At 46.8% G+C, this 72,089-nt stretch overlaps 12 non-coding genes across 12 annotated transcripts; 6 read left to right on the forward strand and 6 right to left on the reverse strand.

Moving 5' to 3' along the window:
• The first annotated feature begins 7,976 nt into the window (after positions 1 to 7,976).
• Positions 7,977 to 8,143, forward strand: LOC119097809 (U1 spliceosomal RNA). Its single transcript, XR_005094188.1, has one exon. It is a non-coding gene; the product is annotated as a U1 spliceosomal RNA (small nuclear RNA).
• A 450-nt stretch (positions 8,144 to 8,593) lies between these two features.
• LOC119097810 (U5 spliceosomal RNA) lies at positions 8,594 to 8,707 on the reverse strand. The gene has a single exon (XR_005094189.1). It is a non-coding gene; the product is annotated as a U5 spliceosomal RNA (small nuclear RNA).
• A 2,372-nt stretch (positions 8,708 to 11,079) lies between these two features.
• On the forward strand, positions 11,080 to 11,246 carry LOC119097817 (U1 spliceosomal RNA). The gene has a single exon (XR_005094196.1). It is a non-coding gene; the product is annotated as a U1 spliceosomal RNA (small nuclear RNA).
• A 444-nt stretch (positions 11,247 to 11,690) lies between these two features.
• Positions 11,691 to 11,805, reverse strand: LOC119097814 (U5 spliceosomal RNA). Its single transcript, XR_005094193.1, has one exon. It is a non-coding gene; the product is annotated as a U5 spliceosomal RNA (small nuclear RNA).
• A 6,656-nt stretch (positions 11,806 to 18,461) lies between these two features.
• Positions 18,462 to 18,575, forward strand: LOC119097811 (U5 spliceosomal RNA). Its single transcript, XR_005094190.1, has one exon. It is a non-coding gene; the product is annotated as a U5 spliceosomal RNA (small nuclear RNA).
• A 3,164-nt stretch (positions 18,576 to 21,739) lies between these two features.
• LOC119097808 (U1 spliceosomal RNA) lies at positions 21,740 to 21,906 on the reverse strand. Its single transcript, XR_005094187.1, has one exon. It is a non-coding gene; the product is annotated as a U1 spliceosomal RNA (small nuclear RNA).
• Positions 21,907 to 37,424: 15,518 nt separating this feature from the next.
• On the forward strand, positions 37,425 to 37,591 carry LOC119097816 (U1 spliceosomal RNA). Its single transcript, XR_005094195.1, has one exon. It is a non-coding gene; the product is annotated as a U1 spliceosomal RNA (small nuclear RNA).
• Positions 37,592 to 40,764: 3,173 nt separating this feature from the next.
• Positions 40,765 to 40,879, reverse strand: LOC119097815 (U5 spliceosomal RNA). The gene has a single exon (XR_005094194.1). It is a non-coding gene; the product is annotated as a U5 spliceosomal RNA (small nuclear RNA).
• A 6,659-nt stretch (positions 40,880 to 47,538) lies between these two features.
• On the forward strand, positions 47,539 to 47,652 carry LOC119097812 (U5 spliceosomal RNA). The gene has a single exon (XR_005094191.1). It is a non-coding gene; the product is annotated as a U5 spliceosomal RNA (small nuclear RNA).
• Positions 47,653 to 48,098: 446 nt separating this feature from the next.
• On the reverse strand, positions 48,099 to 48,265 carry LOC119097818 (U1 spliceosomal RNA). The gene has a single exon (XR_005094197.1). It is a non-coding gene; the product is annotated as a U1 spliceosomal RNA (small nuclear RNA).
• Positions 48,266 to 50,635: 2,370 nt separating this feature from the next.
• LOC119097813 (U5 spliceosomal RNA) lies at positions 50,636 to 50,749 on the forward strand. Its single transcript, XR_005094192.1, has one exon. It is a non-coding gene; the product is annotated as a U5 spliceosomal RNA (small nuclear RNA).
• A 440-nt stretch (positions 50,750 to 51,189) lies between these two features.
• Positions 51,190 to 51,356, reverse strand: LOC119097820 (U1 spliceosomal RNA). Its single transcript, XR_005094198.1, has one exon. It is a non-coding gene; the product is annotated as a U1 spliceosomal RNA (small nuclear RNA).
• Between the last annotated feature and the right edge of the window lie 20,733 nt (positions 51,357 to 72,089).

Consider the following 72,089-nt stretch of genomic DNA (forward strand, 5'->3'; position numbering starts at 1 on the left):
AGAGAGAGGAGTCATGTCCTATTCCTGCTGTGTGTGCTGTGATGAACCTGGTGTGCTTGCTTGTCAAGGGTTTTGTAGCCGGAGATGCCAGCGGCGGCTAAACCTCATGGGCTTGTCATAGTTGCCATGGAAATGATCTTCGCCATTAAAGTCGTTCTTCATCATTGAACCGTGCTCATGGTAAGAAGTCAGCGTTTCTTTGGTTTCAGGGTACATTTTAGTCGCACAGGTGCAAATGACGCGTGGTTTGGAGCCGGTTATATGAGGAAAGTCAATTGTTGCGTGGATGGCGTTTGTAGACCCTTTGGGATACGTGATCATAATGATGTCATCATCTTCCTTTCTGTCCTAGATGGAAATAAGTGTGAATGTTGTTTCTTTGTTCCGGTCACGGCGTTCTGTTTCTGCGTGGCATTTTCCGTACAGCTTGAGTGCGGATGCTCTGGGGCGTAGGCGTTCGGCGTAATCCGATATTTCAGCCAAAATCTGGCTGTTGCGTAATGCCGCCGTTTTCATTTGACTTTCCTTAGATTACGGTTCCTCCCCAAAAGTTTGGACATTTGGTAAGTATGAACTCTTTGCTAACATGTTTTTGTGATTGCATCGGCGTGCATGTGTGCTATATGAGATCACCCTGCTGGCCAGAGTTTTTGTTCGACTCACAGCTTAGTCGGCTGAGGACTAACTCACATGTTTTGCCTGATATTTGGCAGTCTGCACCTGCCAGGTGCCAGCAAGTGCATTCACACCGAGGTAATTTCATTTCTAATAGCCGGCCACTACCCATGCCGTCGTGATTGATCAGGTTCTATCAACGATTTAATATGTGCTTGCAGATCTTGCGATAGCGATCACTAACGTATAGAACTAACCTAACCTAGTTGTGTCAATTGTCGTTTCCACCAGGATACCTTAACCTCATTTCACCCCAATATCACATGTCCTTGATGTTAATCAGTAGTAGACGATCTGTCACTAATTTTAGGGTAGTATATAGAAACGTAGGGTGTTTAAACCACGCATATCCTCTGGTTCTATTGAGTTGAGTTTAGCGAGCTGAAGTTCAGAATGAACAATAATGTGCTTGCTAGTTAGAAATTACAGTAGCAAACTTTGTGCCGGTTTTTGCAAAAAACTAATTTCAACTGCTACATGATGTTCGTTTAACACTAAATGGTCAGTTTTGTGGTATGCTGAGTGCTGTTTTCCGCGTGTTACCATTTTCCAGGGAGCTAGAATCGCTTTTGAACTAGGGTGAGAGTGAAAAATTCCTCGTAAAAGACCACTCGGGAGTGAAAAACCAGTTAAAAAAGAGGAACTTATGAGCCCGTGGACTGATGCTTCAGAAAACAAACATCTATTTCAAGTTGGCATGGACGTAATATCAGGAACCTCACAAGACCATTTCGTTTTTTAACATCTTAGGCCATTAAAGTGTAACAGAATACATTAGCACGCGCTCGGGTTGGAGGTGGGTGGGGGCAAATTAACCCCCCCCCCCCGACGGCTTTTCCCAAATGGTTTCTGAACGGCGCGGCGTAGCGGCGCCAAATTTTGCATAGCTGTAGAAAATTGCATAGCGGATCGTTTGACATACCAATTTTAAATGTACCTTGTAAGGTCGCTGACCTACGACAGGTCAAAATCAGCCCATGGTTTCAGCGAAAGCAATTTCTAGGGAATCGTTCAATCTCATACAACAAAGGAGTGTTTGACGAGGGCGTACACCTCTGAGATGCTTTCTTAGGCACCACAAGTATGAATGAGCAAATTACGTTTACCTAAGGTCAGGTATGATGGTCAGATCAAGATCAAACCAACCTGATTTATTACTCTAGGGCTTGCTGTATAGGGTAGATTCTGGTGCTCATTTAGAATTTGTTGACAGCAGGAACCGCATTACACATCTTCAACTGACTTCTTACAGGTCAGAACAGGCCATTGATCTAACATCGCCAGAGTCGAACGTTTGTTTTAGGAACATACTACCTAATGTAATCTTTGTCGCTTATTCAAATGCAAAACACAGATAAGTCTTGTATCATTTTGGCCACCATGACCTTCAAAGGGTCAAACAAGGTCAATGACCTCAAATTGGCTTGTGAAATTTTCCGTAGAGACAGTTGCCTAGATTCTGGGGACGCTTTGGAGACCAACCTAGAATTTGACCTTGTTTAACCTTATTCGACCTGAAGGTCATAACCTAGGAAGCTGAAACCTTAACCTTAGTGAGTTCACGTATAAGTCAAGACACCCTGTAAATTTGGTGTCTCTAGCTTTCTTAGTTCCCGAGATCTCAGAGGGAGGGTCAAATTGACCCCCTCCCCCCACCTGAGCAAAGGGTATCTAGCCGGCCAACCGGGAGTGTGTCAGAGCATGGTAATTTCATGACAGTATTATGAACATAGCCAATTATTAACACCACTAAGTTGATGATGCACTTTTCAGTTCCGTTCCACAGCACTTATAAAACAAAACAAAGCAAAGGAATTCAATAACAAAATAGCAACAGAAAATTCAACAAGCATAAAACACTCGAACAAAAAACCTTGGACTCCTACACATCACCCCATCACCAAGTCAACCACAAGACACATACTTCTGGCTTCTGTTAAGATGGGGTCAGGGAAAACAACATTTCGTCACTGTTTCTTACAAAATACCAATGCTTATTTCCACGACAGTAGGCCATGCCTAACCTTAAGAGGCCTTACATCATCTCATCCTGTATAACCTGTTTGTATCACAGCAGCAGTTGCGAGTTACTGATTCTTGCACAATTCCTATTGCCACTTGCCATGCACTTGACCAACTTAACCTAACTTAGAGTAGCCCATATGATGAACATCATCTCAACTCACATATCTGTTGACAGCAGCACTTGCGATAAAAAACATTATATTTAAAGCTAGTTTTTGGCTCGTTTCAACTCGCATTTTTATTCAATTCATTTGTGTATGCTTGTTGACACCAGACAAAGTTGACAACACACAAATCAAAACACTTCAAATCACTTTGAACAACTTATTTTGATTGTCATGGTTAACCTATGTCAAGGGCAATAATGGGTATGCTCCATAAAACAATCTCTCTTCTCCAAAAATAACACAACTTTTAGATGACCATGCTAGTATTGCTGCTTGCCTTTTAAGCTGCAGCAAATGCATCCATTTTGGCTTGTTTATTCATATTTAATGACAAAGTTTGAAATCTTGGCTTCACATTTTAAATGGGGTGGTCTGACTATTTGTTACACACCAACTAATAACTCATAATTGCTATACAACTTAGAGTATTCCTGTGCTCAAAAATATGGTCCATATATACAGTACAGTCATTTGCCGGTCAGCAAACCATGACAACTACAGGAAACATGTGGTTAAAGCAGCCATAAGGGGCCACTTTAAGAAATCTGGCGCAAATATCCAAGAGTATGGAATAAAATAAACCCACTGCATGCCTTGTGGCATCATAATTTGTCTTATGGCAAAACTCGATGCATTAAACAAAAAAATGGCTACTGGTTACCAATCAATGTGTTGACAAAGCAGGCAAGTTGTACGCAATTACTTGGTCCACAGGAGACTTACTGGCTTCTTCCTGCTCCCCAAAAACAAAAATTCAGTACCTTTTGCATTGTCTGCTGGCAGACCGAGTCATCCGACTTACTCCCCAAATATAAATATCAATCATGCCCACCAACCTCGAGATTAAATGCGCAAACAAGTAGGGGTGTGCATGATAAACATCTCCAGAGGGCAGGATTTCGCCATCCAACACTTCTGTATTACTTGCGTCAGGTCTGTCCCAAGGCTATGTATGGCAGCATTATTTCTCATGCTAATGCCTTGCCAGGTAAGCATGGTGAGTGAGACACTCGGAAGGCTTGAATTATCATTATTGGGCACCGCCATGATGAAGAAAACGGTTAACCGAAGCTTTAAGAGGCGAAAATGGCGGTAAAAATAAGTTCCGTGCTTCAAATTGTCTCCTTCATTCCCTGTGAATTGTTCACAGCTTGGGTGCATATCAACATGTTGGGCGGCTGGCGAATTAATCCAATTCATGTATAAATACGTACAAGTTTGCAGTTGGAGCATCTTGTAGAGAAATTGGGCAACATTTTAAGCAGCAGATGGTACCTCTAAAGACAATTGAAAAGGAAGGACGAATAAAGTGGTATGACATTGGTATGATACCAAGAAAAACGAAAGTAGCTAATAAATATAAAGACAGGTACTTTTCTCGCAAAATTTTGTTATCAGCTGATTTGCTGAAAATCTGTTAATAGAAAGTGCTCAAATGGTGATATTCATCCTGTAAGTTTTCATTACAAGACATTTCTTGAAACTTTTTAATCATCATGCATTTCGGAGTGATGACAATTAAGTGGTCAAGTTTCATCGGGAAAAATGAATCGTGGAGGGAAATTATCGTATCCAGACCTTTGGTGTTTTGCACCAGGCTCTGCTTTCGTGGTGTGATGGTGGGACCAAAAAAATAGGGGATGCGTGAAAACCTTGGCATTTGGGCGCACAGCTGCAGATTGTGATGCATTTTGTAAACAACCAAACTCAATGCGTGCAAGCGGCTGGGGTCGCTGGGGTTCTTGGGCTTGGAGGTACCTGGCGCCCTTGGCTCTGTGCATACATGGGACATGATTCAGATGTAGGTGAAGGCAGGACATAGCCATTGGTGTCCAGGTTTCTGCGAAACCTCGTTCATGCTTGGTGGTTTCAAGTGAGCTCGGTTTGGATGACATCTGAAAACCTCAGGAAAGTAAATAGGGGTTTGGCATGTGCGATTAGACAATGTCAGGCAGGAGTGAAAAATTCACATAAAATATGGGGAAAAGGAGTGAAACATTCCTTTTCCTAGGGTGTTGCTTTATACCCAAAGTCGGCAATTCTAGGACACTGCCATTTTCGCTTGTGCCACATGACTCACTGACACAACATTGTTCGCAATGATTGGACTCACGATTTAGCACATGAAATGTGTGAAGAACGTGATTTAGATCATGGCTCCAAGAGATCTTTAGTAGTGAAACGATTCCAGCACTCGACCCATCCCAGAAACGATTGACCCATGAGTCAATTCACGATTCAGCTCGAGTCGAAAACAATTCGGCTGCTGGTTGAAACCACCAGCAGACGATTCTGGGTGCCAGATTTCGGCTGAGTTTGAATTGTGCCGGTGGCGACCCTCCAGTGCGCAATGGCGGTTTTATCCGCGATCGCCGATCGAAAGCAATCGCGGCTACTTGAGCCATATATAGCCGTTTAATAATTTTGATGGAATCTGAAATAATTGAGTCGTTAAATTTGGCATGTAAATCAAGACAGAGTCGTTTTCCCCAAACTCGAAATCATTATGTCGAGAAGATCTGAATTGTTCGACAAGCGTAACGAATTAATGGTGAATCGATTATGGAAAAATTTATCGAACACACGTCTGGTACAACGATTAAATTTTGCTCAGATCTGATTGTTCTGGTCTTAACAGTCTCACGCTAGTGATGCATACAGTTTTACTCTGTAGAGACTATTGTATCAGTGCTCTGCCTCACAGGATTTAGTACATAAGGCTGTTAATGTGCGCGCCCAACGTTACCCGTTCAATAACTGCGTATCTCTCTCAGTGCTGCCACCTATAGACCATTATCAGAAGTCCCAGTGGGTGCGTCCGCCGCCGATACCGCCGCTTGTAGGTAGTAGCAGCAAGCGCCGAAACTATGAGAATACGTAGGCTTTTTGCGCGGCGTTATTTCGTCAAGTAAATCACATACAACTGAACAATATGACTTCTACCTATTAGAAACAATGGTATCAGTAACTTATAGCTTTTGCTGTAATATTTGTTGCGGAAAAGGCTGCTTTGAACAACGCAATTTCTCTGTTTAGTAAATATGCTCTTTGATACGGCATTGTTTGCTGCGATCATCGTACCCTCGCATAACATTGATTGTGAGCATTTGATCGCCGTCATGTCTGGAAATCGTGCTCACGAACGGCAGATATGGTCGGCTCGACCAGGATACGTATCGGGGGCCTTGATCGCCGCATGGCTGAATGGGATGACAGGACTTGAATAGCGTTATTTTGACGTGACGAACGTCAAGATGGCCCTGAAATACTGTTGGCTTTGATTGTTTTCCTCCATCTTCGCGGACGTGTAGCTGAGAAATTAGACGATTTTAGATCTTAGGAAGGCAGGTCTTTGAACTGCATCGAGTGCTGTTGAAGATGGATGTTTCAGTTCCAAACCCGCTTAGAAATGTGCAAGACTTCCTTTAGGGGTGGCCAGTACAGCGAGACATGTCGCAAAGAAGTACAAGAAACCCAGTTCCAGGTTCCGAAGTCGACCTCCTCATGTTGGACAGCCACGCGCCGGGAGCCCAAGCAACGACACGCGCCTGCGTCAAGTTCTCCACTCTTTGAATGCCGTGAAAAGGAGTTCGCCCCTCATCTTCGAGCCCCTACTACCGCTGCGATTCGGAATACCAGGTTCAGCCAAACAAAGCAAGATGTACAAGTGATTCCTGAAGGCTGCGCCGACAAATAAACATCATGGGATCAGTCGTGCTGCATTAGGGTGGCATGCAAAAAGATCAGGTCACAATTTCGGACCGCACGACGTGGCAGCTGCCGACGGTCAACCCACGTCGCACATCGGCTCCTTTCCTGCCAGCATCACTCTCCAGGGTAGGACAGCTCACGAAGCAGTGCACGTCTTTCGTGAAGTTCGTGGGACGCTGTTCTCCGGACACGCCGGCAATACTCTGGGCATGCTGCTCATCATTACCCTCGAGGCTGTCCGCCATATGCCAACGGAAAATTGGGACAAGCGAAGCATCCGCGTTCAACAACTTGGAACAAGCCTGCTGCTGGCGCTGGTAGTCGAGCAACCGTGTCCTCGCAGCAAAGAAGGAAGGAAAAACGAGCCGCTGATGGCCGATTCTGCGCCTTCCGGCATCTGTGAAGACGTGACGGCAGGCCTTTCCTCTCACGCTGGTCGCCACTTGCTCATCAACGTGAACAGGCTATGCGTGACCGATTGGTCTTGCATTTGCCAGAGGAGACAATCGAGCCGGCTAACTGATCTAAGTCGCCAAGAGCACTCGGTGTTCCAGTCCGTTTCTGCCCGGATCGAGTTCCTCAAGACGTCACGCTGAGACCGTCGGGGTGCCCCGTCATATCGTCCCCCATCCGGAAAGCGTGCTGTAGGGGAGCCAGAAGACGTGCCGTAAGGGACAGTTCCAACACCGATACTATCTATCCAGGCTTTCTAGAACGAAGAAGACGTTCATCAGTGCTGCCAGCTATAGACACGTGACCCTTAAAGTGAAGCTGTCACAGCGAATGGATGTGTCTCACGTGGCCGAACACAGCGAGTCGTTGTGACGCTTGTCGTGGGCCGTCTCCGCTAACAGCTACTGCGAACGCGACGGCTGGTAAGCAGCCCAAACTGACAGCTACCTTCCAGTATTGCAGCCCTAGGTGGTGGACTTGGAACCAAGGATACGCAACTTGCTCAACAGATGGCAAGCGAAATAGTCATTTGAGTCGTTTAAAGGCATGTTTAGTGGTGCGAGGCACGGGGCTGGTTTGTTTTCTTCCTTGCGAATTTAACATTGAAACGAAAATATTGCACCGTGTATTTGTCTGTCTTGCCAGCTGCTGCTCATTAAGCAAGCGTTAGAGTGCGAATTCCAGGAGGTTACCTCAGTCCTCACTAGATGGTGTTGTACGTGACTTTTGGTGACAAGTTGCTTCAGCGAATTTCGAAAGTGCTGCTTGACGACCAAGAAGCGCTTGATGGGTCGTGCAGGGTGTTTGAAATGTGTTGCAACGACCGTCTAATGGAGAACATGAAAAGAGCCGAACTTGAGAGAAGTGGACAGATGAATACATTGATTGCGCGCCGTCGTGGCCTTGCCAAGGACGATGTAGTGCCACATGTGTGTGGCGGAACTCATACTTACCTGGCTCAGGGGACACCGTGATCACAAAGGCGGTTCCCCCAGGGCGAGGGCCCTTCCATTGCACTTCGGTGGGTTGACCCCTGCGATTACCCCAAATGTGGGTAACTCGGGAGTACAATTTTTGTTAGCGGGGTAGGTTGCGTTCGCGCTCCAACCCTAATTACACTGAATTGAGACAAATCGCGCAGGGAAGAGCGAAAGCGCTACGCACGGGTGGAGTGCGTCAAGCACATGAGAACCACGACGGACGTGTTCAGGATAGGGTTGTCGGACGGGCGAAGACGCTCTGTGACGTTGTTCGTGCCGTAAAGAGCTGTAATGTATAAAGCACGTTTACCTGACACGTAGAGAGTACAGATAGTGGTGGTCCCATTTCTAAACACTGAGACAACTTAGACACATCAGCCCGCCATTATGCCTCTCAGGATTTTAATATGCCAGCTGATTTGTTTTGTGGGACTCTTTTCGAGTATGAGTACAGGACGCTGAAATTGTATGAGCCCCAACTGACGCATAGTGGTTCCCACGTGCCGTGTCTTATCTATCGCCTCTGAGCACCGCGCTGGAGCTCTACCAGCGCCGTTGTCATTGCCGCCCCACATGTGGTGTGGCCACCGTACGGTGGCCGTAAGAAATTCGCGAATACTCATTTGAGTGTTCCCCTCCACGGAAATCTTTAGTAAAAGGCGAAAGATTTGTGCGTTTTGAAGGGAAACCAGAGATCCCGCCTGGCGCGTCAACTGGGAGACCGAGCATGTGTGCTGTGGATGGCTATCACTAGTTTATAGCGTGGCGTGACCGTTTCGTGTCCTTTTACCTAATGCTTGGACCGGTGCATACATGTGCGTGGAATCCGTTTGTACGCCCATAAATACAAGTTAAGAACCACGCGTGACTACTCTGGAAAATGTTTTGCAAAATCTTGAAGACTGGCAAAACAAGTTGTTAGTTGATGTCGGCCACCTAGTGGCAGACATGAGAACTGAAGGTTTACTGCGATTTATTTGTGTGGTGGTTTTGACTTGTATGACGGCTTGTTACGCCGCGGCGGAAACGGTGCTGGCCCCGTCTCCCGGCAGTCTCAAGCCTGCGCTCAAGGTCAAACGGCCCGCCTGCACGCGTGATGGGCCGCATTGTTTCATTGCTGCCGACCGCTTGTGGCATCTCGCACCGACATGTTCTCGCGTAACACATGTTACGCGTTAGGTGATGCATTTTGTTTTCTTTCACGGGTTCACAAGTATAAAACATTGACCTGCGGCCTAGAAATCGGGAAAATGGCCTGTTCACGAGTGCCGCACAACCCGAAGTGCTCACGCTTACGTTCGCGACACGCATTCAGCAGCAAAATCTTACTAACAGCCAATCATCTTCCGCGCATGGTATCATACGTGCCGCATGTTCACTTTTGCGAAATGTACCAGCGGCCATGCTGTTTTGACCATATGCAGAAAACAGGCTGTATGATGACCGCGATCGCATGACGTTTCTATGACATCATTATTGCCGAGGCAATTTGAAATTGGCTCCCAATGAACCTTTTTGCACTTTTGCAGGCGTGTAACTCAGAAGCCAGAGCGTTTCGGGTCTTAAAAAGGACATGACGGTGAACTGCGTCAAAAGGTCCTCAAGATGGCTGTTTCAGTTCAAAACGTCATACAACTGTGGAGCATTTTCTTTGAGACTTGACAACACTTCTCAAACTATATGGCCACGCCTGCCCCTCATCCTGACAGAAAGGGCGAACACGATGGGGAATCCAACGTCGCAGTGAACGGTCACACGCAAAACCAATTACTTGTACACGTCAGTCATAATGCCGCTCCAGTGACGTGGCAAGACGCGAACAAGGAAGTTTTGCTGGTTGTAGGCAGAAAGCGATGCAACTATGAGAACACGTGGACTTTTTACGCAACGTTCTTTCGTAAGGTAAACCACATACAACTGAACAACATGACTTCTACCTATTAGAAACAATGATACCAGTAGTATTGGCCCCCTCCCCCATCCCCGGTGCGTAAAAATGTGCGTCTGAACAACCTGCAACGTGCCTGCTGTTGGCGCTGGCAGTCGAGCAACCGTGTCCTCGCGACAAAGAAGGAATGAAAACGAGCGGCTGATGGCTGATTCTGCGCCTTCCGGCATCTATGAAGACGTGACGGCAGGCCTTTCCTCTCACGCTGGTCGTCATTTTCTCATCAACGTGAACAGGCTATCAGATCTGAGTCGCCAAGAGCATTCGGCGTTCCAGTCCGTTTCTGCCCGGATCGAGTTCCTCAAGACGTCACGCTGAGACCGTCAGGGTGCTCCGTCATATCGTCCCCCATCCGGAAAGCGTGCTGTAGGGGAGCCAGAAGACGTGCCGTAGGGGGCAGTTCCAACACCCATACTATCGATCCGAGCTTTCTAGAGCGAAGAAGACGTTCATCAGTGCTGCCAGCTATAGATACGTGACCCTTAAGTGAAGCTGTCACAGCGAATGGATGTGTCTCACGTGGCCGAACACAGCGAGTCGTTGTGACGCTTGTCGTGCGGCGTCTCCGCTAACAGCTACTGCGAACGCGACGGCTGATAAGCAGCCCAACTGACAGCCACCTTACAGTATTGCAGCCCTAGGTGGCGGACTTGGAACCAAGGATACGCAACTTGCTCAACAGATGGCAAAGCGAAATAGTCATTTGAGTCGTTTAAAGGCATGTTTAGTGGTGCGAGGCACGGGGCCGGTTTGTTTTCTTCCTCGCGAATTTAGCATTAAAACGAAAATATTGCACCGTGTATTTGTCTGTTTTGCCAGCTGTTTGCTCATTAAGCAAGCGTTCGTGTGCGGATTCCAGGAGGTTACCTCAGTCGTCACTAGATGGTGTTGTACGTGGCTTTTTGGTGACAGGTTGCTTCAGCGAATTTCGAAAGTGCTGCTGGACGACCGAGAAGCGTTTGATGAGTCGTGCAGGGTGTTTGAAATGTGTTGCAACGACCGTCTAATGCAGAACATGAAGAGAGCAGAACTTGAGAGATGTGGACAGATGAATACATTGATTGCGCGCCGTCGTGCCTTGCCAAGGACGATGTAGTGCCAAATGTGAATGGCGGAACTCATACTTACCTGGCTCAGGGGATACCGTGATCACAAAGGCGGTTCCCCCAGGGCGAGGCCCTTCCATTGCACTTCGGTTGGGTTGACCCCTGCGATTACCCCAAATGTGGGTAACTCGGGAGTACAATTTTTGTTAGCGGGGTAGGTTGCGTTCGCGCTCCAACCCTATTTACACTCAAGTGAGGCAAGTCAGCGCGGGAAGAGCGAAAGCGCTCCGCACGAGTGGAGTGCGTTGAGCACACGGGAATCACGATGGACGCAGTTCAGATAAGGTTGTCCGACGGGCGGAGACGCTCTGTAACGTTGTTCGTGCCGTAAAGAGCGTACGGTATAAAGCACGTTCACCTGACACATAGAGTAGACAGTGTGGTCCCATTTCTAAACAAACAACACTGAGACAACTTAGACACCTAAGCCATCTCAGGGTTTGAATATTCCAGCTGATTTGTTTTTGCGGGACTCTTTTCGAGCATGAGTACAGACCGTTGAAAATTTTGTGAACCCCAACTGACGCCTAGTGGTGCCCACGTGCCTTGTCTTGCATCTGTCGCCTCCGAGCACCTCGCTGGAGCTTTACCAATACCGTTGTCATTGCCTCCTCACATGTGACGTGGCCACCGTACGGTGGCCGTAAGAAATTCGCGAATACTCATTTGAGTGTTCCCCTCCACGGAAATCTTTAGTAAAAGGCGAAAGATTTGTGCGTTTTTGAAGGGAAACCAGAGATCTCGCATGGCGCGTCAACTGGGAAACCGAGCATGTGTGCTGTGGATGCCTATCACTAGTTTATAGCGTGGCGCGACCGTTTCGTGTCCTTCTACCTAATGCTTGGACCGGTGTATACATGTGCGTGGAATCCGTTTCTACGCCCATGAATAGAAGTTAAGTGCCACGCACGGCTACTCTGGAAAATGTCGCAAAATCTTGAAGACTGGCAAAACAAGTTGTCAAGTTGATGTCGGTCACCTAGTGGCAGACACGAGAACTGAACGTTTGCTGCGATCATTTGTGTTTGGTGGTTTTGGCTTGTATGACGGCTTGTTGCGCCGCGACGACGAAACGGTGCTGCCCTGTCTCCCGGCAGCCTCAAGCCTGCGTTCAAGGTCAAACGGCCTTCTGCACGCGTGATGGGACGCAGTGTTTCATTGCTGCCGACCGGTTGTGGCATCTCGCACCGACTTGTGGACAAAGACGGGTCGGAGGTCGGAGCGACCCGGAAGTCGTTTGCCATGCAGACTTAATTTCGACTCGAGTTGATTCATTGTTCGGCTCATCAGTCAATCGTCTTTGAGTGAGGCGTGAGCTGAGTGCACTCGTCGGGAAAAGTTCTGCTTGAGTGGTGAGTTGAATTACATTGCCTGCAAATTTCATACGCTGAATCGTGAGCCAATCATTTCTGACAAAGTTGTGTTACGCCGTTTGGTCATGGCGTGTCGATGTTGTCGTGTCATGATATGACTCAAATGAAAGCGGTCACATGAGGAAACAGCAGGTTCCTGACAAACCATTTGAGAGTGTTGATGTGAACAACGTGCAGCTGCAGTATGCATTGGTTGCACAGTTTTTCATCTGCTTTTATGCAAACTCATTACAAGCGCGTGGCGCGTGGGTTGGCGGCCGTCTGTGGTAGGTGGTTGGGCGTACGGTTTTAAATGACTGTTCGTTGCATCCGTGGCGATTATTGCGAGCTGTGGTCAATGCTAGGTTAAGTTATGTCCATGTTCGAGTTGGTCTGCGTAGGACATAGGAAGTGATAGCTTTGCTAATCTATAGACCGGTACGATTCTGGTACTCGTTTCTCATTCCCCAGTATCGTTGAAAGGCAATACCATTCAACACTCACACACTTATTTTCCACATTTCCATACATGGTTTATCATATGCCTAGGTGGCAACACAGGCTGCTTGCTACTGGGCATCTTAGTCTGGTGGGTACAAGATTTGTGCTCTTGCAGATATCAATACATGGCTCCTAACTGAAGCAGCAAGTCTCAAGGTGTTGCACCTTCTGGTTTGATTTTGTTCTGACACAAAGAGGGAAAAATGAGTTTTTCTAACAGCTGTTCTTGTTGCATCATGATGGAGTACAAAATATTTCATTTTACCTAGTCGCAATCCTGGAGTACAAAATCTCCTTGGTATACATTATACCAGCAAACGTCAAGTTTCCAACACTGGGTAGATGTGGTCATGGCCTTTATTGTTACCTTTTGCCGCAATATGAAAGTGTTCATTAACTGATATTTAAATAACAGACAACATGCATATCTACACGACAGGAGCTCTTAGGGACATCTCATCATCTTGTATTCAGAATCTGATTATGACAAGGATGGAGAGGTGGGCCACATGGCTTCGTTTAACTCTCAATGAATAATGGGTGCAGAGAAGCTATTATATTTGTATTATAATATATATATATATATATATATATATATATATATATATATATATATATATATATATGTATGTGCATACATATAGCGAAGTATAGTGAAGCTGTTATATTTTTAGTTATCAACATTAAGGTATCACTTTCCACGGGTACCTAATTTAATGTAAGCTTTACGGTCGCATGTAAATGATGTATCACAAAAATATTGCATACATAATTAAAATACTAACCTATGTGTAAGACATAGACCGTAAATGCAATTCAAGATGTCTTAGGCAGTCGTGCCACGGTTAATTATGCACATATCTCAACCTTGTAAATCAGGAGTCAATTGACTCTTAAAGGACAGATGTGATAACTTGTGTAAATATGTATCATTTAATCCAATGAGCAATGTAAACATGTCTGGGGATCAAAAATTGGTGACAAACTGCCTGAATATGCCATCTCACAATAACATGTGTTACTCCAATTGACATCGTGGTGGTTTCTGACACAATCCAACACTTGGGTCCTAAGCCAAGGTGGGAATTTCTATAAAATGGCCAAAGTGTGGTGGGTACCTTCCCTAAATTGAAGCACTGTTTTCTGAAGCACTGATAATTATTGCCTGTTGTCTACTCATTAAAGCTGTTCCTGCGCCAAGCACAATCACAGGTGGTACAACCAGGATTGTCAAAGGGGCATAGCGTGGGGAGGATGCAGCTACACATTGATAGCTTGGGCAGAGCCTTAATAGTTTCTATCTGAATCGGTCTATATCGCAAGAATGTGGGCCTAGGGGAAGGAACTGCTCCCCCCCCCCTCCCCCTCCTTAGCTGCATCACTGTGCAATTCCCTCATCATGTTTTAAAGAATTGTGAACAATGATTAAGGTAACAGTGCATAATTGGTCGGCATCTTGGAATAAAACATTGGGAATGACATGGTTGGATGGGCCAATATGAACAAATCTGCACACCAGTCCCACACGAAAGCGGTCAATGGTGTAGTGATTACGCCCAGACTAGACAGCATTCCATACCGCAGCGCTAAAGCACATGCCAGTGCATTCTGGATATTCATCATTCCACAAGCTTTGCATAGTACAGTCAAGAATGAACAGGTAAATGTTCTTACCCAGTGATGTCTTGAGCTCCCAGAGCTGCTCACTAAAGCATGAATGGCAAAGAGAGAAGCGTAATGGCGACAGGGATGTCTGGGCATGTGCCAGGCAACTCCTAGTGAGGGCGTCAAGCCCCTTATGAAAGCGTGATTATCAATGTCGGGTGGTCAGCCTCCGCTTTTCGAAAGTTCCCGGATGCTGTGGGGTCAAAGGAAAACTTATGGGAGTCTGCAATTGATAGCTTGGAGGTTCGCGACTCCCCCCCCCCCCACAGGGTGTCAATTACGTGACACCCCACTTGGTGGTCGTTGTAGCATTCGGCCACCCGAAAGTGACTCTCGCGTCGGCGGCAACGCAGAAAACCGACTCCTGCATGAGTTCACGGTAACATAGCGACCAGTTTTTGGAACGTGACACCCCCAACGAACTTTAAGCATACGAATACGGTGGTCGAGTGTGGCTCCTAGGTGTAAAAACGTATTCAGTGAAAAAGCAGAGTTAATGGAGTGTACTACTTTCATAGTGGTGAGCAGGGAGTCAAATGAGATTTCTCGCGCAGGGCCGATTACTTCAAATCGAAGTTCTGAGCTGTTTAGAAGTCTTGAGAAGTTAGTATTACTGATCAAATCGGACGCGGATGATGTAACAATAAGTGAAAAGTACACAAAGGGGGATACTCCCTTTAAGGTGTTTGCGATTGCCACGAGATGGCAGCGTGGGTTGTTTCTTCCCTTTGATGTTACTTCAGCGAATTTTGTCAAAGCGTTTTTACAATAGTTAGACGTGTGACATGATATGCATCGGAGTTTAATGTATCTCAGTGGCATGCATCCAGAATGTATGAAGAAAGGAAAATGGTGGATATGAACAGATGAGCATTATGGTCGCGTACCGTGGCAAGTCGCAAAAACATTGTTATAAAAACCTGACTGGCATAACAACCCACCCTCACATACTCTTGCTTGCTTTATTTCTAAATACACGCCTAAGGGAATTTGGCAACTATCTATGGTTCATTTTGGTTGTGTAATATGCATTTGGGTTTTGCAACAGCTTCAATTTATTTTTTGTTATCAATCCAACCGATGGTCATGCGTGAACAAATACATTCCTGACAGCTAAATCAATCAGTGAGGAGGGAATGACGAATGCACCGGCTTACATGTGGCGAGTAACTGTGCGCCACATGCATGGCCGTTGTTTTGGTTGCTACAGTCTCGTGCGGATAAGGCTAACACTGGCGGTAAAAGCTGTACGCATTCGAAGATCCCTTGTGTAATTCCAAATGGGAAAATGATGCACTGAACATACCTGGTGTACCAGCGACATTCGCGGCGACATTTCCACCTCATGTGCTTCGTAAAACGCTGAACTCGGTTCAAGGTTGCCACCAATTTCGGATAAAAGGATCTAATATTTCAAGGTGTCATGTACGAATGAGTGTAGGTTCATTACCAAACGAACTCCATGACTTATCAACATAATTACTATGCATTTCATGCCCGCTTATGCCACACTCAGATGTTGCATGTCCTTTCTTGTCAACATGTCACATTACTGGTGCACACATATATCCGGTATGATGGGTGCAAAGCTGGTATTTGATGACAGGGTGTCACAGCGGTTGCAGGAACAGAGTTTGGGTCAGTGGTCATGTGTTCCAAATTGATGGTTGTCTACATACTTTATGACCTGGTGACAAGAACATTTAACTTCAGCTGTTTGGAAAAAGGCTGTATCGCACAATGTATCACTTTTCAGCTTATATCATTTAAACATCTTATGTTTAAAACAATGATACTCTGCTGTAATGCTTTCAAGCTATAATACCAAACATACCTGCCCATCCGTGTTGTTTCATGACCGTGGTTTATTAAATGGGGCAGCTATGCCTGTATTGAAGTACAGCTTCCCCAATTGTGAAAACCAGATGTCAATTCTGGGGTAAGGATACGGAATGCAATGCTACTCCAAACATGCAAAAACATGCAGACAAACGGAGTGCACCAATTCAAACAAAACACAACACCGGCCAAGAGATATACCCACGCAACTTGCGAATATTAATCAGAATAAGGCTGCTGTCTTCTTTGCAGAAAGTTTTTGTGTCCTGTGTATTCCTATTAGAAGAAACAAATACCAACACCTAACAAGTGTTGACAGGCTTCCTCCCTTGGCCTCCGGCTAACATTGCCTAGAGCGCAACTGTGGTGTAGCGTGCCAAAGAATTGATGAGAAAGGCGCCCTAACGATTTTGAGCAAGGACTTCGGGAGCAATGTGCCGATAAGGTAGGCAAAACGTTAGCACATAGGTGGAATCATTCACGAGGGACAAAGGAGTGCTTGTTTTTCTCAGAAGCGGCTGTTCAAACGAGTCTGGACGCTGTCAATCTCTTTTAAATTGGAATTGGACACGCGTAAACAGCAGCGAGCCAGCAAGGATAAGCACAACCAGTGTCGGAAAACTTAACGTTTGCTGGCATAATGTATACCAGGAGATTTTGTACCCCAGGATTGCGACTAGGTACTACATCATGATGCAACAAGAACAGCTGTTAGAAAAACTCATTTTTCCCTCTTTGTGTCAGGACAAAATCAAACCAGAAGGTGCAACACCTTGAGACTTGCTGCTTCGGTTAGGAGCCATGTATTGACATCTGCAAGAGCACAAATCCTGCACCCACCAGACTAAGATGCCCAGTGGCAAGCAGCCTGTGTTGCCACCTAGGCATATGATAAACCATGTATGGAAATGTGAAAAATAAAGTGGGTGAATGTTGAATGGTATCGCCTTTCAGCAACACTGGGAATGAGAAACGAGTACCAGAATCGTACCGGTCTATAGATCAGCAAAGCTCCCACTTCCTATGTCCTACGCAGACCAACTCGAACATGGACATGACGTACCTAGCATTGACCACGGCTCGCAATAATTGCCACGGATGCAACAAACAGTCAATTAAAACCGCACGCCCATCCACCTACCACAGACGGCCGCCAACCCACGCGCTTGTAATGAGTTTGCAAAAAAGCGGATGAAAAACTGCGCAACCAACGCATACTGCAACTGCACGCTGTTCGCCTCAACACTCTCAAATGGTTTGTTGGTTTGTCAGGAACCTGCTGTTTCCTCATGTGACCGTTCTCATTTGAGTCATATGATGACACGACAGCATTGGCACGCCATGACTAAACGGCGTAACACAACTTTGTCAGAAATGATTGGCTCACGATTCAGCGTATGAAATTTGCAGGCAATGTAATTCAGCTCACCACTCAAAGCAGAACTTTTCCCGACGAGTGCACTCAGCTCACGCCTCACTCAAAGACGATTGAGTGATGAGCCGAACAATGAATCAACTCGAGTCGAACACAAGTCGGCATGTAAAACCACTCCCGGGTCGCTCCGACTTCCGACCCGCCTTTGTCCACAGGTCGGTGCGAGATGCCACAACCGGTCGGCAACAATGAAACACTGCGGCCCATCACACGTGCGGACGGCCGTTTGACCTTGAACGCAGGCTTGAGGCTGCCGGGAGACGGGGCAGCACCATTTCGTCGCGGCGCAACAAGCCGTCATACAAGTCAAAACCACCAAACACAAATGATCGCTGCAAACGTTCAGTTCTCGTGTCTGCCACTAGGTGACCGACATCAACTTGACAACTTGTTTTGCCAGTCTTCAAGATTTTGCAACATTTTCCAGAGTAGCCGCGCGTGGTTCTAAACTTCTATCCATGAGCGTACAAACGCATACCACGCACGTGTATGCACCGGTCCAAGCATTAGGTAGAAGGACACGAAACGGTCGCGCCACGCTATAAACTAGTGATAGGCATCCACAGCACACATGCTCGGTTTCCCAGTTGACGCGCCAGGCGGGATCTCTGGTTTCCCTTCAAAACGCACAAATCTTTCGCCTTTTACTAAAGATTTCCGTGGAGGGGAACACTCAAATGAGTATTCGCGAATTTCTTACGGCCACCGTACGGTGGCCACGTCACATGTGAGGAGGCAATCACAACGGTATTGGTAAAGCTTCAGCGAGGTGCTCGGAGGCGACAGATGCAAGGCAAGGCATGTAGGCGTCACTTGGCGTCTGTTTGGGCTCACAAAATTTTCAGCGGTCTGTATTCATGCTCGAAGAGTCCCACAAAACAAATCAGCTGGCATATTGAAATCCTGAGAGGCACCATGGCGGGCTTGTGTGTCTAGGTTGTCTCAGTGTTACGTTTACAAATGGGACCACCACTGTCCGCACTCTCTATGTGTCAGATGAACAGGTGAACGTGCTTTATATCGTACGCTCCTTACGGCACGAACAACGTTACAGAGCGTCTCCGCCCGTCGGACAACCTTATCTGAATATGTCCAGTTACCCGGTTTACATCCGAGGATAATTCGAACTAAGATCGGAACGGATCATGCGACGTTAACCCTCTCGGCGAGGGGCGTTTACATGGGCGAAAGCGGCTTTACGTCGAATTAACGGTCGATAGTTCGAATCAAGGAACGGATTATGGGCGAAAACTGCGCTTTTGAGGCGAACTGAACAAAACAAGAAGAAAAAAGCCGGTACTCTGCGTATGGATGGCGAATGTCACGAGCTATGGTGGGCGCGAGACAGCTTTGAGGGCGAGGAGGAAGATGGACTCCGTTGGAAAAATGATCTGTGCGGGACTCATAGGCTTTATAGCCACAGCACAAGCCATAGCACTTGAAACACAAGAGTTGCGCAGTCAGCACTGCCAAATCTATCACATAAGCAGTGTCATATGTAAATTCTTACTAGCGGGAAACTTTGGCTAGCAGGAAATCAGTATTTTCTTGTACTGGCCAATGACACTCACAAACTTACCGCACTCATATCAGTATGCCACCCAGCATCATGTCATCTACTTTGCGCAGCCCAAGAAACACATTACCTACTCCCACACTAATGCATTTATGAGCAGCCTGCAACAGTGAGCTAAGCTACAGAAATGACTCATGAATGCTACATAGTTAGTGGCAAAAATTGTGTAACTATGTTGTCTTTCCCCATCCAATGCATCGTCGGTACCTGAGGGCAGCATTGCCATTTAGACTTGGCATGGACTGGCAAGTCAGAATGCAGCTATTTGCTTTCTTGACATACTAGGGTTGAAATACTGCTTTGATATCTTTGCAGTCAACAGCATTGGCTGATATGGACTGATGGCTAGGTGGCACAAACAGCTGTGTTCGCACAGTCCAAAGATCATAACATGTGAACCAGCCCCAGAGCTGTCATGACAAAAGCAATCTGGGCTCAAAATTCATAACAAATGATTAATTATAACAACAGCTCAATTATCCACCTCATGGCTGCAAAGATACATGTCACAAGAAAGCACCAAGGTAACATATTTACTCACCAGTACAAAAACAGGTAATGATGTGCACCACAGATGTTCTCTGCACATCATGTGGCATTATGTTCGGTTTACTTAGTTTATGCACTGTTTTCTTCCACATGAAATGCACAAACCTGGATTTGACAGAGTACTGATGACAGCTATTTTCATCCAGTGCTCACATTTGCTTTCTTGACATTTTGGAACCATCACTGGGCAATTTTGGTCCCATCATTAAAAATAGTTCACATTCTGCACTGACTGCAATGATCTATTGCCTATATTCGGTGATCCTTTGCATCATGCAGGAATTATTGAGTTACCTATCTCACACACATTAAACCGACAAGCAACAAACAGCCTAATCGCATCAAAAACAAATATTCCAGCCCCCGCTTCCTTGCCATTTGCTCTACCCGTGTGATGTAACTTCATATTTCCTTGACGAGCCAGTCACCAATATCCAGCACATCCCTCCTGCCAATAGGTGGTCAACCAAATGTTCAAGTCACAGGAGGAATGTCTGCAAAATCAATCCTGGGGCATTTATGTATTCACTTAATGAAAGAAACTATTGGTACTCCCTGCAAGAATTGTTGAACAGTTGAAGTACCTACCTCATGGCCTGCAAAGACACCCATCACAAAAAGCACCAAGGTGACATATTTAATCACCAGTACAAAACAGGTGATGATATGCAACACAGACGTGTTCTCCATGCAGCATGTGCCATCGTGCTAGGTGTTAGTTTATGCACTGTTTTCCTGCACATGGAACACACAAACTTGGACTTAGCAGAGTAATGATGACAACCATTTTCATCCAGTGTTCACATTTGCTTTCTTGCTGTTCTGACCCCGTCATTGGGCAATTTCGGTCCTACCATTAAAGAAGTTCACATTCCAAGCTGACTGCAATGATCTATATTTGTTCATCCGTCATGTCATGCAGCAATTTTTAAGCTACCTTTCTCACACAAATTTAACTAACAAGCAACCAGCATCCTAATTAAGGAACATCTGCAAAAACACTCCTGGGGCCTTTAGGTATTAACTTAATGAAAGAAACTTGGAGGCATTCTCTGCAAGAATTTTGAGCAATCCAAAAGTTAAAATGAGAACAAGTCAAAGCTATATAACATGACCATATTACCTCCATCTGGCTTTTGGAAGCATGGAGCCTGCCCCAGATGTAAATTAACCTAACCTTTAGGCGGAAAGATAACACGAAACACCGCCGACGCCTGCTGTCTGCATAGATCAAGCGCCTAGCAAGGCTAAATTACGTGAGCATTTCTGTGCTGCTAGCCACTCAAGGCCCTCAATAATAAGAGTAGTTTTAGCAGCATGGTGTCAACTTCACCTTCTTTCTCTTTTCCCTTACCATCTTGGACTTGGACCGTCTCGAGCAATAGCTAAAAACCCGTGGAAAAGCGGCAACACCAAACAAAGCTGAAATGGCCATGAACAGAACTGCGTGCGCCAGGCATTTTTCTTTTTTTTTTTGTTTAGACAGCTGACGGCCGATAATTCGGACGAAATCCCTTCCTGAACGGATGATCCTCTCACGGGAAGGGATTTCCTCCGGCGCACAATTCGAATCAGCGGAACGGCGCGTGAGTGTATACATGGGCCGGATAGTTCGGATCGAGGACGGGTCCCGGCTCAATTCCAATCACAGCTGCCCACGTAAACAGGGTAAGTGTGGTTCCCATGTGCTTAACGCACCCCACTCGTGCGGAGCGCTTTCGCTCCTCCCGAGCGGAATTGTCTCACTTGAGGGTAAGTAGGGTTGGAGCGCGAACGCAACCTACCCCGCTAACAAAAATTGTACTCCCGAGTTACCCACATTTGGGGTAATCGCAGGGGTCAACCCAACCGAAGTGCAATGGAAGGGCCTCGCCCTGGGGGAACCGCCTTCGTGATCACGGTATCCCCTGAGCCAGGTAAGTATGAGTTCCGCCATTTTTCATTTCATTTATTTGTTTGAGGCGTTTCGGCCTGTTCAGACCATTTCACGCCTGGATGATGTTATTTTAAATTGGTGTAATTATGTATGTGAAGAAAAGTGTACGTTTATTGACATTTACAAAGCTTGAAGGAAACCGGCAAGTCTGAGAAAGTTAAAGACAATGTTAAGCAGTTCAGGATGGTCATCGCCAAGGACGTTTTTTAAAGAAAACTCGATATTTTGGTTACGACAGAAAGCCTGCATATCTTTGCGGTGCTGTTGATATTTTGTGCACTCAATAACAATATGTTTAACCGAAAGTGGATGATCGCACGGCTGACAGTGAGGACGGGGTTGACTTAAGTATATGTAACTATGTGTGAGTGTAGTGTGTCCGATTCGTAAACGGGCTAGCACCTTCTCCTCCAGACGGTCTTTACGATGCGTTGATGGCCAAGGTGTAATGTCTGGTTTGATATCATGAAGTTGTGTTCTGGTAGTATCGGTCCATTGTTGTTGCCAAAATGTTTTGTCATTGTGCGAAAGGAATGTTTTGTAGATGCATGATCAGCAGGGATCTCCATGATGTGTTGGTTTGTCAAAGCTTCCTTGGCTAGTTGGTCAGCCCGTTCATTGCCCATGATGCCTGTATGTCCTGGAATCCATAGAAATTTGATATTCATATCTGTGTATGCAATATATGATAGAGATTGACGATTTTAACAAGGAGGTGGTGTTGGAAGTCTGGGTCAATAAGAGATTGCACAGCTGTCTTTGAATCCGAACAAATCACTATTGTCTTCGTTTTGTGGGTGTGTTGTTGAATGTGTTGCAATGCAAGGAAAAGAGCAAATAATTCAGCCAAATACACTGAGGTGCCATCCGGTAACCGACAGTTTTTATGGCAATGTTCAGTGCAAATAACTGCACATCCGGTGTGGTTATTGGCCTTGGAGCCATCGGTGTAAATAAAGCTGCTATTTTGATTGTTGAAAATTAGACGATTAAATGTTTGTTGAACATAACTTGTTGTGAAAATGCGTTTGGGATCATCAAAAAGAAGCATAACTTTCCGAGGGGTTAACTGCCATGGTGGTACTATTAAAACAGGTGGCATGGAAGAAGGCGGTAAAGTAAACTGAAGATTGGTACAGTAGATAGTGGTTCGAGATGCTATTGTAAGTCCTGAGCGACGTTCTGCCGGTCCTACGTAGTTATGGTGAATGTGAGGTAAGACATGTATGGATTTAAATGCTGGGTGACTGGGATTTTGTCGCACTTTTGTGATGTATCTCAATGTGTGTTCCATTCGTCGGAGGGCAAGAGGCATAACATGCGCGTCCACTTCAAGCGCTGAAATCGGGGAAGTACGCAGAGCTCCTTGGGCAACTCGCAAAAACATATTTTGTATGGTGGATAGTGGTTTGAGAGTGTGTTGGCTGCCTCCTGCATATACCACGGAGCCATATTCAATGATGGGAAGAACTAAGGATCTGTATAGACGTAATAACGATTGGCGGTCGGCACCGTATGTTGACCCGGAAATGCATCTAAATAAATTTAGTCTTTTTAGGCATTTGGAGCGAACATGCTCCACGTGCTGTCGCATCGATAATCTGGAGTCAAGTACGATGCCAAGAAATTTGAAAGACGAGACGAAAGGAATGTGGTGTCCATCTAGTCGAAGCCGAAAATTGGGAGTACCACGCATATTTTTGCCGAAAATCATAACTGCAGATTTGGGAGCGGAGAAGCGGAACCCGTATCGCTCTGACCACTGCTGCACCTTGTTTAGGGCGACTTGGAGCCGTGGCAGCGAATGGTCATATTCAGTGTCTGAGCACCGGATGGCGCTATCATCCGCAAAAAGTGAAGAGGAAATACCCGATGGTAATGAGTCAAATAAATCGTTTATCATAAAATTAAAAAGAATCGGTGAGATACAGCTCCCTTGTGGGAGGCCGTTCTCTAGATGGTGAGTGTCGGAAACGGCGGATCTGCATCTCACACGAAATGGTCTGATGCCGGAAAGAAACCCAATAAGATAATGTGCCAAATGGCCTTTAAACCCTAACTGATGGAGCTTGAAAATTAGTGCAGGTTTAAAGACCATGTCGTAGGCTCGGCTAATATCCAGGAATACAGCAGTTGTGTTGTGTCGATGTTTATAGGAACGTCTGATGTCAGTTTCAAGTCTGATGACATGGTCTATTGTGCTACGATTGTGTCGGAAACCACATTGATTTTTTGTAAGCAGGCAGTCTCGTTCTACAATCCAAGTGATTCGCTTCACCACCATCCGCTCAAAAAGTTTTCCTAGACAGCTGGTAAGTGCAATGGGACGATAATTTGATGGATCTTTGGTGTCTTTTCCTGGCTTTGCAAGTGGAATAATGATGGTGTCTTTCCAGGCGTCAGGAAAGACATGGGTTGACCACAAATCGTTAAAAACTGCCAATATAAAACGAAGCATATCTTCTGAAAGATTACGAAAAAAAGAATAGTGTAACTGATCATGACCAACTGAGGTGTTGCCGGCGGATTTTATAGCCTTTTGTAGTTCCAGAAATGAAAATGGTAAATTATAGTCTTCGGTGTTATCGGAAACAAAACAATCAGTATGTAAACGAAAACGGGCTAGCGCAGTTTCCACAAATCCTGGTCGGTAATTTCCGGATGAGCTACACTGAGAAAGACTTTCAGCAAGAGCATTGGTGATAAGAGGTGTTGCCGAAATGATTTGGTTATTAATGCGTAAAGTGGGCAATGAAATAGAGGTGCGTTTTCCGGAAAGTGCCCGAACCAGTTCCCATAGCTGGCTTAGAGGAGTAGCAGCAGTGAACTGCTGGATGTATGCTTGCCAAGAATGACGTTTGGCACTCCTTATAATTCGTCTGGTTCGAGCACGCTCATAATTTCGGGCAAGAAGATGAGGTATATCATGGTGGCGACGAAAGCAGCGGAAAGCACGTTTCCGACGCGCAATAGCGTTCTTAACTTCGGTCGTCCACCATGGTACTGGGATGCGGCGTGATGGCGTTTTAGTTAGTGGAATTGTCGCGGTTGCTGCAGCATGAATAATATGTGTAATAAGGCCAACACCCTGCTCTGGTGATTCATAACAGTCACGGTTCACATAACAAAGTTCTTGAAATTTGGCCCAGTCTGCTTTTCGTAAATTCCAGCGGGGTATGGATCGCAAAACTTCGTCAGCGGTTGCGTCAAAAGTGGTGTAAAGTTTAATTGGAAAATGGTCGCTGTCGTGTATATCTCCCTCAACAGTCCAATCAAAGTACGTTGCTATTGAGGGAGAGCACAGCGACAGGTCGATGGCTGTTTCTGTACCAGTGGGTAAGTGGTGATAAGTATTATTGCCTTTGTTTAACAGGACTAAGTTGTGTGTATCAATAAAATCTTCAACCAAATGTCCTCGGCGATTAACGGCTTGGGTGCCGTTACTCCAAGCTGGACTGTGAGCGTTGAGATCGCCGAGGATGAGAAAAGGGTTTTGAAATTGAGCAACGAGTTGGTCAAGTTGCCGTAAGAGCTCCGTATTATTATAATTTGGTGTAATGTATATTGAGCATATATCGATGGTACGGCCATGCAGTCGAACTGAACTTGCAACAGCCTGAAGAGGTGTGTTAAGAGTGAGTGGCGTGTGTGTTAATTTTTGACTGATGTACAGCGCCACCCCACCTTGGCGACGCTCACCGTCCATCGTGTCATAGCGATATAACGAGTAATTTGGCATTTTAAAGTTATATGTGTCGGTGGGACGAAACCATGTTTCCTGTACGGCAATGATGATTGGAGTTAGTACGGCAAAAAGTGCTTTCATTTCGGACCATTTTGAAATGAGACCGCGACAATTCCACTGTAAGATGAAAGACATTTAGTGATGAAGGGATCCATTCCCACCGGTTGATGGGAATCGCCCGAACGAAACAGACCTAGGCCGTCCCATCGCCACCCTCACCGGTGGACGGGACCGGCGGTCTTCGTTCGGGCGTGTTTCGACAGGTGTTGTGGTGGGGGAAGGGGAGGTGATGTTTGTGTGGTGGCCAGAGGGTCCGGGCCGCCGACTGTTCATAGCCGGAGGGCTAGAACGCCGGACGGCCTGACCCGCGCGTGAATCACTCACAGCCGGCGGGCTGGAACGCCGGCCGACCTGGGGACAGGGGTGCACGGGCGTCCTGGGCATCCGAACGTCCAGCCAAGGGCGACTCAACGGCATTTTTCGTCTGGGTCTGGGTCTGGGTCGTTTTTGACTCAACTGAAACCGAGGGGCGAGGGTTGAGAATGTTTCAGAGGAGGCAGATGGGTGATAGGGTCGGTCTGTGTTGCACATGTGGCCATCGTGGCTTTTGCTACTTGGGCATATGTTTTGCTGGGCTGCGACGACATTTTAGTTTCAACGGTGCGCCGTGCTTCGGGGTACGACACACCTGTCTTTGCCTTTTCAGAACAAATTTCTTTTTCTTTTTTCCACGTGGGACACTGAGAAGAGTTGGCGGCGTGATCAGCACTTCCACAGCTCAGGCATTTCTGGGGTGATGTGCAGGCAGATCCCTCGTGAGGAGTCTCGCCGCACTTCAAGCACCTGGCACTCTGTTTGCAGTACTTGCTGCCGTGTCCGAACCGTTGACATTTAAAACACCTGAGTGGATTTGGAATGAATACTCTTACTTTATAACGAAGGTAACCAGCGGTGAGCGAATCTGGAAGTCGGGTGGTACCAAAGGTGATAACAAGCAGGCTGGTGTCGTGACGCTGACCATCTCTGAAAGTCGTCAGCCGACGGACATGGCAAACTTGCTCATCTCTGAGCTCCGCTAGGATCTCGTCCTCCGTCATGAAGCGGAGCTCAGGCGCGAAGATGGTGCCCTTACTGGTGTTCTCTGGCATGGTGCAGCGAGACTTTGACTTGTTTGCCGCAAAATTCAGCTGTTTTGAGTAGGGCCTTGGTTTGCGCGCGAGTGGTTGTTTTGATGATGAGTGATCCGTTTGCTGGCGCTTCAATCTTGAGTTCGCACGGACCGCAGATAGCTTGATTTGCTTTGATGGCCAAAAAACGTTGATCTTTCGAAACGACACATTTCATCACAAGGTTGGACGACAACGTACGATCCGAGAGGATCCAGGATTGGCTCAGAGGGCTGGCGAACACTGGTCGTTGTCGAGCGAGGGTCAGCATCAGGGCGAGCGGGCACCGGAGTGGTCAAAGACGAGCGAGGGTCGGAACTGGGGGCGTTGGACGGAGACGAAGTCTGCTGTCCACCCACCGCGGTGGAAGTGTGCGTATCAACGGTCATGGCCTGGGGCGCGCGAGGGTCATCAGGTGAAGCGGGCAGCAAAAGCGGGGCTGACGACGCTTCCGTCGTCTACGTCCGGAGCATTGTCGAGGTCAGAGGCCGAGTTCGAGTCCGTGTCAGTATCATCCTTCTTACGTTTGGTTCGCTTCCCCATATTAGGGGAGCGAGAAGAGAACAACAAAAACTAAGCGAAGAGGTGTGTTTGGAGCTAGTGCGAACGGAAAAGTGACGAAATCGACGATGCGAAAAAGGACTCCTTGGCTGAGAGCCGCAAAGGAGCAAACCACTTGCCGATGTCGTGTCGGATGGGTATTCGGTCGCCGAACCGACTGACGAAAGCCCCGGCTGTGTGAGTTCCGCCGCACACATTTGGCACTACATCGTCCTTGGCAAGGCACGACGGCGCACAATCAATGTATTCCTAATTCGAATTCGCACTCTAACGCTTGCTTAATGAGCAACAGCTGGCAACACAGACAAATAAACGGTGCAATATTTTCGTTTTAATGCTAAATTCACGAGGAAGAAAACAAACCAGCAACGTGCCTCGCACCACTAAAAATGCCTTTCAAAGGCATTTTTAGTTTGGCATTTGCGGCTCAAATTACTATTTCGCTTTGCCATCTGTTGAGCAAGTTGCGTATCCTTGGTTCCAAGTCCACTACCTAGGGCTGCAATACTGTAAGGTGGCTGTCAGTTGGGCTGCTTACCAGCCGTCGCGTTCGCAGTAGCTGTTAGACGAGGCGGCGCACGACAAGCGTCACAACGACTCGCTGTGTTCGGCCACGTGAGACACATCCATTCGCTGTGACAGCTTCACTGTAAGGTCACGTATCTATAGCGGGCAGCACTGATGAACGTCTTATTCGTTCTAGAAAGCCTGGATAGATAGTATGGGTGTTGGAACTGTTCGCTATGGCACGTCTTCTGGCTCCCCTACAGCACGCTTTCCGGATGGGGGACGATATGACGGAGCACCCCGACGGTCTCAGCGTGACGTCTTGAGGAACTCGATCGGGGCAGAAACGGACTGGAACGCCGAGTGCTCTTGGCGACTTAGATCAGTTAGCCGGCTCGATTGTCTCCTCTGGCAAATGCAAGACCAATCGGTCACGCATAGCCTGTTCACGTTGATGAGCAAGTGGCGACCAGCGTGAGAGGAAAGGCCTGCCGTCACGTCTTCACAGATGCCGGAAGGCGCAGAATCGGCCATCAGCGGCTCGTTTTTCATTCCTTCTTTGCTGCGAGGACACGGTATTCAAAGCATTTTCACGGCATTCAAAGAGTGAAGAACTTGACGCAGGCGCGTGTCGTTGCTTGAGCTCCCGGCGCGTGGCTGTCCAACATGAGATCTATTTCGGAGCCTGGAACTGGGGTTCTTACACTTCTTACGCCACATCCCGCTGTACTGGCCACCCCTAAAGGAAGTCTTGCACATTTCTAAGGAGGTTTGGAACTGAAACAGCCATCTTCAACAGCACTCGATGCAGTTCAAAGACCTGCCTTTCCTAAGATCTAAAATCGTCTAATTTCCTTAGCTACGCGTCCGGGAAGATGGGGGGGGGGGGGGGGAAGCAACCAGGCCACCAGTATTTCAAGGCCATCTTGACATTCGTCACGTCAAAATAACGCTATTCAAATCCTGTCATCCCATTCAGTCATGCGGCGATCAAGGCCTCGAAACGTACCTTGGTCGAGCCGTCCATATCTGCCGTTCGTGAGCACGATTTCCAGACATGACGGCGGTCATTTGGCTCACAATCAATGTTATGCGAGGTACGATGATCGCAGCAAACAATGCCGTATCAAAGAACATAGTTTACTAAACAGAGAAATTGTTGTTCAGAGCAGCCTTTTCCACAGCAAATACTACAACAAAAGCTATAAGTGAGCCTTCTTCATCGTAACTGATGCCTGCTCTAATACCTTCAGATGTGAAGGATTCCCTTGAATTTGAAGCTTGCGTACTATACATAATACGCATTACAAATCTCCTTATTTTGTAAGCTACTATGTCATATTACATCTATCTCACGCTTCCAATGCAAGATTATTTTTACGTACCGGGGATGGGGAAGGGGCCGCTACTACTGATATCATTGTTTCTATTAGGTAGAAGTCATATTGTTCAGTTGTATGTTATTTGCTTGAGAAAATAACGCTGCGCAAAAAGTCTACGTTTTCTCGTAGTTTCGGAGGGTCGCCACCGGCACAATTCAAACTCAGCCGAAATCCCGCGCCCAGAATCGTCTGCTGGTGGTTCAACCAGCAGCCGAATTGTTTTCGACTCAGAGCTGAATTAATGAATTGACTCATGAGTCAATCGTTTCTGGGATAAGTCGAGTGCTGAATCGTTTCACCGCTAGAAATCGCTTCGAACCATGACCTAAATCACGTTCTTCATACATTTCATGTGCTAAATCGTGAGTCGAATCATTGCGAACAATGCCGTCAATGAGTCAAGTGGCGCAAGTGGAAGTAGTAAGAAGAGGAAACTGAAGCACTCAGCATACAAACTAAGCGACCTATTTTAGTGTTAAAGAGAACACCATGCAGCACTGAATATCAAGGTTTTTGGAAAACAGCCACAAAGTTTGCTACTGTAATTTCTACCTAGCGAGCACATTATTGTTCATTCTGGACTTCAGCTCGCTAAATCTCAGCTAAGAACCAGAGAACATTCGCGTGGTACAAACATCCTACGTTTCTAAATGTCACCCTAAAATTAGTGACAGATTGTCTACTACCGAACAAATCATATTCTGCATTGCCAGCTATCACAACAAGTGAACTAATCCACACCTGACTGCTCATTCAAGATAAGATAAGTGATTGGGCAACGGCAAACAGGATGATACTGAACACTGACAAATGTCGAGTCATGCATTTTTCATAGCCAAAAAAACCATTAGCACTACCAGATATCATGATTCAAGGAAAAACCTGCCAACTGCCATCAAACTAAGCTTTTAGGTGTAACGATATCAAATAACATGTCATGACAAGCACATGTGGATGATATTGTAACCAAAGCATCCAAAGCTCTGTATATCGTCTACATAAGGAAGAAGTACCATCCACCACAGGAACAGCTTGTTCGTGTGTATGTTATTACATCCGGCCATTGCTAGAATATTGTGCACCGGTTTTTTTCACGCGGGACTCACTGCCAAGCAGGCGCAATCCCTTGAGAAATGTGCAGAAGAGACTTGAAAATCACCTTCGGCCATTCGGAGAAGTAGCTCGCACATCTTGCCATGCTTTGGCATGGAAACCCTCGCTGACAGAAGACTTCACTGACATCGCTCGCTATCCTGGTCGTCATTTTCTCTCCGGATACGCCGGCAACTCGGGGCGTACTGCCTCATCCTTACCCTCTAGGCTGTCCGCCATATGCCAGCGAAGAATTGAGACAAACGAAGCATCCGAGTCTGAACAACCAGCAACGAGCCTCCTGTTGGGGCTGGTAGTCGAGCAACCGTGTCCTCGCAGCAAAGAAGGAATGAAAAACGAGCCGCTGATGGCCGATTCTGCGCCTTCCGGCATCTGTGAAGACGTGACGGCAGACCTTTCCTCTCACGCTGGTCGCCACTTGCTCATCAACGTGAACAGGCTATGCGTGACCGATTGGTCTTGCATTTGCCAGAGGAGACAATTGAGCCGGCTAACTGATCTAAGTCGCCAAGGAGCACTCGGCGTTCCAGTCCGTTTCTGCCCGGATCGAGTTCCTCAAGACGTCACGCTGAGACCGTCGGGGTGCTCCGTCATATCGTCCCCCATCCGGAAAGCGTGCTGCAGGGGAGCCAGAAGACGTGCCATAGCGAACAGTTCCAACACCCATACTATCTATCCAGGCTTTCTAGAACGAAGAAGACGTTCATCAGTGCTGCCCGCTATAGATACTGACCTTACAGTGAAGCTGTCACAGCGAATGGATGTGTCTCACGTGGCCGAACACAGCGAGTCGTTGTGACGCTTGTCGTGCGCCGCCCGTCGTCTAACAGCTCTGCGAACGCGACGGCTGGTAAGCAGCCCAACTGACAGCCACCTTACAGAGTGCAGCCCTAGGTAGTGGACTTGGAACCAAGGATACGCAACTGCTCAACAGATGGCAAAGCGAAATAGTAATTTGAGCCGCAAATGCCAAACTAAAAATGCCTTTGAAAGGCATTTTTAGTGGTGCGAGGCACGTTGTGGTTTGTTTTCTTCCTCGTGAATTTAGCATTAAAACGAAAATATTGCCCGTGCATTTGTCGTGTTGCCAGCTGTTTGCTCATTAAGCAAGCGTTAGAGTGCGAATTCCAGGATGTTACCTCAGTCGTCACTAGATGGTGTGTACGTGACTTTTTGGTGACAAGTTGCTTCAGCGAATTTCGAAAGTGCTGCTTGACGACCAAGAAGCGTTTGATGGGTCGTGCAGGGTGCTTGAAATGTGTTGCAACGACCCCGTCTAATGCAGAACATGAAAAGAGCCGAACTTGAGAGAGTGGACGGATGATACATTGATGTGCGCCGTCGTGCCTTGCCAAGGACGATGTAGTGCCAATGTGTGCGGCGGAACTCACACAGCCGGGCTTTCGTCAGTCGGTTCGGCGACCGAATACCCATCCGACACGACATCGGCAAGTGGTTTGCGGCTCTCAGCAAGGAGTCCTTTTTCGCATCGTCGATTTTCGTCACTTTTCCGTTCGCACTAGCTCCAAACACACCTCTTCGCTTAGTTTTTGTTGTTTCTTCTCGCTCCCATATGGGGAAGCGAACCAAACGTAAGAAGGATGATACTGACACGGACTCGAACTCGGCCTCTGACCTCGACAATGCTCCGGACGTAGACGACGGAAGCGTCGTCAGCCCCGCTTTTGCTGCCGCTTCACCTGATGACCCTCGCGCGCCCCAGGCCATGACCGTTGATACGCACACTTCCACCGCGGTGGGTGGACAGCAGACTTCGTCTCCGTCCAACGCCCCCAGTTCCGACCCTCGCTCGTCTTTGACCACTCCGGTGCCCGCTCGCCATGATGCTGACCCTCGCTCGACAACGACCAGTGTTCGCCAGCCCTCTGAGCCAATCCTGGATCCTCTCGGATCGTACGTTGTCGTCCAACCTTGTGATGAAAATGTGTCGTTTCGAAAGATTAACGTTTTTTGGCCATCAAAGCAAATCAAGGCTATCTGCGGTCCATGCGAACTCAAGATTGAAGCGCCAGCAAACGGATCACTCATCATCAAAACAACCACTCGCGCGCAAACCAAGGCCCTACTCAAAACAGCTGAATTTTGCGGCAAACAAGTCAAAGTCTCGCTGCACCATGCCAGAAACACCAGCAAGGGCACCATCTTCGCGCCTGAGCTCCGCTTCATGACGGAGGACGAGATCCTAGCGGAGCTCAGAGATGAGCAAGTTTGCCATGTCCGTCGGCTGACGACTTTCAGAGATGGTCAGCGTCACGACACCAGCCTGCTTGTTATCACCTTTGGTACCACCCGACTTCCAGATTCGCTCACCGCTGGTTACCTTCGTTATAAAGTAAGAGTATTCATTCCAAATCCACTCAGGTGTTTTAAATGTCAACGGTTCGGACACGGCAGCAAGTACTGCAAACAGAGTGCCAGATGCTTGAAGTGCGGCGAGACTCCTCACGAGGGATCTGCCTGCACATCACCCCAGAAATGCCTGAGCTGTGGAAGTGCCGATCACGCCGCCAACTCTTCTCAGTGTCCCACGTGGAAAAAAGAAAAAGAAATTTGTTCTGAAAAGGCAAAGACAGGTGTGTCGTACCCCGAAGCACGGCGCACCGTTCGAAACTAAAATGTCGTCGCAGCCCAGCAAAACATATGCCCAAGTAGCAAAAGCCACGATGGCCACATGTGCAACACAGACCGACCCTATCACCCATCTGCCTCCTCTGAAACTTCTCAACCCTCGCCCCTCGGTTTCAGTTGAGTCAAACTACGCAGACCCAGACGAAAAATGCCGTTGAGTCGCCCTTGGCTGGACGTTCGGATGCCCAGGCGCCCGTGCACCCCTGTCCCCAGGTCGGCCGGCGTTCCAGCCCGCCGGCTGTGAGTGATTCACGCGCGGGTCAGGCCGTCCGGCGTTCTAGCCCCCCGGCTATGAACAGTCGGCGGCCCGGACCCTCTGGCCACCACACAAACATCACCTCCCCTTCCCCCACCACAACACCTGTCGAAACACGCCCGAACGAAGACCGCCGGTCCCGTCCACCGGTGAGGGTGGCGATGGGACGGCCTAGGTCTGTTTCGTTCGGGCGATTCCCATCAACCGGTGGGAATGGATCCCTTCATCACTAAATGTCTTTCATCTTACAGTGGAATTGTCGCGGTCTCATTTCAAAATGGTCCGAAATGAAAGCCCTTTTTGCTGTACTAACTCCAATCATCATTGCCGTACAGGAAACATGGTTTCGTCCCACCGACACATATAACTTTAAAATGCCAAATTACTCGTTATATCGCTATGACACGATGGACGGTGAGCGTCGCCAAGGTGGGGTGGCGCTGTACATCAGTCAAAAATTAACACACACGCCACTCACTCTTAACACACCTCTTCAGGCTGTTGCAAGTTCAGTTCGACTGCATGGCCGTACCATCGATATATGCTCAATATACATTACACCAAATTATAATAATACGGAGCTCTTACGGCAACTTGACCAACTCGTTGCTCAATTTCAAAACCCTTTTCTCATCCTTGGCGATCTCAACGCTCACAGTCCAGCTTGGAGTAACGGCACCCAAGCCGTTAATCGCCGAGGACATTTGGTTGAAGATTTTATTGATACACACAACTTAGTCCTGTTAAACAAAGGCAATAATACTTATCACCACTTACCCACTGGTACAGAAACAGCCATCGACCTGTCGCTGTGCTCTCCCTCAATAGCAACGTACTTTGATTGGACTGTTGAGGGAGATATACACGACAGCGACCATTTTCCAATTAAACTTTACACCACTTTTGACGCAACCGCTGACGAAGTTTTGCGATCCATACCCCGCTGGAATTTACGAAAAGCAGACTGGGCCAAATTTCAAGAACTTTGTTATGTGAACCGTGACTGTTATGAATCACCAGAGCAGGGTGTTGGCCTTATTACACATATTATTCATGCTGCAGCAACCGCGACAATTCCACTAACTAAAACGCCATCACGCCGCATCCCAGTACCATGGTGGACGACCGAAGTTAAGAACGCTATTGCGCGTCGGAAACGTGCTTTCCGCTGCTTTCGTCGCCACCATGATATACCTCATCTTCTTGCCCGAAATTATGAGCGTGCTCGAACCAGACGAATTATAAGGAGTGCCAAACGTCATTCTTGGCAAGCATACATCCAGCAGTTCACTGCTGCTACTCCTCTAAGCCAGCTATGGGAACTGGTTCGGGCACTTTCCGGAAAACGCACCTCTATTTCATTGCCCACTTTACGCATTAATAACCAAATCATTTCGGCAACACCTCTTATCACCAATGCTCTTGCTGAAAGTCTTTCTCAGTGTAGCTCATCCGGAAATTACCGACCAGGATTTGTGGAAACTGCGCTAGCCCGTTTTCGTTTACATACTGATTGTTTTGTTTCCGATAACACCGAAGACTATAATTTACCATTTTCATTTCTGGAACTACAAAAGGCTATAAAATCCGCCGGCAACACCTCAGTTGGTCATGATCAGTTACACTATTCTTTTTTTCGTAATCTTTCAGAAGATATGCTTCGTTTTATATTGGCAGTTTTTAACGATTTGTGGTCAACCCATGTCTTTCCTGACGCCTGGAAAGACACCATCATTATTCCACTTGCAAAGCCAGGAAAAGACACCAAAGATCCATCAAATTATCGTCCCATTGCACTTACCAGCTGTCTAGGAAAACTTTTTGAGCGGATGGTGGTGAAGCGAATCACTTGGATTGTAGAACGAGACTGCCTGCTTACAAAAAATCAATGTGGTTTCCGACACAATCGTAGCACAATAGACCATGTCATCAGACTTGAAACTGACATCAGACGTTCCTATAAACATCGACACAACACAACTGCTGTATTCCTGGATATTAGCCGAGCCTACGACATGGTCTTTAAACCTGCACTAATTTTCAAGCTCCATCAGTTAGGGTTTAAAGGCCATTTGGCACATTATCTTATTGGGTTTCTTTCCGGCATCAGACCATTTCGTGTGAGATGCAGATCCGCCGTTTCCGACACTCACCATCTAGAGAACGGCCTCCCACAAGGGAGCTGTATCTCACCGATTCTTTTTAATTTTATGATAAACGATTTATTTGACTCATTACCATCGGGTATTTCCTCTTCACTTTTTGCGGATGATAGCGCCATCCGGTGCTCAGACACTGAATATGACCATTCGCTGCCACGGCTCCAAGTCGCCCTAAACAAGGTGCAGCAGTGGTCAGAGCGATACGGGTTCCGCTTCTCCGCTCCCAAATCTGCAGTTATGATTTTCGGCAAAAATATGCGTGGTACTCCCAATTTTCGGCTTCGACTAGATGGACACCACATTCCTTTCGTCTCGTCTTTCAAATTTCTTGGCATCGTACTTGACTCCAGATTATCGATGCGACAGCACGTGGAGCATGTTCGCTCCAAATGCCTAAAAAGACTAAATTTATTTAGATGCATTTCCGGGTCAACATACGGTGCCGACCGCCAATCGTTATTACGTCTATACAGATCCTTAGTTCTTCCCATCATTGAATATGGCTCCGTGGTATATGCAGGAGGCAGCCAACACACTCTCAAACCACTATCCACCATACAAAATATGTTTTTGCGAGTTGCCCAAGGAGCTCTGCGTACTTCCCCGATTTCAGCGCTTGAAGTGGACGCGCATGTTATGCCTCTTGCCCTCCGACGAATGGAACACACATTGAGATACATCACAAAAGTGCGACAAAATCCCAGTCACCCAGCATTTAAATCCATACATGTCTTACCTCACATTCACCATAACTACGTAGGACCGGCAGAACGTCGCTCAGGACTTACAATAGCATCTCGAACCACTATCTACTGTACCAATCTTCAGTTTACTTTACCGCCTTCTTCCATGCCACCTGTTTTAATAGTACCACCATGGCAGTTAACCCCTCGGAAAGTTATGCTTCTTTTTGATGATCCCAAACGCATTTTCACAACAAGTTATGTTCAACAAACATTTAATCGTCTAATTTTCAACAATCAAAATAGCAGCTTTATTTACACCGATGGCTCCAAGGCCAATAACCACACCGGATGTGCAGTTATTTGCACTGAACATTGCCATAAAAACTGTCGGTTACCGGATGGCACCTCAGTATATTTGGCTGAATTATTTGCTCTTTTCCTTGCATTGCAACACATTCAACAACACACCCACAAAACGAAGACAATAGTGATTTGTTCGGATTCAAAGACAGCTGTGCAATCTCTTATTGACCCAGACTTCACACACCACCTCCTTGTTAAAATCGTCAATCTCTATCATATATTACATACACAGGATATGAATATCAAATTTCTATGGATTCCAGGACATACAGGCATCATGGGCAATGAACGGGCTGACCAACTAGCCAAGGAAGCTTTGACAAACCAACACATCATGGAGATCCCTGCTGATCATGCATCTACAAAACATTTCATTCGCACAATGACAAAACAATTTTGGCAACAACAATGGACCGATACTACCAGAACACAACTTCATGATATCAAACCAGACATTACACCTTGGCCATCAACGCATCGTAAAGACCGTCTGGAGGAAAAGGTGCTAGCCCGTTTACGAATCGGACACACTACACTCACACATAGTTACATATACTTACGTCAACCTCGTCCTCACTGTCAGCCGTGCGATCATCCACTTTCGGTTAAACATATTGTTATTGAGTGCACAAAATATCAACAGCACCGCAAAGATATGCAGGCTTTCTGTCGTAACCAAAATATCGAGTTTTCTTTAAAAAACGTCCTTGGCGATGACCATCCTGAACTGCTTAACATTGTCTTTAACTTTCTCAGACTTGCCGGTTTGCTTCAAGCTTTGTAAATGTCAATAAACGTACACTTTTCCTCACATACATAATTACACCAATTTAAAATAACATCATCCAGGCGTGAAATGGTCTGAACAGGCCGAAACGCCTCAAACAAATAAATGGAAATGGAAACGGCGGAACTCATACTTACCTGGCTCAGGGGATACCGTGATCACGAAGGCGGTTCCCCCAGGGCGAGGCCCTTCCATTGCACTTCGGTTGGGTTGACCCCTGCGATTACCCCAAATGTGGGTAACTCGGGAGTACAATTTTTGTTAGCGGGGTAGGTTGCGTTCGCGCTCCAACCCTATTTACTCTCAAGTGAGACAATTCCGCTCGGGAAGGGCGAAAGCGCTCCGCACGAGTGGAGTGCGTGAAGCACATGGGAACCACACTTACCCTGTTTACATGGGCAGCTGTGATTCGAATTGAGCCGGGACCCGTCCTCGATCCGAACTACCCGGCCCATGCATACACTCACGCGCCGTTCCGCTGATTCGAACTGCGCGCCGGAAGAAGTCCCTTCCCGTGAGAGGATCATCCGTTCAGGAAGGGATTTCGTCCGAACTATCGGCCGTCAGCTGTCTAAACAAAAAAAGAAGAAGAAAAATGCCTGGTGCACGCAGTTTTGTTCATGGCCATTCCAGCTTTGTTTGGTGTTGCCGCTTTTCCACGGGTTTTTAGCTGTTGCTCGAGACGGTCCAAGTCCAAGATGGTAAAGGAAAAGAGAAAGAAGGTGAAGTTGACACCATGCTGCTAAAACTACTCTTATTATTGAGGGCCTTGAGTGGCTAGCAGCACAGAAATGCTCACGTGATTTAGCCTTGCTAGGCGCTTGATCTATGCAGACAGCAGGCGTCGGCGGGGTTTCGTGTTATCTTTCCGCCTAAAGGTTAGATTAATTTACATCCGGGGGAGGTTCCATGCTTCCAAAAGCCAGATGGAGGTAATATGGTCATTTTATATAGCTCTTGACTTGTTCTCATTTTGATTTTTGGATTGCTCAAAATTCTTGCAGAGAATGCCTCCAAGTTTCTTTCATTAAGTTAATACCTAAAGGCCCCAGGAGTGTTTTTGCAGATGTTCCTTAAAGTTAGGATGCTGGTTGCTTGTTAGTTAAATTTGTGTGAGAAAGGTAGCTTAAAAATTGCTGCATGATATGACGGATGAACAAATATAGATCATTGCAGTCAGCTCGGAATGTGAACTTTTTAATGGTAGGACCGAAATTGCCCAATGACGGGGTCAGAACAGCAAGAAAGCAAATGTGAACACTGGATGAAAATAGTTGTCATCATTACTCTGCTAAATCCAAGTTTGTGTGTTCCATGTGCAGGAAAACAGTGCATAAACTAACACCTAACACGATGGCACATGCTCCATGGAGAACATGTCTGTGTTTCATATCATGACCTGTTTTTGTACTGGTGATTAAATGTCACCTTGGCGCTTTTTTGTGATGGGTGTCTTTGCAGGCCATGAGGTAGGTAATTCAACTGTTCAACAATTCTTGCAGGGAGTACCAATAGTTTCTTTCATTAAGTGAATACATGAATGCCCCAGGATTGATTTTGCAGACATTCCTCCTGTGACTTGAACATTTGGTTGACCACCTATTGGCAGGAGGGATGTGCTGGATATTGGTGACTGGCTCGTCAAGGAAATATGAAGTTACATCGCACTGGTAGACCAACTGGCAAGGAAGCAGGGGCTGGAATGTTTGTTTTTATGCGATTACGCTGTTTGTTGCTTGTCGGTTTAAGGTGTGTGAGATAGGTAACTCAATAATTCCTGCATGATGCAAAGGATCAACAAATATAGGCAATAAATCATTGCAGTAAGTGCAGAATGTGAACTATTTTTAATGATGGCACTAAAATTGCCCAGTGATGGTTCCAAAATGTCAAGAAAGCAAATGTGAGCACTGGATGAAAATAGCTGTCATCAGTACTCTGTCAAATCCAGGTTTGTGCATTTCATGTGGAAGAAAACAGTGCATAAACTAAGTAAACCTAACATAATGCCACATGATGTGCAGAGAACATCTGTGGTGCACATCATTACCTGTTTTTGTACTGGTGAGTAAATATGTTACCTTGGTGCTTTTTTGTGACATGTATCTTTGCAGCCATGAGGTGGATAATTGAGCTGTTGTTATAATTAATCATTTGTTATGAATTTTGAGCCCAGATTGCTTTTGTCATGACAGCTCTGGGGCTGGTTCACATGTTATGATCTTTGGACTGTGCGAACACAGCTGTTTGTGCCACCTAGCCATCAGTCCATATCAGCCAATGCTGTTGACTGCAAAGATATCAAAGCAGTATTTCAACCCTAGTATGTCAAGAAAGCAAATAGCTGCATTCTGACTTGCCAGTCCATGCCAAGTCTAAATGACAATGCTGCCCTCAGGTACCGACGATGCATTGGATGGGGAAAGACAACATAGTTACACAATTTTTGCCAATAACTATGTAGCATTCATGAGTCATTTCTGTAGCTTAGCTCACTGTTGCAGGCTGCTCATAAATGCATTAGTGTGGGAGTAGGTAATGTGTTTCTTGGGCTGCGCAAAGTAGATGACATGATGCTGGGTGGCATACTGATATGAGTGTGGTAAGTTTGTGAGTGTCATTGGCCGGTACAAGAAAATACTGATTTCCTGCTAGCCAAAGTTTCCCGCTAGTAAGAATTTACATATGACACTGCTTATGTGATAGATTTGGCAGTGCTGACTGCGCAACTCTTGTGTTTCAAGTGCTATGGCTTGTGCTGTAGCTATAAAGCCTATGAGTCCCGCACAGATCATTTTTCCAACGGAGTCCATCTTCCTCCTCGCCCTCAAAGCTGTCTCGCGCCCACCATAGCTCGTGACATTCGCCATCCATACGCAGAGTACCGGCTTTTTTCTTCTTGTTTTGTTCAGTTCGCCTCAAAAGCGCAGTTTTCGCCCATAATCCGTTCCTTGATTCGAACTATCGACCGTTAATCCGACGTAAAGCCGCTTTCGCCCATGTAAACGCCCCTCGCCGAGAGGGTTAACGTCGCATGATCCGTTCCGATCTTAATTCGAATTATCCTCGGCTGCCCATGTAAACCGGGTAACTGGACGTATTCAGATAAGGTTGTCCGACGGGCGGAGACGCTCTGTCACGTTGTTCGTGCCGTAAGGAGCGTACGATATAAAGCACGTTCACCTGTTCATCTGACACATAGAGAGTACAGACAGTGGTGGTCCCATTTGTAAACGTAACACTGAGACAACTTAGACACACAAGCCCGCCATGGTGCCTCTCAGGATTTCGATATGCCAGCTGATATGTTTTGTGGGACACTTCGAGCATGAATACAGGCCGCTGAAAATTTTGTGAGCCCAAACAGACGCCAAGTGACGCCTACATGCCTTGTCTTGCATCCGTCGCCTCCGAGCACCTCGCTGAAGCTTTACCAATACCGTTGTGACTGCCTCCTCACATGTGACGTGGCCACCGTACGGTGGCCGTAAGAAATCCGCGAATACTCATTTGAGTGTCCCCCTCCACGGAAATCTTTAGTAAAAGGCGAAAGATTTGTGCGTTTTGAAGGGAAACCAGAGATCCCGCCTGGCGCGTCAACTGGGAAACCGAGCATGTGTGCTGTGGATGCCTATCACTAGTTTATAGCGTGGCGCGACCGTTTCGTGTCCTTCTACCTAATGCTTGGACCGGTGCGTACACGTGCGTGGTATGCGTTTGTACGCTCATGGATAGAAGTTTAGAACCACGCGCGGCTACTCTGGAAAATGTCGCAAAATCTTGAAGACTGGCAAAACAAGTTGTCAAGTTGATGTCGGTCACCTAGTGGCAGACACGAGAACTGAAGGTTTGCAGCGATCATTTGTGTTTGGTGGTTTTGACTTGTATGACGGCTTGTTGCGCCGCGACGAAATGGTGCTGCCCCGTCTCCCGGCAGCCTCAGGCCTGCGTTCAAGGTCAAACGGCCGTCCGCACGTGTGATGGGCCGCAGTGTTTCATTGTTGCCGACCGGTTGTGGCATCTCGCACCGACCTGTGGACAAAGGCGGGTCGGAAGTCGGAGCGACCCGGGAGTGGTTTTACATGCCGACTTGTGTTCGACTCGAGTTGATTCATTGTTCGGCTCATCACTCAATCGTCTTTGAGTGAGGCGTGAGCTGAGTGCACTCGTCGGGAAAAGTTCTGCTTTGAGTGGTGAGCTGAATTACATTGCCTGCAAATTTCATACGCTGAATCGTGAGCCAATCCTGACAAAGTTGTGTTACGCCGTTTAGTCATGGCGTGCCAATGCTGTCGTGTCATCATATGACTCAAATGAGAACGGTCACATGAGGAAACAGCAGGTTCCTGACAAACCAACAAACCATTTGAGAGTGTTGAGGTGAACAGCGTGCAGTTGCAGTATGCGTTGGTTGCGCAGTTTTTCATCCGCTTTTTTGCAAACTCATTACAGGCGCGTGGCGCGTGGGTTGGCGGCCGTCTGTGGTAGGTGGATGGGCGTGCGGTTTTAATTGACTGTTGCATCCGTGGCAATTATTGCGAGCCGTGGTCAATGCTAGGTACGTCATGTCCATGTTCGAGTTGGTCTGCGTAGGACATAGGAAGTGGGAGCTTTGCTGATCTATAGACCGGTACGATTCTGGTACTCGTTTCTCATTCCCCAGTGTTGCTGAAAGGCGATACCATTCAACATTCACCCACTTTATTTTTCACATTTCCATACATGGTTTATCATATGCCTAGGTGGCAACACAGGCTGCTTGCCACTGGGCATCTTAGTCTGGTGGGTGCAAGATTTGTGCTCTTGCAGATGTCAATACATGGCTCCTAACCGAAGCAGCAAGTCTCAAGGTGTTGCACCTTCTGGTTTGATTTTGTCCCGACACAAAGAGGGAAAAATGAGTTTTTCTAACAGCTGTTCTTGTTGCATCATGATGCAGTGCCTAGTCGCAATCCTGGGGTACAAAATCTCCTGGTATACATTATGCCAGCAAACGTTAAGTTTTCCGACACTGGTTGTGCTTATCCTTGCTGGCTCGCTGCTGTTTACGCGTGTCCAATTCCAATTTAAAAGAGATTGACAGCGTCCAGACTCGTTTGAACAGCCGCTTCTAAGAAAAACAAGCACTCCTTTGTCCCTCGTGAATTATTCCACCTATGTGCTAACGTCTTGCCTACCTTATCGGCACATTGCTCCCGAAGTCCTTGCTCAAAATCGTTAGGGGCGCCTTTCTCATCAATTCTTTGGCACGCTACACCACAGTTGCGCTCTAGGCAATGTTAGCCGGAGGCCAAGGGAGGAGGCCTGTCAACACTTGTTAGGATGTTGGTATTTGTTTCTTCTAATAGGAATACACAGGACACAAAAACTTTCTGCAAAGAAGACAGCAGCCTTATTCTGATTAATATTCGCAAGTTGCATGGGTATATCTCTTGGCCGGTGTTGTGTTTTGTTTGAATTGGTGCACTCCGTTTGTCTGCATATTTTTGCATGTTTGGAGTAGCATTGCATTCCGTATCCTTACCCCAGAATTGACATCTGGTTTTCACAATTGGGGAAGCTGTACTTCAATACAGGCATAGCTGCCCTATTTAATAAACCACGGTCATGAAACAACACGGATGGGCAGGTATGTTTGGTATTATAGCTTGAAAGCATTACAGCAGAGTATCATTGTTTTAACATAAGATGTTTAAATGATATAAGCTGAAAAGTGATACATTGTGCGATACAGCCTTTTTCCAAACAGCTGAAGTTAAATGTTCTTGTCACCAGGTCATAAAGTATGGAGACAACCATCAATTTGGAACACATGACCACTGACCCAAACTCTGTTCATGCAACCGCTGTGACACCCTGTCATCAAATACCAGCTTTGCACCCATCATACCGGATATATGTGTGCACCAGTAATGTGACATGTTGACAAGGAAGGACATGCAACATCTGAGTGTGGCATAAGCAGGCATGAAATGCATAGTAATTATGTTGATAAGTCATGGAGTTCGTTTGGTAATGAACCTACACTCATTCGTACATGACACCTTGAAATATTAGATCCTTTTATCCGAAATTGGTGGCAACCTTGAACCGAGTTCAGCGTTTTACGAAGCACATGAGGTGGAAATGTCGCCGCGAATGTCGCTGGTACACCAGGTATGTTCAGTGCATCATTTTCCCATTTGGAATTACACAAGGGATCTTCGAATGCGTACAGCTTTTACCGCCAGTGTTAGCCTTATCCGCACGAGACTGTAGCAACCAAAACAACGGCCATGCATGTGGCGCACAGTTACTCGCCACATGTAAGCCGGTGCATTCGTCATTCCCTCCTCACTGATTGATTTAGCTGTCAGGAATGTATTTGTTCACGCATGACCATCGGTTGGATTGATAACAAAAAATAAATTGAAGCTGTTGCAAAACCCAAATGCATATTACACAACCAAAATGAACCATAGATAGTTGCCAAATTCCCTTAGGCGTGTATTTAGAAATAAAAGCAAGCAAGAGTATGTGAGGGTGGGTTGTTATGCCAGTCAGGTTTTTATAACAATGTTTTTGCGACTTGCCACGGTACGCGACCATAATGCTCATCTGTTCATATCCACCATTTTCCTTTCTTCATACATTCTGGATGCATGCCACTGAGATACATTAAACTCCGATGCATATCATGTCACACGTCTAACTATTGTAAAAACGCTTTGACAAAATTCGCTGAAGTAACATCAACGGGAAGAAACAACCCACGCTGCCATCTCGTGGCAATCGCAACACCTTAAAGGGAGTATCCCCCTTTGTGTACTTTTCACTTATTGTTACATCATCCGCGTCCGATTTGATCAGTAATACTAACTTCTCAAGACTTCTAAACAGCTCAGAACTTCGATTTGAAGTAATCGGCCCTGCGCGAGAAATCTCATTTGACTCCCTGCTCACCACTATGAAAGTAGTACACTCCATTAACTCTGCTTTTTCACTGAAATACGTTTTTACACCTAGGAGCCACACTCGACCACCGTATTCGTATGCTTAAAGTTCGTTGGGGGTGTCACGTTCCAAAAACTGGTCGCTATGTTACCGTGAACTCATGCAGGAGTCGGTTTTCTGCGTCGCCGCCGACGCGAGAGTCACTTTCGGGTGGCCGAATGCTACAACGACCACCAAGTGGGGTGTCACGTAATTGACACCCTGTGGGGGGGGGGAGTCGCGAACCTCCAAGCTATCAATTGCAGACTCCCATAAGTTTTCCTTTGACCCCACAGCATCCGGGAACTTTCGAAAAGCGGAGGCTGACCACCCGACATTGATAATCACGCTTTCATAAGGGGCTTGACGCCCTCACTAGGAGTTGCCTGGCACATGCCCAGACATCCCTGTCGCCATTACGCTTCTCTCTTTGCCATTCATGCTTTAGTGAGCAGCTCTGGGAGCTCAAGACATCACTGGGTAAGAACATTTACCTGTTCATTCTTGACTGTACTATGCAAAGCTTGTGGAATGATGAATATCCAGAATGCACTGGCATGTGCTTTAGCGCTGCGGTATGGAATGCTGTCTAGTCCTGGGCGTGATCACTACACCATTGACCGCTTTCGTGTGGGACTGGTGTGCAGATTTGTTCATATTGGCCCATCCAACCATGTCATTCCCAATGTTTTATTCCAAGATGCCGACCAATTATGCACTGTTACCTTAATCATTGTTCACAATTCTTTAAAACATGATGAGGGAATTGCACAGTGATGCAGCTAAGGAGGGGGAGGGGGGGGGGGGAGCAGTTCCTTCCCCTAGGCCCACATTCTTGCGATATAGACCGATTCAGATAGAAACTATTAAGGCTCTGCCCAAGCTATCAATGTGTAGCTGCATCCTCCCCACGCTATGCCCCTTTGACAATCCTGGTTGTACCACCTGTGATTGTGCTTGGCGCAGGAAAGCTTTAATGAGGAGACAACAGGCAATAATTATCAGTGCTTCAGAAAACAGTGCTTCAATTTAGGGAAGGTACCCACCACACTTTGGCCATTTTATAGAAATTCCCACCTTGGCTTAGGACCCAAGTGTTGGATTGTGTCAGAAACCACCACGATGTCAATTGGAGGAACACATGTTATTGTGAGATGGCATATTCAGGCAGTTTGTCACCAATTTTTGATCCCCAGACATGTTCACATTGCTCATTGGATTAAATGATACATATTTACACAAGTTATCACATCTGTCCTTTAAGAGTCAATTGACTCCTGATTTACAAGGTTGAGATATGTGCATAATTAACCGTGGCACGACTGCCTAAGACATCTTGAATTGCATTTAGGTCTATGTCTTACACATAGGCTAGTATTTTAATTATGTATGCAATATTTTTGTGATACATCATTTACATGCGACCGTAAAGCTTACATTAAATTAGGTACCCGTGGAAAGTGATACCTTAATGTTGATAACTAAAAATATAACAGCTTTACTATACTTCGCTATATGTATGCACACATACATATATATATATATATATATATATATATATATATATATATATATATATATATATATATAATACAAATATAATAGCTTCTCTGCACCCATTATTCATTGAGAGTTAAACCAAGCCATGTGGCCCACCTCTCCATCCTTGTCATAATCAGATTCTGAATACAAGATGATGAGATGTCCCTAAGAGCTCCTGTCGTGTAGATATGCATGTTGTCTGTTATTTAAATATCAGTTAATGAACACTTCATATTGCGGCAAAAGGTAACAATAAAGGCCATGACCACATCTACCCAGTGTTGGAAAACTTGACGTTTGCTGGTATAATGTATACCAGGAGATTTTGTACTCCAGGATTGCGACTAGGTAAAATGAAATATTTTGTACTCCATCATGATGCAACAAGAACAGCTGTTAGAAAAACTCATTTTTCCCTCTTTGTGTCAGAACAAAATCAAACCAGAAGGTGCAACACCTTGAGACTTGCTGCTTCAGTTAGGAGCCATGTATTGATATCTGCAAGAGCACAAATCTTGCACCTACCAGACTAAGATGCCCAATAGCAAGCAGCCTGTGTTGCCACCTAGGCATACGATAAATCATGTATGGAAATGCGGAAAATAAAGTGTGTGAGTGTTGAATGGTATTGCCTTTCAACGATACTGGGGAATGAGAAACGAGTACCAGAATCGTACCGGTCTATAGATTAGCAAAGCTATCACTTCCTATGTCCTACGCAGACCAACTCGAACATGGACATAACTTAACCTAGCATTGACCACAGCTCGCAATAATCGCCACGGATGCAACGAACAGTCATTTAAAAACCGTACGCCCAACCACCTACCACAGACGGCCGCCAACCCACGCGCCACGCGCTTGTAATGAGTTTGCATAAAAGCAGATGAAAAACTGTGCGAACCAATGCATACTGCAGCTGCAGCGTTGTTCACATCAACACTCTCAAATGGTTTGGCAGGAACCTGCTGTTTCCTCATGTGACCGCTTTCATTTGAGTCATATCATGACACGACAACATCGACACGCCATGACCAAACGGCGTAACACAACTTTGTCAGAAATGATTGGCTCACGATTCAGCGTATGAAATTTGCAGGCAATGTAATTCAACTCACCACTCAAGCAGAACTTTTCCCGACGAGTGCACTCAGCTCACGCCTCACTCAAAGACGATTGACTGATGAGCCGAACAATGAATCAACTCGAGTCGAAAACTAAGTCTGCATGGCAAACGACTTCCGGGTCGCTCCGACCTCCGACCCGTCTTTGTCCACAAGTCGGTGCGAGATGCCACAACCGGTCGGCAGCAATGAAACACTGCGTCCCATCACGCGTGCAGAAGGCCGTTTGACCTTGAACGCAGGCTTGAGGCTGCCGGGAGACAGGGCAGCACCGTTTCGTCGCGGCGCAACAAGCCGTCATACAAGCCAAAACCACCAAACACAAATGATCGCAGCAAACGTTCAGTTCTCGTGTCTGCCACTAGGTGACCGACATCAACTTGACAACTTGTTTTGCCAGTCTTCAAGATTTTGCGACATTTTCCAGAGTAGCCGTGCGTGGTCACTTAACTTCTATTCATGGGCGTAGAAACGGATTCCACGCACATGTATACACCGGTCCAAGCATTAGGTAGAAGGACACGAAACGGTCGCGCCACGCTATAAACTAGTGATAGGCATCCACAGCACACATGCTCGGTTTCCCAGTTGACGCGCCATGCGAGATCTCTGGTTTCCCTTCAAAACGCACAAATCTTTCGCCTTTTACTAAAGATTTCCGTGGAGGGGAACACTCAAATGAGTATTCGCGAATTTCTTACGGCCACCGTACGGTGGCCACAGTCACATGTGAGGAGGCAATGACAACGGTATTGGTAAAGCTCCAGCGAGGTGCTCGGAGGCGACAGATGCAAGACAAGGCACGTGGGCACCACTAGGCGTCAGTTGGGGTTCACAAAATTTTCAACGGTCTGTACTCATGCTCGAAAAGAGTCCCGCAAAAACAAATCAGCTGGAATATTCAAACCCTGAGATGGCTTAGGTGTCTAAGTTGTCTCAGTGTTGTTTGTTTAGAAATGGGACCACACTGTCTACTCTATGTGTCAGGTGAACGTGCTTTATACCGTACGCTCTTTACGGCACGAACAACGTTACAGAGCGTCTCCGCCCGTCGGACAACCTTATCTGAACTGCGTCCATCGTGATTCCCGTGTGCTCAACGCACTCCACTCGTGCGGAGCGCTTTCAGCTCTTCCCGCGCTGACTTGCCTCACTTGAGTGTAAATAGGGTTGGAGCGCGAACGCAACCTACCCCGCTAACAAAAATTGTACTCCCGAGTTACCCACATTTGGGGTAATCGCAGGGGTCAACCCAACCGAAGTGCAATGGAAGGGCCTCGCCCTGGGGGAACCGCCTTTGTGATCACGGTATCCCCTGAGCCAGGTAAGTATGAGTTCCCGCCATTCACATTTGGCACTACATCGTCCTTGGCAAGGCACGACGGCGCGCAATCAATGTATTCATCTGTCCACATCTCTCAAGTTCTGCTCTCTTCATGTTCTGCATTAGACGGTCGTTGCAACACATTTCAAACACCCTGCACGACTCATCAAACGCTTCTCGGTCGTCCAGCAGCACTTTCGAAATTCGCTGAAGCAACCTGTCACCAAAAAGCCACGTACAACACCATCTAGTGACGACTGAGGTAACCTCCTGGAATCCGCACACGAACGCTTGCTTAATGAGCAAACAGCTGGCAAAACAGACAAATACACGGTGCAATATTTTCGTTTTAATGCTAAATTCGCGAGGAAGAAAACAAACCGGCCCCGTGCGCCGCACCACTAAACATTGCCTTTAAACGACTCAAATGACTATTTCGCTTTGCCATCTGTTGAGCAAGTTGCGTATCCTTGGTTCCAAGTCCGCCACCTAGGGCTGCAATACTGTAAGGTGGCTGTCAGTTGGGCTGCTTATCAGCCGTCGCGTTCGCAGTAGCTGTTAGCGGAGACGCCGCACGACAAGCGTCACAACGACTCGCTGTGTTCGGCCACGTGAGACACATCCATTCGCTGTGACAGCTTCACTTAAGGGTCACGTATCTATAGCTGGCAGCACTGATGAACGTCTTCTTCGCTCTAGAAGCTCGGATCGATAGTATGGGTGTTGGAACTGCCCCCTACGGCACGTCTTCTGGCTCCCCTACAGCACGCTTTCCGGATGGGGGACGATATGACGGAGCACCCTGACGGTCTCAGCGTGACGTCTTGAGGAACTCGATCCGGGCAGAAACGGACTGGAACGCCGAATGCTCTTGGCGACTCAGATCTGATAGCCTGTTCACGTTGATGAGAAAATGACGACCAGCGTGAGAGGAAAGGCCTGCCGTCACGTCTTCATAGATGCCGGAAGGCGCAGAATCAGCCATCAGCCGCTCGTTTTCATTCCTTCTTTGTCGCGAGGACACGGTTGCTCGACTGCCAGCGCCAACAGCAGGCACGTTGCAGGTTGTTCAGACGCACATTTTTACGCACCGGGGATGGGGGAGGGGGCCAATACTACTGGTATCATTGTTTCTAATAGGTAGAAGTCATGTTGTTCAGTTGTATGTGGTTTACCTTACGAAAGAACGTTGCGTAAAAAGTCCACGTGTTCTCATAGTTGGCATCGCTTTCTGCTACAACCAGCAAAACTTCCTTGTTCGCGTCTTGCCACGTCACTGGAGCGGCATTATGACTGACGTGTACAAGTAATTGGTTTTGCGTGTGACCGTTCACTGCGACGTTGGATTCCCCATCGTGTTCGCCCTTTCTGTCAGGATGAGGGGCAGGCGTGGCCATATAGTTTGAGAAGTGTTGTCAAGTCTCAAAGAAAATGCTCCACAGTTGTATGACGTTTTGAACTGAAACAGCCATCTTGAGGACCTTTTGACGCAGTTCACCGTCATGTCCTTTTTAAGACCCGAAACGCTCTGGCTTCTGAGTTACACGCCTGCAAAAGTGCAAAAAGGTTCATTGGGAGCCAATTTCAAATTGCCTCGGCAATAATGATGTCATAGAAACGTCATGCGATCGCGGTCATCATACAGCCTGTTTCTGCATATGGTCAAAACAGCATGGCCGCTGGTACATTCGCAAAAGTGAACATGCGGCACGTATGATACCATGCGCGGAAGATGATTGGCTGTTAGTAAGATTTTGCTGCTGAATGCGTGTCGCGAACGTAAGCGTGAGCACTTTCGGGTTGTGCGGCACTCGTGAACAGGCCATTTTCCCGATTTTCTAGGCCGCAGGTCAATGTTTTATACTTGTGAACCCGTGAAAGAAAACAAAATGCATCACCTAACGCGTAACATGTGTTACGCGAGAACATGTCGGTGCGAGATGCCACAAGCGGGTCGGCAGCAATGAAACAATGCGGCCCATCACGCGTGCAGGCGGCCGTTTGACCTTGAGCGCAGGCTTGAGACTGCCGGGAGACGGGGCAGCACCGTTTCGCCGCGGCGTAACAAGCCGTCATACAAGTCAAAACCACCACACAAATAAATCGCAGTAAACCTTCAGTTCTCATGTCTGCCACTAGGTGGCCGACATCAACTTAACAACTTGTTTTGCCAGTCTTCAAGATTTTGCAACATTTTCCAGAGTAGTCACGCGTGGTTCTTAACTTGTATTTATGGGCGTACAAACGGATTCCACGCACATGTATGCACCGGTCCAAGCATTAGGTAAAAGGACACGAAACGGTCACGCCACGCTATAAACTAGTGATAGCCATCCACAGCACACATGCTCGGTCTCCCAGTTGACGCGCCAGGCGGGATCTCTGGTTTCCCTTCAAAACGCACAAATCTTTCGCCTTTTACTAAAGATTTCCGTGGAGGGGAACACTCAAATGAGTATTCGCGAATTTCTTACGGTCACCGTACGGTGGCCACACCACATGTGGGGCGGCAATGACAACGGCGCTGGTAGGGCTCCAGCGCGGTGCTCAGAGGCGATAGATAAGACACGGCACGTGGGAACCACTATGCGTCAGTTGGGGCTCATACAATTTTCAGCGTCCTGTACTCATACTCGAAAAGAGTCCCACAAAACAAATCAGCTGGCATATTAAAATCCTGAGAGGCATAATGGCGGGCTGATGTGTCTCAGTGTTTAGAAATGGGACCACCACTATCTGTACTCTCTACGTGTCAGGTAAACGTGCTTTATACCTTACACTCTTTACGGCACGAACAACGTCACAGAGCGTCTTCGCCCGTCCGACAACCCTATCTGAACACGTCCGTCGTGGTTCTCATGTGCTTGACGCACTCCACCCGTGCGTAGCGCTTTCGCTCTTCCCGCGCTGACTTGTCTCATTTAAGTGTAAATAGGGTTGGAGCGCGAACGCAACCTACCCCGCTAACAAAAATTGTACTCCCGAGTTACCCACATTTGGGGTAATCGCAGGGGTCAACCCAACCGAAGTGCAATGGAAGGGCCTCGCCCTGGGGGAACCGCCTTTGTGATCACGGTGTCCCCTGAGCCAGGTAAGTATGAGTTCCGCCACACACATTTGGCACTACATCGTCCTTGGCAAGACACGACGGCGCGCAATCAATGTATTCATCTGTCCACTTCTCTCAAGTTCGGCTCTTTTCATGTTCTGCATTAGACGGTCGTTGCAACACATTTCAAACACCCTGCACGACCCATCAAGCGCTTCTTGGTCGTCAAGCAGCACTTTCGAAATTCGCTGAAGCAACTTGTCACCAAAAAGTCACGTACAACACCATCTAGCGACGACTGAGGTAACCTCCTGGAATTCGCACTCTAACGCTTGCTTAATGAGCAAGCAGCTGGCAAGACAGACAAATACACGGTGCAATATTTTCGTTTCAATGTTAAATTCGCAAGGAAGAAAACAAACCAGCCCCGTGCCTCGCACCACTAAACATGCCTTTAAACGACTCAAATGACTATTTCGCTTTGCCATCTGTTGAGCAAGTTGCGTATCCGTGGTTCCAAGTCCACCACCTAGGGCTGCAATACTGGAAGGTAGCTGTCAGTTGGGCTGCTTACCAGCCGTCGCGTTCGCAGTAGCTGTTAGCGGAGACGGCGCACGACAAGCGTCACAACGACTCGCTGTGTTCGGCCACGTGAGACACATCCATTCGCTGTGACAGCTTCACTTTAAGGTCACGTGTCTATAGCTGGCAGCACTGATGAGCGTCTTCTTCGTTCTAGAAAGCCTGGATAGATAGTATCGGTGTTGGAACTGTCCCTTACGGTACGTCTTCTGGCTCCCCTACAGCACGCTTTCCGGATGGGGGACGATATGACGGAGCACCCCGACGGTCTCAGCGTGACGTCTTGAGGAACTCGATCGGGGCAGAAACGGACTGGAACACCGAGTGCTCTTGGCGACTTAGATCAGTTAGCCGGCTCGATTGTCTCCTCTGGCAAATGCAAGACCAATCGGTCACGCATAGCCTGTTCACGTTGATGAGCAAGTGGCGACCAGCGTGAGAGGAAAGGCCTGCCGTCACGTCTTCACAGATGCCGGAAGGCGCAGAATCGGCCATCAGCGGCTCGTTTTTTCCTTCCTTCTTTGCTGCGAGGACACGGTTGCTCGACTACCAGCGCCAACAGCAGGCTTGTTGCAAGTTGTTGAACGCGGATGCTTCGCTTGTCCCAATTTTCCGTTGGCATATGGGCGGACAGCCTCGAGGGTAATGATGGGCAGCATGCCCAGAGTATTGCCGGCGTGTCCGGAGAGCAGCGTCCCAGGAACTTCACGAAAGACGTGCACTGCTTCGTGAGCTGTCCTGCCCTGGAGAGTGATGCGAGCAGGAAAGGAGCCGATGTGCGACGTGGGTTGACCGTCGGCAGCTGCCACGTCGGGCGGTCCGAAATTGTGACCTGATCTTTTTGCATGCCACCCTAATGCAGCAACGACTGATCCCATGATGTTATTTGTCGGCGCAGCCTTCAGGAATCACTTGTACATCTTGCTTTGTTTGGCTGAACCTGGTATTCCGAATCGCAGCGGTAGTAGGGGCTCGAAGATGAGGGCGAACTCTTTTCACGGCATTCAGAGAGTGGAGAACTTGACGCAGGCGCGTGTCGTTGCTTGGGCTCCCGGCGCGTGGCTGTCCAACATGAGGAGATCGACTTCGGAACCTGGAACTGGGTTTCTTGTACTTCTTGCGACACGTCTCGCTGTACTGGCCACCCCTAAAGGAAGTCTTGCACATTTCTAAGCGGGTTTGGAACTGAAACATCCATCTTCAACAGCACTCGATGCAGTTCAAAGACCTGCCTTCCTAAGATCTAAAATCGTCTAATTTCTCAGCTACACGTCCACGAAGATGGAGGAAAACAATCAAGCCAACAGTATTTCAGGGCCATCTTGACGTTCGTCACGTCAAAATAACGCTATTCAAGTCCTGTCATCCCATTCAGCCATGCGGCGATCGTATCCCCGATACGTATCCTGGTCGAGCCGACCATATCTGCCGTTCGTGAGCACGATTTCCAGACATGACGGCGATCAAATGGCTCACAATCAATGTTATGCGAGGTACGATGATCGCAGCAAACAATCCCGTATCAAGAGCATATTTACTAAACAGAGAAATTGTGTTGTTCAGAGCAGCCTTTTCCGCAACAAATATTACAACAAAAGCTATAAGTTACTGATACCATTGTTTCTAATAGGTAGAAGTCATATTGTTCAGTTGTATGTGATTTACTTGACGAAATAACGCCGCGCAAAAAGCCTACGTATTCTCATAGTTTCGGCGCTTGCTGCTACTACCTACAAGCGGCGGTATCGGCGGCGGACGCACCCACTGGGACTTCTGATAATGGTCTATAGGCGGCAGCACTGACATAGATACGCAGTTATTGAACGGGTAACGTTTGGGCGCGCACATTAACAGCCTTATGTACTAAATCCTGTGAGGCAGAGCACTGATACAATAGTCTCTACAGAGTAAAACTGTATGCATCACTAGCGTGAGACTGTTAAGACCAGAACAATCAGATCTGAGCAAAATTTAATCGTTGTACCAGACGTGTGTTCGATAAATTTTTCCATAATCGATTCACCATTAATTCGTTACGCTTGTCGAACAATTCAGATCTTATCGACATAATGATTTTGAGTTTGGGAAAACGACTCTGTCTTGATTTACATGCCTAATTTAACGACTCAATTATTTCAGATTCCATCAAAATTATTAAACGGCTATATATGGCTCAAGTAGCCGCGATTGCTTTCGATCGGCGATCGCGGATAAAACCGCCATTGCGCGCTGGAGGGTCGCCACCGGCACAATTCAAACTCAGCCGAAATCTGGCACCCAGAATCGTCTGCTGGTGGTTCAACCAGCAGCCGAATTGTTTTCGACTCGAGCTGAATCATGAATTGACTCATGGGTCAATCGTTTCTGGGATGGGTCGAGTGCTGAATCGTTTCACTACTAAAGATCTCTTGGAGCCATGATCTAAATCACGTTCTTCATACATTTCATGTGCTAAATCGTGAGTCAATCATTGCGAACAATGTTGTGTCAGTGAGTCATGTGGCACAAGCGAAAATGGCAGTGTCCTAGAATTGCCGACTTTGGGTGTAAAGCAACACCCTAGGAAAAGGAATCTGTCCTGAAAACAAAATAACCCAAGTGAATTTGCACTGCATTTAAAGCTGGCACTAAAGGACATTCTTTGACAGCAGATGACAGTTAACACCATGCTCTAGCTGGTCTCAGTGATTGCCAATGACCATTAAAAATTGGCCGCTTGCATTTCTTGGACTTTCCAGCTTCCCGAGTAAGTGCTTCCTTCCCAAGTCTATGATTGCACCTACTGCATTTTTTTACCTATGGAGCTGATAGGAAGTAGCTGATATTGATAATTCTATTGTAAAGGTGTCAGTCTCAATACAGGCTGATAGAAGCAGATGCCTAAACTGTTGTGCGCCTTTTACACCATCCCCCGGAGCACAATGCTAGGTTTATGGTTGAAATGTCATGCACGCCGCAACATAAACAGGAGCATCTGGGGCATTGTAGTTAGTGCAGCTACATTCTGGCCCAGGCGCCAGAATGTAGCTGCACTAACTGAACCAGAGGACAAATCTTGGAGTGATGTGATGCCCGCTTGGGTTTTTAGGACCCAGATGTACTTAATTTTGGGAACAAGTGTGTAGTTCCCAATTTAGTTGGATAGGATGCCAAACCCTCGCCATCTATAAGAAAAAACACTTGGTCAAAATCAGGAAGAACATGGTTTGTACCATTTTTGGGGATAAAAGATTTCTCTGCTCACCCGCCCCATCAAGTTATGTACAAAACTACACCACCCGGAACGTCAGGCTGCTGCGTGGTCGGGGCTCGGAGACCAACGTAGCAGGGGCGGAAGAATCGTTTCATCCTCACAGAGCAATCCAGTCGCATAAGCTTAGCATCAGTACATCTGCTCACCGGCGTTGAGTCCAACACAATACTTTTCTCAGTGTATGACACTGGCCTAAATTTATATATTGCCTTTATCTACACCACCACCCGCCGCGCTACCACTGCTCCTCGCGCGGCTCCTCCAAAACAAGGTCGGTAGGCTACATAAATGGCGCGCACGCAATAGCCGTCTTCAAGGACAGAACCTCTGTAGGTTATTCACTGGTTTTGATATTGCTTTTTAGGACCTTATTAATTCTGTACAAAATATTGGTTACCAAAACCAGACTAAAATATAAGTTAGATCTCAAAAAACGTAAATAATTCTGTAGATACACCAATAAAAGGTCTCCTCAACGGAGAACAAGAAACCCTGCTTTAGCTTTATACTCAAACCATCATTTCGCGAGGACGCTCAGTAGATCGATAAAAACAACTCCATACTTTTGTCTGATGACCCTTTTATGCGTTTTCACCTCGTATTCAGCTCGGATTTCTTGGTGGAGAACATACCTTCTCTGCAATGCTAAATCCTCCCCGAGAGCCGGAGGCTCGCGGAACCGTGGTCTTCCGTGTGCCCGAGCGAGTGTTTGGGATGATGTTGACGTCACCATTATACGCTCTAAGCCATATCCATTTTTGATGGTTTCTAATAAAAATTCAATAGAAGTACTTCTTAAAACGAATGAAAAATATCTTAGTCATCAATACATGATTGATTTACCTTATATTTAAAGGTACATGTAAATATGACAACATATACTTTCGTACAAATTTGTCTTGTGTTTCAACGACTTCTACGTGCAATCCAGAAACGTTGAATCGCGCCGTGTACGAGATATTATCTGCGCTTCCCCCTGATCCGTCAAGGGACACCGTTGTTTTAGGCGCGGGCTCGGGCCCGGTGCATTGACGTGTTGGTGTCGTTGGACGGTAGGAGAGTTAAACATGTGCTGGTGAGCAGCAACAGACCTGAGCACTGAATGCATTGCAAGGAAAGATTAAGTGTGATATGGCAGAGATTCGACTGTAACCCGAAAGCAGTGTCCCTCGCTCAGTCGTGAGTGCGGTGCCCGACGCTGTCAAAGTTGCAGGAACAGCTTGCCTCCATCTGACGTCGCTCAGAGAATTTTTTACGTTCTTTCCAGTGTATGCTTGAGGAGAACAAAACGTCTTGGGGCTAAAAACACCAAGAAACACCCAAGTTTCAGATACTTGGCGCGCCCTATCTGCTTAGTGCGACGTTCAGTCAGCGTGGGAAGGGGCGGGGCGGGGCGGAGCTGTGATTCCGGTGGGCCGCGCTCAAGTATCGTCTTTCCCACATCGTTACGCCACACATCTCTGCGACTATTTGTAACCCATGCCAAACGAGGGTGTTAACGCAATCTTTGTTCGATAGCGTCATATATCGTGCTTGTGGCAGACCGCGCATAAGGTATCCAAGCACGACCGAATATTCGCCATGCTGGGGGCAGGCATCGCCTCACGCTCAGAACAAATCACGGGGTTCTCAGCTCCACTTTAACTATCACGATACCTGGCGTGTAGAGCTTCTTGAGCCTGACGGGTCTTCACTCACCGATCTGCAGCACCGCTTCCCGATCTCCGCGCCCACACAAAGCAACCATCGGTGCTTTGCTTGCGTTTGCGCACCACCCGCACGCGCTCTGAACAAACACTAAGGCCCCGCTCGCGACTTTTGGCGGGAATCCACGGCGGGAACAGCGCAGGTCACGTGTCTGTCTGAACCTGAGGAAATGTCGCGCAGCGATTGGTTGAGTGGCGGCGCGCAAGCAAGTCATCCACAAAGTCGGAATATGGGCGTAGCAACGGGATGTGTGGGGTTTCGTATCCCCCCACACTTTTCAAAGTGTGGTGGGGGCAGCGGTGTTAACTGCCCCTTCAGGCTTTTTTCAGATTTTTCCGACGTCCAGCTTGCGTTTTGCGCTACCTTAAACGTGCGTGCCGATTAGTGCTGCCACCTTTGAGCATGCGGGCCAGCAAGGCACGAGCTTAAAAAGCTCCCAGAGTCCCGTTCTTGATAGGGAAAATGCTGCCAGATGCTCCGCCCCTTCATGTAACAACCTATGACGTTCCACATCTACGTCATCTACGTTATGAAGAACGCCTCAAGTAACTCCTCAACATGGTGGCTAGTAAAATCACCTGTATCCCAACAAACACATTTGACGCGCAGCAGACGATATTGACGAGTCGGGACAGTCAAATGCACTTCAATGTACAAATGTGCAAATACTTCAAGCGCATTTCTCACAACAGCCGCCTACGCCATGACGACTTACCTTAACGAGAATACTATAGGCAGAGAAAGGCAGGTCATCGCCCTCGACTCTGAAAGACGTTGCATTATTTCAAGCGTTGTGCGAACATAACCACATGCAACCGATCATCCCACGACTACGAAGTTAAACAGACACTGGTAACTTAACGCCTTATGCAGCAAGATCATCGAGCATGTATATTGAGGTCGTCCGTATATTTTGTTACGCATGGACGAGTTTTGGCGCGTGTGGCTGTAAGCAGGGATACAGCTTTGCTCGGAGCACGTGTGCGGGGAGAAATCTCATGTTGTGACAAGTCGCATGAAGGAGAGTTCTACATATAGACACACAGACGAATGGAAGCATGTAACATCAAGCCTATGCAGTATAGTCAACTTCCAAAGCATCCAAGGCATACATAACTTTCCCACGATCAAACTGTCCAGACAAACTATTTATGTTACAGGATCCAGAAAGTGGCTAACGCATGGTGCATTCGCCGACGTAGCGGTTCTGGGCCCTGCCAAAGCGTCAACGTCGCCTAAACAAAACAGAAAATGATGTGCATGGCGCGGTTCCAGGACATGGTGACGAAGACTTCAAATCGCAGTTTCGTATCTCACGCAAGTTTTTTTCTTCTCAAGATCTCTAGGCAAAGCTGGCTCCTTATTATGGCAACCATGGCCAGCGCAGAGGCGACCAAAAGCGTTCGTTGGAAGATGTGATGCCTGCGCTGCAATGTCTTGCCGAGCCAGTACCCCCAGCACTCCGTTGGCGACAACTTTAGAACTTCAAAATCTGGGTCACACTAGTATCTGACAAACATTTTGCAGGTACGTTGCTACCGCGCGCGGTGACGCCATCGCGTGACCAACAGGAGCTTGGTTACATGAAACCATCGCAGGCTTTGCAGCGTGCGCCCGGGCCTTCCCGGGTGTGGTTGCAGCCATCGGGGGGGGGGGGGGGGGGGAGGGTCCAAAGTCTGGTATGAAATATGGCAGCAACGGCGCATATTTCACGACTAGCCATAGGGTCCCCATGTTTAAATGACCTTCTTCAGGCCCACGGCTTTCTAAATCTTGAGCATATATATATATATATATATATATATATATATATATATATATATATATATATATATATATATATATATATATATATATATATATATAGATATAAAACGTGCATGGAAATGAAGCTTGAGCAATTCTCTTTCGATTTCCAAGATCAAAAGTGTGCGCCGTGACACTCATTTTCGAGCTATCAGGCAAAGCGTAGACCCATGCACGCGCCACGATGTCCAGGCGTGGCATCAAATCCCGCTGCCGCCAACTCTTCAACAGAGTTGAGATGGAACACGGAGTGAAAACGGCCACTGAATGGCGATAGAACTATTGAGTGTAGCAATATTCTGATTGATGTATATATATATAATATATAATATATATAGATATAGATATATATATATATATATATATATATATATATATATATATATATATATATATATATATCGCTCTCATCTCTCTCTCTCTCTCATCATCCTCTCGTCTCTCTCTCTCCCCTCTCCCTCTCCCTCTCCTCTCCCTCTCCCTCTCCCTCTCCTCTCCTTCCCTCCCTCTCCTCTCCCTCGCTCTCTCTCTCTCTCTCTCTCTTCTCTCCTCTCTCTCTCTCTCTCTCTCTCTCTCTCTCTCTCTCTCTTCTCTTCTCTCTCTCTCTCTCTCTCTCTCTCTCTCTCTCTCTCCTCTCTCCCCCCTAACCTAACCTAACCTAACCTAACCTAACCTCTCTCTCTGGGCTTGGTCCTTTCCTCGCTGCACTCATTGGGGAAGCCCGGCTCACTTCCAAGCCGGGACTGAGGTCCCGTTCCCGGCCTCGGGGATATTCGGTGTGCACACGCGTCTTCACCCCACGCGTTCGTTGGGTCCTCGACCCCAGTAACTCAATTACCCTGTTTACATGGGCAGCTGTGATTCGAATTGAGGAAAATAGTTGTCATCATTACTCTGCTAAATCCAAGTTTGTGTGTTCCATGTGCAAGAAAACAGTGCATAAACTAACACCTAACACGATGGCACACGCTGCGTGGAGAACACTTCTGTGTTACATATCATCACCTGTTTTTGTACTGGTGATTAAATATGTCACCTTGGTGCTTTTTTGTGCTGTGTGTCTTTGCAGGCCATGAGGTAGGCAATTCAACTGTTCAACAATTCTTGCAGAGAGTACCAATACTTTCTTTCATTAAGCGCATACATAAATGCCCCAGGATTGGTTTTGCAGACATTCCTCCTGTGACTTGAACATTTGGTTGACACCTATTGGCTGGAGGGATGTGCCGGATATTGGCGACTGGCTCATCAAGGAAATATGAAGTTATGTCACACTGGTAGACCAACTGGCAAGGAAGCGGGGGCTGGAATATTTGTTTTTGATGCAGTTAGGCTGTTTGTTGCTTGTCAGTTTAATGTGTGTGAGATAGGTAACTCAATAATTCCTGCATGATGCAAAGGATCAACAAATATAGACAATAGATCATTGCAGTCAGTGCAGAATGTGAACTATTTTAATGATGGGACCAAAATTGCCCAGTGATGGTTTCAAAATGTCAAGAAAGCAAATGTGAGCACTGGATGAAAATAGCTGTCATCAGTACTCTGTCAAATCCAGGTTTGTGCATTTCATGTGGAAGAAAACAGTGCATAAACTAAGTAAACCTAACCTAATGCCACATGATGTGCAGAGAACATCTGTGGTGCACATCATTACCTGTTTTTGTACTGGTGAGTAAATATGTTACCTTGGTGCTTTTTTGTGACACGTATCTTTGCAAACCATGAGGTGGCTAATTGAGCTGTTGTTATAATTAATCATTTGTTATGAATTTTGAGCCCAGATTGCTTTTGTCATGACAGCTCTGAGGCCGGTTCACATGTTATGATCGTTGGACTGTGCGAACACAGCTGTTTGTGCCACCTAGCCATCAGTCCATATCAGCCAATGCTGTTGACTGCAAGGATATCAAAGCAGTATTTCAACCCTAGTATGTCAAGAAAGCAAATAGCTGCATTCTGACTTGCCAGTCCATGCCAAGTCTAAATGGCAACGCTGCCCTCAGGTACTGATGTTGAAGTGCTATGACTTGTGTTGTAGCTATAAAGCCTATGAGTCCCGCACAGGTCATTTTTCCAACGGAGTCCATCTTCCTCCTCGCCCTCAAAGCTGTCTCGCGCCCTCCATGGCTCGTGACATTCGCCATCCATACGCAGAGTACCGGCTTTTTTCTTCTTGTATTGTTCAGTTCGCCTCAAAAGCGCAGTTTTCGCCCATAATCCGTTCCTTGATTCGAACTAAGCGGGATCGAACTATCGACCGTTAATCCGACGTAAAGCCGGTTTCGCCCATGCAAACGCCCCTCGCCGAGAGGGTTAACGTCGCATGATCCGTTCCGATCTTAATTTGAATTATTCTCGGCTGCCCATGTAAACCGGGTAAACGTCGCATGATCCGTTCCGATCTTAATTCGAATTATCCTCGGCTGCCCATTACCCTGTTTACATGGGCAGCTGTGATTCGAATTGAGCCGGGACCCGTCCTCGATCCGAACTATCCGGCCCATGTATACACCCACGCGCCGTTCCCCTGATTCGAATCGTGCGCCGGAGGAAATCCCTTCCCGTGGAGGATCATCCGTTCAGGAAGGGATTTCGTTCGAATTATCGGCCGTCAGCTGTCTAAACAAAACAAAAAAGAAGAATGACTGGTGCGCGCAGTTCTGTTCATGGCCACTTCGGCTTTGTTTGGTGTTGCCGCTTTTCCACGGGTTTTTAGCTATTGCTCGAGACGGTCCAAGTCGAAGATGGTAAAGGAAAAGAGAAAGAAGGTGAAGTTGACACCCTGCTGCTATAACTACTCTTATTATTGAGGGCCTTAAGTGGCTAACAGCACAGAAATGCTCACGTAATTCAGCCTTGTTAGGCGCTTGATCTATGCAGACAGCAGGCGTCGGCGGTGTTTGGTGTTATCTTTCCGCCTAAAGGTTAGATTAATTTATATCTGGGGCAGGCTCCATGCTTCCAAAAGCCAGATGGAGGTCATATGGTCATTTTATAGAGCTTTGACTTGTTCTCACTTTAATTTTTGGATTGCTCGAAATTCTTGCAGAGAATGCCTCCAAGTTTCTTTCATTAAGTTAATACCGAAAGGCCCCAGGAGTGTTTTTGCAGATGTTCCTTAAATTAGGATGCTGGTTGCTTGTCAGTTTAATTTGTGTGAGAAAGGTAACTTAAAAATATCTGCATGATGTGACAGATCAACAAATATAGATCATTGCGGTCAGCTGGGAATGTGAACTTTTTTTAATGGTAGGACCGAAATTGCCCAATGACGGGTCAAAACAGCAAGAAAGCAAATGTAAACACAGGATGAAAATAGTTGTCACCATTACTCTGCTAAATCCAAGTTTGTGTGTTCCATGTGCAAGAAAACAGTGCATAAACTAACACCTAACATGATGGCACATGCTGCATGGAGAATGCGTCTGTGTCCCATATCATCACCTGTTTTTGTACTGGTGATTAAATATGTCACCTTGGTGCTTTTTTGTGATGGGTGTCTTTGCAGGCCATGAGGTAGATAATTCAACTGTTCAACAATTCTTGCAGGGAGTACCAATACTTTCTTTCATTAAGTGAATATGTAAATGCCCCGAGGATTGATTTTGCAGACATTCCTCCTGTGACTTGAACATTTGGTTGACACCTATTGGCTGGAGGGATGTGCCGGATATTGGTGACTGGCTCGTCAAGGAAATATGAAGTTACGTCACACTGGTAGACCAACTGGCAAGGAAGCGGGGGCTGGAATATTTGTTTTTGATGCAGTCAGGCTGTTTGTTGCTTGTCAGTTTAATGTGTGTGAGATAGGTAACTCAATAATTCCTGCATGATGCAAGGGATCAACAAATATAGACAATAGATCATTGCAGTCAGTGCAGAATGTGAACTATTTTTAATGATGGGACCAAAATTGCCCAGTGATGGTTTCAAAATGTCAAGAAAGCAAATGTGAGCACTGGATGAAAATAGCTGTCATCAGTACTATGCCAAATCCAGGTTTGTGCATTTCATGTGGAAGAAAACAGTGCATAAATTAGGTAAACCTAACCTAATGCCACATGATGCACAGAGAACATCTGTGGTGCACACCATGACCTGTTTTTGTACTGGTGAGTAAATATGTTACCTTGGTGCTTTTTTGTGATGTGTATCTTTGCAAACCATGAGGTGGACAATTGAACTGTTATAATGAATCATTTGTTATGAAATTTGAGCCCAGATTGCTTTCGTCATGACACAGCTCTGGGGCTGGTTCACATGTCATGATCTTTGGACCGTGCGAACACAGCTGTTTGTGCCACCTAGCCATCAGTCCATATCAGCCGATGCTGTTGACTGCAAGGATATCAAAGCAGTATTTCAACCCTAGTATGTCAAGAAAGCAAATAGCTGCATTCTGACTTGCCAGTCCATGCCAAGCCCAAATGGCAATGCTGCCCTCAGGTACTGATGATGCATTGGATGGGGAAAGACAACATAGTTACACAATTTTTGCCACTAGCTATGTAGCATTCATGAGTCATTTCTGTAGCTTAGCTCACTGTTGCAGGCTGCTCATAAATGCATTAGCGTGGGAGTAGGTAATGTGTTTCTTGGGCTGCGCAAAGTAGATGACATGATGCTGGGTGGCATACTGAGATGAGTGTGGTAAGTTTGTGAGTGTCATTGGCCAATACAAGAAAATACTGATTTCCTGCTAGCCAAAGTTTCCCGCTAGTAAAAATTTGCATATAACACTGCTTATGTGACATATTTGGCAGTGCTGACTGCGCACCTTTTGTGTTTCAAGTGCTATGGCTTGTGCTGTAGCTATAAAGCCTATGAGTCCCGCACAGATCATTTTTCCCACGGAGTCCATCTTCCTCCTCGCCCTCAAAGCCGTCTCGCGCCCACCATGGCTCGTGACATTCGCCATCCATACGCAGAGTACTGGCTTTTTTCTTCTTGTTTTGTTCAGTTCGCCTCAAAAGCGCAGTTTTCGCCCATAATGCGTTCCTTGATTCGAACTAAGCGGGATCGAACTATCGACCGTCAATCCGACGTAAAGCCGGTTTCGCCCATGTAAACGCCCCTCGCCGAGAGGGTTAACGTCGCATGATCCGTTCCGATCTTAATTCGAATTATCCTCGGCTGACCATGTAAACCGGGTACATGTAAACCGGGTAAATGAGGCCGTTTGGGTTGTTTGTCGCCCTATCCACATCGAATGGCACCAGAACAGGACTCCAGCAATAAATCGCGTCGGACCCCACCGGTCGTTAGTGTTGTGACACCTATGACGTGGGGCGTCAGTTGACGTGCTCCCCCCACCGATGCCGGGGGCAGGAGAGCGGAGCTTGGGTGGAGAGCGGGGAGGAGGACGACTACGGAAGATACGCGCGTCACCCGTGCTTCGCCCCAGCCCCAAATGTCCGCATGAGTGCCGTGAGAGCACAGCTGGGTTCTGACGAAGCGGAGGTGACCTAAACTTCCGACTACAGCCGCCACTTTTTTAATTGGGAATGGGAATGGGAATGCCCGCACCCAACCCAAACCCAACTTTGAAGGCCCGAATTCGCGCACAAGGTAAGTGTCCCTTGAAAAGTTAACATGGGCCTGCTTACCTCATTTCTCATCCCAGATACAAATACTTAACCGTATATTTATGTTTAAACAGGGAGCTGCTATAAAAACATTTAAGCACGCTCATTTAGGCTGTTAAATTTGTGCCATGGCTTGCATCAATAGATATCATATTTATTCCAGATACACATACTTAGCCTGATGATAGTAAAGGGGTCACCAAGGAAATTTCAAAACCTACACTAACTGCTACACGTTTTTTACAGCCTAGCAATGAGTACGACCGATGAATTTCATCCATCTCCATATTTGAAACTCTGACCCCTGGGGAGAGTCTGCTGAAGAACAAACACATGCAATCCCTCGGTCCCAGGTGTAAACTGTGGTTATCCAAGACAAACCCCGATTGGTGAAGAGATCAATCACCTATACATTAGAAGGCAAGAAATCAAAGAACTACACCAGTATAAGAACGCAAAACCAAGACCCACCTTACATGTAGCTGGGTTTATATGACTGCTGCACAACAATTACACATTTGTAAGCATACAGACAAACATGTCTAAACGGAATTAGGTCATCCTAAGCCTAAAGGTAGCAAACATTCCAAACCATCCAAGTTGTCAATTTCACAAAGCAACACTAGCACGTGCAATGAAAAACGGATAGCCTCACACATAAAAAGCCGTCATGAAACGAAGTTCCTTGCCAAAAGGCACCACAATAACACCAGTTCCAGCTCCATACACGTCAGTAGGTACCTGCATGATGGTTAAACTTGCTGACCTGCGTCCACTAACGAGGGTTAAGAACTTGACTACGAAACTCCCTCCTCATGCTGAATTCTTGCTCCCAATGCCTTGAATACGGTTACACAGATAATGCCATATACCCACTGGGTTCGGCATTGCGGTGCCGCGTGGCAAGTAGGAGAAGGCGGAAGTATTTCGTAAAAGATGAGTGCACCGTAAATGACTCAAAGGTCTAAGTCTTGACCCTGGACAGCTCATGATCCATTCCAACACGACTTGCAAGTATGAGTACGTGTGTACGCCACAGAAGTGGACACCACCTCGCGCATTTGTGTGCAAAAAAACTCGCTTATCTTCAGTTGGCACTTATTACCAGCCAGTTCCGTCTCATAAGATGACGGTTTGTGGATAAGGCAATGTAAGAGGGATGAGTTTATGTGTAGGATACTCGTTAGTAATCGCAATGTGGTCAGCAATATTCGCAAATACCCGGAATATGGTCAGCAATGCTCGCTAGAAGCCCTGCGGGCTATCTTAGTCCGTGCCTCGCGGGTCTGTGGGCTCAAAAGTGACAGCACTGCGTCCGAATCTGGTACTCCAAGATCAAAATGTGAAAAATAGCATTGATGAGCGATACGCACTGAAGGTATTCCGCCACATTTGAGTCACGTATTAGCATGCGTCAAGAGAAGAGACGAAACTTAAAAAAACGTTGCCTGGTCTTCGGTCATAACCAACGGTGCAGCGGACCTGACAAATGATCATCGAACAAAGCCACAACCATAAGCGTGTATAATCACGTCTTTCACGACACTAAAGTCATATTTAAATAGCCCACGATAATTGACCAGCTAATGCTGACCACCTATCAACAATGTGAAGCACCACGGTAACACGTAGTTGGCGTCGCTATTGACGGGCATAATAGTTCAACAGTTTTACTGACCGGACTCGAGCTCGCCCTAGAACTGAAAATGCGTACCATGCCGCTGATGCTCATAGAGCTATTACCTTCAACACTGTTCGCTGAGTACGTCACCAGTGCCGCGCAGCATTTGAATTTTGGTTTTGGCTCTTGGGGGAGAGAACAAAAATATTGAAATGACGGCTCGTAGTGAGAGCAAAATAACCCAAGTGAATTTGCACTGCATTGAAAGCTGGCACTGAAGGACATTCTTTGGCGGCAGATGACAGTGAACACCATGCTCTAGTTGGTCTCAGTGATTGCCAATGACCATTAAAAATTGGCCGCTTGCATTTCTTGGACTTTCCAGCTTCCCGAGTAAGTGCTTCCTTCCCAAGTCTATGATTGCACCTACTGCATTTTTTTACCTATGGAGCTGATAGGAAGTAGCTGATATTGATAATTCTATTGTAAAGGTGTCAGTCTCAATACAGGCTGATAGAAGCAGATGCCTAAACTGTTGTGCACCTTTTACACCATTCCCCGGAGCACAATGCTAGGTTTATGGTTGAAATGTCATGCACGCCGCAACATAAATAGGAGCATCTAGGGCATTGTAGTTAGTGCAGCTACATTCTGGCCCAGGCGCAATCTTTCTGAACCAGAAGAAAATTTTTGGAGTGATGTGATGCCCGCTTAGGTTTTTACTGACCTAGATGTACTTAATTTGGGAACAAGTGTGTAGTTCCCTATTTAGTTGGATAGGATGCCAAACCCTCCCCAACTTTACGAAAAAAACTTGGCCAAAATCAGGAAGAACATGGTTTGTACCATTTTTGGGGGATAAAAGATTTCGTTGCTCACCCGCCCCATCAAGTTATGGCGCGCACGCATAGCCGTCTTCAAGGACAGAGCCTCTAGGTTATTCACTGGTTTTGGTATTGCCTTTTAGGACCTTATTAATTTTGTAAAAAATATTGGTTACCAAAACCAGACTAAAATAAAACTTAGATGTAAAAAAACGTAAATCATTCTGTAAATACACCAGTAAAAGGTCTCCTCAACGTAGAACAAGAAACCCTTCTTTAGCTATATCCTCAAATCATCACTTGGCGAGGACGCTCAGTAGATCGATAACAAATTCCATACTTTGTTTGATGACCCTTTTATGCATTTTCACCCCGTATTCAGCTCGGATTCCTTGGTGGAGAACATGCCTTCTCCGCAATGCTAAATTATCCCCAAGAGCCGGAGGCTCGCGGAGCCGTGGCCTTCCGTGTGCCCGAGCGAGTGTTTGGGATGATGTTTGATGTCACCATTATACGCTCTATACCATATCCATTTTTGATGGTTTCTATAAGAATTCAATAGAAGCACTACCTAAAACGAATGAAAAATATCTTAGTCATCAGCATATGATTGATGTACCTTATATTTAAAGGTACATGTAAGTATGACATACTTTCGTACAAATTTTTCTTGTGTTTCAACGATTTCTACGTGCAATCCAGAAACGTTGAATCGTGCCGTGTACGAGATATTCTCTGCGCTTCCCCCTGATCCGTCTAGGGACACCGTTGTTTTAGGTGCGGGCTCGGGCCCGGTGTATTGGCCTGTTGGTGTCGTTGGACGGTATGTGAGTTTAACATGTGCTGGTGAGCAGCAACAGACTTGAGCACTGAATGCGTTGCAAGGAAAGATTTAGTGTGATATGGTAGATATTCGACTGTAACCCGAAAGCAGTGTCCCTCGTTCAGTCGTGAGTGCGGCGCGCGATGCTGTCGAAGTTGCAGGAACAGCTTGCCTCCACCTGACGTCGCCCACAGAGAACAATTTTTACATTTTTCCGGTGTACACTTGTGGAGAGCAAAATGTTCTGGGCCTAAAACCAAGAAACACCCCAGTTTCAGACACTGGTGCCGCGCTATATCTGCTTAGTGCGACGTTTAGTCAGCGTGGGAAGGGGCGGGGCGGGGCGGGGTGGTGATTCCGGTGGGCCGCGCTCAAGCATCGTCTTTCCCACATCGTTACGCCGCACATCCCTGCGACTATTTGTAACCCATGCCAAACGAGGGTGTTCACGCAATCTTTGTTCGATAGCGTCATATATCGTGCTTGTGGCAGACCGCGCATAAGGTATCCAAGCACGACTGAATATTCGCCATGTTGAGGCCAGGCATCGCCTCACGCTCGGAACAAATCACGGGGCTCTCACCTCCACCTTAACTACCATGGTACCTGGCATGTAGAGCTTCTTGAGCGTGGCGGGTCTTCACTCACCGATCTGCAGCACTGCTTCCCGATCTCCGCGCCCACACAGACCACCATGAGCGCACCGCCCCACATGCGCTCCCAACAAACACTAAGGCCCCCGCTCGCGACTTTTGGCGGGAATCCACGCCGGGAACAGCGCAGGTCACGTGTCTGCCTGAACCTGAGGAAATGTCGCGCAGCGATTGGTTGAGTGGCGGCGCGCAAGCAAGTCATCCACAAAGTCGTAATATGGGCGTAGCAACGGGATGTGTGGGGATTCCGTGTCCCGCCCACACTTTTCAAGGTGTGGTTGGGGAGCGGTGTTAACCGCCCCTTCAGGCTTTTCAGATTTTTTTTCGACGTCCAGCTTGCGTTTGCGCTACCTTAAACGTGCGTGCCGATTAGTGCTGCCACCTTTGAGCATGCGGGCCCGCAAGGCGCAAGCTTAAAAAGCTCCCAGGGCCCCTTTCTTGATGGGGAAAAAAAGTGCTGCCAGATGCTCCGCCCCTTCATGTAACAACCTATGACGTTCCACACCTACGTCATCTACGTCATGGAGAACATCTCAAGTAACTCTTCAACATGGTGGCTAGTAAAATCAGCTGTATATCAACAAACACATTGCGCAGCAATGATATTGACGAGTCGGACAGTCAAATGTACTACTGTACAAATGTACAAATACTTCAGGTGTATTTCTCACAACAGCTGCCTATTCCATGACGACTTACCTTAACGAGAATATTATAGGCAGAGAAAGGCAGATCATCGCTATCGACTCCGAAAGACGTTACATTATTACAAGCGTTGCGCGAGCGTAACCACATGCAATCGATCATCCCACGGCCATGAAGTTTAACAGGCACTAGTAGCCTAACGCCTTATGCCAGCAAGATCATCGCGCATGTTTACTGAGGTCGTCCATCTATTTTGTTACGCATGGACGAGTTTTGGCGCGTGTGGTGGTAAGCAGGGATACAGCTTTGCTCGGAGCACGTGTGCAGGGAGAAATATCATGTGACAAGGCGCATTAAGGAGGGTTCTACATATGGACACACGGACGAACAATACCCATGGAAACATGTGACGTCAGGTTATGCAGTATATTTAATTTCCAAAGCATCCAAGGCATATATAAACTTTTCGACGATCATACTGTTCAGACAAACTATTGATGTTACAGGATCCAGAAAGTGACCAACACAGTGGTGCACTCGCCGACGTACCGGTTCTGTCCCTGCCTAAGCGGCAACGTCGCGTAAACAAAACAAAAATCATATGCATGGCGTGGTTCCAGGGCATGATGACGAAGACTTCAAATCGCAGTTCCGTATCTCACGCGAGTTCTTTTCTAAAGATCTCTAGGCAAAGTTGGCTCCTTATTATGACAATCATGGCCAGCGCAATCAGCGCAGAGGCGGCCAGAAGCGTTCGTTGGAAGATGTGATGCCTGCGCTGCAATATCTTGCCGAGCCAGTACCCTAACACTCCGTTGGCGACAACTTTGGAACTTCAAAATCTGGGTCACACTAGTATCTGACAACATTTTGCAGGCATGTTGCTACCGCGCGCGGTGACGCCATCGCGTGGCCAACACGAGCGCGGCTACATGAAACCATTGCAGGCATTGCAGGCTTTGCAGCGTGCGCCGGCTTCCCGGGTGTGGTTGCAGCCATCGACGGGTCCTTTCTCTTCATGGATGCACCCAGCAAGAAGATAGAAGCTGCTCATAATACAGACCAGCATCGCCAAACAGTACATCTAATGGCTGCTTGTGATCACCGCGGCGCACTCACTGATGTACTTGCAGGGTTCCGCGACCCGCGCACGATTCTCGTATTTTTTCGGAGAAGGCCCCCCCCCCCCCCTCTGCTGCAACCTCAGGGAGCATCGGCGGCAGCTTCTCCCATTTAACGCACACCTCATCGAGGACAGGAGTCTCTCCTTTCTCCGCAGATCATCGCCCCTTCCCGAGACAACGATCACCTCAGCCCCACTCAGTGCCACTTCAACAGACCATACAAAAAACACGTGTCAAAATTGAACGTGCTTTCAGCATGCTGAAAAACAAAGAGCAGAAATTAAAACATGTAGAAGTAAAAAACATGGGCAATGTAGCTGACGTCATCATTGCATTGATCATTGCACCATGCATCAATCATTGCGTTGTGCGTCATGAGCATGGGGCAGGGGATGACTTAGTACCTGCGGAGCCCCACGAGGCAGATCCTGTGGAACAGATCGACATAGGTGCGCTGTTGCTTTCTAGCACACAGAACCTGCAAGTGCAGTGCATGGGCATCACAAAGCGACAGCACATGGCTGACCACCTCATGGCAAAGATGATGCATGCAGCTTGCTCCAGTTAGATGCTGTAATGTGAAGATTGAGAAAGATAAAAGCAGATCGGAAAGCACAGTCAATTCATTACATTCAAATCAGCACAAACACACTTTTGGAAACAGACAGTTAAGGAGCAGCAGTAGGTGCATTTGGAAGGAACATAGACTGAAAAGCTTGGAAACCCTCCACATCCAGAAAGACAACAATTTGTATATACCCAGTTACTGGGACTACTTTGGGCAACATACGGTATGGCAATTCCATTGTTTGATTGCTTAGTGCATGTCAAATATCATCCACAGGTGAAAGTTTCACTGCCTTCTATAATTGACCATCTAGGAAACATCGCGAGGGTAAAACTTCATTCGAACAATACCTAAATATAAGATGATAACATCTATGACATGCATCCATTTTTTTACAACTCACCATCCTTGCCAAACACAGCAGACAAAGCTATGGCCATAGTGAACGTTACTTTGGCAAAGTGTGCATATATAACGGCCACATCGGAAGATTCAATGCAGTTAGGATATGGACAGGTCATAGCTTTATGTGTACAGAACAAATTGCTCAAAATTATGCATATTTTATCATCAATTAAGATATTCAACTATGACAATTTTATACTCCTGTCTTGTACTTCCACATGCTTTAATATCACTGGCAATTAATCAATGAAATTAACCTCACATCCCCGCAACCTATTAATAAGATATGCTGAAATACATACCAGTGCTTGATCTGCTAATATAAATTTTAGGTAATGTTGCCATGACACACTGTTTAGTATCGGGGTTCCAAAACCCCACCATCCCCATGTTGTTCATAATCTGTCAGGCATGCAGTGAAGGTACAGGTCAGTGAAGAAGTGACATGAAAAGTAAGTGCAACCATATCAATGCTATGATTTTCGTGCAGCACAGTAATCATGCTTGGAGGTCACACAACTGCAAGTTTGTTTGGTTAACCTTTACCAACCCATGCCTGTGCAGTCTGGTAATTCAAAATAATCAATCAGACCTATGAAACAAATCAGCTTGCATTGCAGGAATACTCTCACTGATATAATGCAGTAGCACCTGGGCAAAGAAGTTAAGTAACAATGCATATAAGTGTGCAATTGTGATCGAATCACTAAGCAGGCAATGATGGCTGACACATCAGTGTACCTACCGCGCCTCGGCCAGGTATGCAGTGACCTGCAACTCCTGGCGAACAAAGATCAAGGGAAAGCAAACAGGTCTGACTAATGCATTTTTCAACCAATAGTAGTAAACTACTCTATGGCAAAAGCGTAACTTATAACTGGCAGATCTAGGGGGCTCGAGGAAACGCTCCGCATCCACCACACCCCATCCGGAAGTGCGTCGGGGGTGTTGTTATGCGTTGCTATGTAAATAATCACGAGCTACCGCACTTACTTTGCCTCTCGGCCAAGTAAGCAATGGGCTTGGGCCGTGACGTCAAAGGTAAGTCGGTAGCTACGTCATCCATCGACTAGACTTACTCGAAGTAAGGAATGGGCTTCCATTTGGACATGAAGAACGGGGCTCAGGCCTTTTTTGCGAGTACTTCTCACAGAATTAAATGCATGGACAGAAATTCTACGTTG

Source organism: Pollicipes pollicipes, unplaced genomic scaffold, assembly GCF_011947565.3.
Source record: "Pollicipes pollicipes isolate AB1234 unplaced genomic scaffold, Ppol_2.1 Scaffold_4434;HRSCAF=5215_pilon_pilon_pilon, whole genome shotgun sequence".
NCBI lineage: Eukaryota > Metazoa > Arthropoda > Thecostraca > Pollicipedomorpha > Pollicipedidae > Pollicipes > Pollicipes pollicipes.